Source organism: Lissotriton vulgaris, chromosome 8, assembly GCF_964263255.1.
Source record: "Lissotriton vulgaris chromosome 8, aLisVul1.2, whole genome shotgun sequence".
Taxonomy (NCBI): domain Eukaryota; kingdom Metazoa; phylum Chordata; class Amphibia; order Caudata; family Salamandridae; genus Lissotriton; species Lissotriton vulgaris.
This window is the reverse complement of record NC_141696.1, coordinates 1,138,799,038-1,138,871,126: the sequence shown is the minus strand read 5'-3', so window position 1 is coordinate 1,138,871,126 and position 72,089 is coordinate 1,138,799,038.

Sequence of the window (72,089 nt, the reverse complement as noted above, 5' to 3'; positions counted from 1 at the left end):
AAGGTCATAGCAAAAGGCTGGTGAAGGAATCCGAGGATATATTCTATACTTACTCAGCTTCACACTCAGTCACTATTGGCAAATGAAAGCAGATTTTCATGTGCGCCATGCCGCCATCAACTTGATAGGTCATCAAGAACATCCTCCTCCTAGAAGTGGCAAATTATTACACTGCTGTGTCCTTCACCTTCAGTACTATTTCTTGCAGTAGTAGCCGCCAATGTCAAAGAAATTCAACGCAAGTACTAGTTATACTTTCAATACGTTACCATTTGTTAGGCTACATTGTGGCACTGTTCTAGTGTACTGTCACCTGCTATATTCTCTATCGTACCGTTCTAATGCTACGGTAAGGACAAACAAGGTTTCATTTTCATTTTTGTCAGGTGCTGCAACTGCCACTGTGTAACACCACTAGTACAAACGCAATGATGACATTTCATCCGCCCAGGATTGCCATATCGCCATTTGCCGTGCAGCCAGCCCTGTGCCTAGCCCTATTTCCAAACACAAATTACAGGTAAGATAAGCGTTTGGGGGGAGGAAGTATAATGGAGTATTAGGAGAGACGAGAGACTGACGCTAGTACTAGTAAAGTCCTAGGACTATTGAATTCACTTAGTTTTGAAAACATTTGGGCAATTAATTACACAACTTGAATCAAGATGCCACTTAAGTGTCACCAAAACAAAGTTACTGTTAAACCCATCCCCACCAGCTTCAAAAGCAGTAAAAAAAACACGTATGCTAAGATAAAGTTTAAAGTATATTTATATCCCTGACAAAAATAATCTCCCACAAGACCCAACCCACCCCCACTCCCTAAACCCAACGAATGTCCGTGAAAAGTCCAAAAAAGTGAAAAAACCCAACTCCCAATTCCCACCCCCCAGAAGTCTTTAAAAAAGGGGCAAGGGACAGTCTCCTCCTACTGCTGTCTGCTGCTGTTGAATTTCTGGACCAGGTCGGAGCAGGGTTTTCGTGTTGAGCAGCTTCTTCTCGAGGTAGGAAACCCCCAGGGAAAGGTGGTGCATGTGTTTCTTGCAACTGCTGTGGGGGGCAGCTGATTTCTTTGCTCAGCGGTGGCAAGTGGCTGCGGTACCCCGGCTCCGTACCGCTGGAGACCTGCGCCATCTGGGTGACCCAGGGAGCGCGGAGGAGGATGCAGCTGTCCCGGTAGATGTTGTGGTAGACTGCGTGTCCCCCTCCTCCTGGGCCACCAGCCGGCGATATTCAGCGACAGTGGCCTCCAGCCTCCGTTGCCGGGCCCGTCTAGCCAGCTCCTTCCGGGTTGGTTTGGAAGGAGCATCTATATGAAGAAAGAAAGACATAGTCTGTAATCAATGCTCTTTAAGATTTACAAAAAATCATTCAGCAGAAAGTTGTGTCACAGTAGAACTAGCAACTTGCAATTGCAGTGCATAACTATTGTGACCAGTATCTATCTAACCTCCCACTTCTTCACCCTTGCTCTAACATTTGTGGGAGTTTAAGGAATCAATTCTACGAGCACTATGGACTCACTCCATTAGAGTCGACTATGACAGTACACCAGTCTTATTCTTCTTCTTCTCTCTTCTTTAGCAAAATTGGTACGTTAACTTCTGCAAGCCGGCTTAATGCCAGCGCAGACAACTTGCACCCAAGTAAAACGGACGCCCCCCATGATGAGTGAGACAGACTTGCGTTACTGTACCAGTCCAGTACATGCAGGTGGTGATGCTCTTACTTTTCTATTACGGGTGGCACTGAGAATACTCTGTTACAAGGGCTACTGCCTAATTATTTTAACTTTCACCCTACAGTGCCAATGAATACTAGAAAAGGAAAATGAAGAAGATAAATAATCTGATTATCTATCACTGCACATGGTATGTATTTACTTACATATGGGATGACTTTAGGTGCTTTGCTTTTTATTGAGTGAACAGTGATACATCCACACATGAATGACCGAGTTCTACTAAACTTATTAACAGAGGTAGTGAGTGGCCATCGTAATAGCCGGATATATGCTGTGCTTGCAATACAAATTACTGCTACTATTCATGGTAGTATTCGGACAAAATTACAACTTCTTTTCCTTGCCTTTCCTACACTGGGACGGACGTGCGGGTGCGGTGTTACATGCTCTTCAAAGTAACACTTAGTTCATCCAGTGACCGTCTACTCTCTCTAGATACACATATGCTATCTAAGAGTCAGATAGTACCATGATCGAGGCATCCATCCATTCAAACTATGGGGCAGATTAGGATTGCGGATTTCCCGCATCCTTCTGGCCGGCGGAATCCACCGCCGGCCCGGAGGATGCGGGAAATCCGCAGCGGACTGAAAAAGACCCCCCCCAGATTAGGATGGCTGGGGGATCGTTTTTCAGTCCGCAGCTTTTCCGCCGCGGTCGCCTCCTGTCCGTGGCGGAAAAGCACTAACATGGCTGGCGGTGTCTATCAGACACCGCCAGCCATATTAGGATGTCTGGAGGAACATGCCTTTACACGGGGGTACTTCCGACGTGCAAAGGCATACGGATTTTTGTTTGGGGGCCCGTTGCGGGCCCCCAGAGGTGAAGGGGGGTGGGGGGTGCACATGGGGGGTACCTATGGTACCCCCCTGCATTTACCTGCACATAGCGGCAGGCACCGCGCGGGGCCTGCCGCTTTTTGCATGCAAATGCACAACTTACATTTTTATCATTGCGGCAGGTGCTGCTTCAAGCAGCACCCGCCGCAATGATAAAAATACAGGATGTGACCGCCACCCTGACGGTCACATCCTAATTACCACGGAGGGACCGCCGCTGCCCCTGCGGATGGTCCCTCCTACTCTATGGTGGCGGACGGACTCAGGTCCGTCCGCCATCATAATAGGCCCCTAATTGTCAATCATTCTTCTTCATGTCTCTCATCTGGACAAACCTTACGTTTTCTCACGAGGAGCACACTATGCAGTCTGCAATCTCAATAAGTAAGGAATATAAGAGCTTACCACTGCCCGCCACTACCGTGGCAACCCGCACAGCAGTTTGGTACAGCACTTGCACCGCCTCCTCCCCTTCCCCTTCTCAGGATGCTTCCCGGCTCCCTTTACCATGGTCTGGGCAGAAAGGAAGCTAAATAATAAAGAAGAAATAGAATAGGGAAGAAGAAAAGAAAAGAGTTTAAAAAAGTAGTTTAAAATTAACCAAAATTAGCAGTAAACACAAAAATATAGAGCTAGAAAAATAGAGGGATAGATAATAAGTAAAATAGATCAAAAACAACTTTAAACAAGCAAAGGATGGCAGAGATTCAGAGAGGATACAGAAAGCATGCCCAGAACCATAGCAATGAATGAGAAACAAGATGGCCGCGCCCGTTCACGACCACGTGGGTAAGTTCGCGCGAGATTTTCCTTGCGATCACACGCGAAATTGTACTAGCGAGCTGCACACTTTGCGAGATTACACATTGCGCCCGGAAACGGAAATACGTCATGCAAACAAGATGGCCGCGCCTGTGATCGAACGTCAGGGTAACTTTGCGTTGTTGCGCTACAAGCGGCTCGCTAAAATGCACAAAACTTTGCGAACTAGCACGCCGCAAAAAAACAAATCGCATATTCGCACAAATTCGCGGCTTCCGAATTCGATCTCGCGCAACTTTGCGCCCCGCGAATCCCGCGAAATTGCAGAAAAACGAGTTTTGCAAAACTGAAAGCACTCAGCAGGTGCAAAAGTTCAAACTCATCATTAGTAACTATTCCTTGTAGTGCTTCCTGAGGGGCCCCTCCAGAGTTCAGTTGCCTACTTGCAACTATTCTATGACCCTGCTCTGACCCTCACAGCAGGCTCATAGAAAAGCTACAAGTAGGCCACAAAGGTCCTGGGAAAAAAAATTGCACTGCAACAGAAAGCAAATTACAGATAAGGAAGCAGGTGCCAGACTGGAATTTTAAAACAGTGACACAATAATAAATCAACCCCAAATTAATTCATGTCAGTTGAAGCAGGGCAGGTGTGCTTGCTTTTCCCCCCCATAATCTACAGTGATTAACCAGAGGGTGGCATTGATGTACCAGAGGGTGGCATGGGTGAAACAGAGGGTGGCAGTGGTGAAACAGAGGGTGCTGTGAACCTGTGATGATGAACCAGACGTAGAAACAACATAGTCACGACCGTTGCGAGCCGACAAGTTAGTTCGCAATTGCGAACTGGTACAAAACCCTCGCGAACTGGCAGAAACCCTTGCGAACACAAAAAAAAAATATGCAAATTCGCGAGAGTTCGCGAATTTTGCGGATTGCGAATTCGCAAATCCGCAAATCCGCGAACGACAGATACACAAAATTCGCCCATGCTTAGCTGAGGTCAAGGACTCGACCCATCTCACTTGGATTAACTCCAAGGGCTTGTTGACTTGTCCCCTGCTCTGAAGTCTCAGGGCCATCAAAGAATTCCTGCAACTCAGCAACAGCACCTGGACTCTTCCATCTGTGAGTTCTGCCCTGCCAAGTGGTGCCCATCCAGTCCTGGAATCTTGAAAGGTGATTTCTGCTGTCTGGAACCATCAATGTCGACACAGTGACGACTTTGCGCCAATCGGAACTGACGCATTGCCCTCAGATGCCGAGACAAGAGCCGATAGACAACATCGCTTCAATGTACTGCATGGCTGTACTACAATGCACAGCATGGTCTGACAATGCAGCACCTACATCGTAAAGGGGTTTATCAGTGAAGCCTTCCCTGCCTGCGCAGAGCAAAACAAACACATTAAGTCTTCGACCCCGACACTTGTTCCTTCCAAGGTACGTTGCCAGCAGGACCTGCCGAAGTCCTGTAGTGGGCCTGCCCTCCATGGCGGTCAGCCTGGACTTTGTGTTTACCTCAGTCTAATGCAACTTCAAGTAATCTGTTAGTGCTATGGAATTCTAAGCAGTATTTTGTTGTTTATTCTTTACAAATTCATAACTCTGATTCTACTTATTGGATTTTGTCGTTTTGGTCTTCTTATACTCTCAAAAACATTATCTATTTTACTAAACATGTGTGGATTATTTTGTGGTGTTTTCATTGTGCAAATGTGTGTGATGCACAAATACTTTATGCATTTACTCTTTAGATAACCCAGACTGCCCTGTGGCAAGCTACCAGAGGGTGAAGACTGGTTATCTTTTAGTGTGTATCTAGCTTACCCTGACTAAGATTGTGGTCCCTACTTGGACAGAGTGCATACTTCTGCCAACTAGAAATCCAATTTCTAACACCATTTATGGATTTTTTCCCCGTATTATTTGACAAGAAGTCAGTCATATGATCTTCTTAAGACTACCACAACATGTTAATTTATATTCCTAAGATCCGACCCTGCCACTGTAATGACAACATCAAGAGATGAATTGATCTGTGGAGTTAGCTGCATTAATTACTTTCTTACACAACCCACTAGGTCAAAATCTTTTTTGACATCAAGTGCTAATATTACTCAGGACATCTGGGGCTTCTACTCAAGTTATTGATTATATGACAGACAGAAGTTGTAATTATAAAAGGCAGAAGTATTTCAGGGCAGTTCACCAACTCCTTGTGTAATGAACTTCTTATCTTTAAAGTGATTAGAATAAGGCCTGAGCAAAATTGTACTTACACCAGAGTAATCAGAGTAATTTCAATAATTACTCATTAACCTTGAGAATAACCAAAATTACGCGATTATGTCAGCTTAAGTAATTAAGAGTAATTTTGGGGAAAAATCCTACCAAAGGAGCACAGGAACAATGAACTAACAGAGAGGGAGTGGCTGCTGGCTAATGCTGTTTGTGTACTGTAGTATTTAGTGCTATTTTTTAAGTGCAAAATGAACCTCGAAAAATAGAGCTAAATGCTGGATTACGTTTCTTACCTAATTACACATAATTCTGAGTATTTCTGTGGTAATGATGCGTAATTACGCCAGAGAGAATTACACCAGTTACTCCCACACCTAATTAAAATATAAAAATAGAGTTTTCTGGGTATTTACACTATGTATAGATTATTGAATTTGTTATTAGATTCATTAGATGGGAGTTAGGTCGGATCAGTGTGAAAAGTCAATTTTCAACTTTAGTTATAGCATGAAAAAGTTAATTTGTATTAGTTGAAAACTGTGCACACTTGATGATAATTGAACATCCACATACTTGTCCACCTCATACCATTCAGTTCCTCCTGTATAACTTTGCTTTCTGATATTAGTCTTGTATTTTTCCTGAAACCTTGTTATTCACTCTGTGTATGCATTGTTTTTCTATCACTCACTGCCCTGCTCATCCCTTCCCAACCCACCCAGTTGTTTATACAGATGTGCTCTTAATGAAAATATAGTATGTCTGTTAAAAAGACTGTTTATTTAAATAAATATCTATGGGTACGTTTTGTGTCATGCCATGCACACAGCATTTGTGATGAGAGAAGGGACTCATCTTAGTCTTTTAGTTTAATGATATGGAATACCTCACACATGGCATCACTGGATAAGCACAAAAAATCTGTATTCTTTTCTATACTATGCCCACCTTTGTTGTTTTCAATAAATGTAATCTTTATTTTTGCTGAATTTGAACTGTTAATGTTAGACAATGGAAATGAGTAAGCAAGGATGGCTCAAAGTAGGTTAGGAGAAGGTGCAAACTTTTATGGACAGGTTAACAGCAGCAATTTAATCAGTTTGTTCTACTCTTGCGGACTGACAGGGAGGTTATTCACGTAAAAGTTCTAGCTCCAAATGGCACAGTTCCACTGGTAGAGTGTGCTACAGTCTAGGGGCCTGGCAGATGTGGGGCGGCTAGAGATCTTAACAAAGAAGGGCATTTTTTATTATTTTCCCTATGCGTAGTGCAAAGAGGCTTAAACTGTAGCCGGCATTCCACTGGAAGCCAATGGAGATCTCTCAAAGCCTTGGTGGCCGATTGATGTTTGGAAATGTTCATCAGGAGTCATGCAGTGGCATTTTGCACAGTCTGCAATCTCCTGACAATGTAACGGGGTGAACCAAGAAACAGGGTATTCCCATAGTCAAGATAAGATAGCACAAGGGCCTGAACATCCACTCTTTCCGCAGCGAAGTAAAGAAGGTTGAGACTCTTTCTCAGCAATCTCTGGATACCATAGCGGCAGACTGCAAGTTTGTTGGCTTGATAGTCCATAGTGAGACCAAAACCTATTCATATCCCAATGCTCTTGATAAAATGTTTAAGGGTGGACAATTGACTCAGGCAATCTGGAAGTGGGCTTGGGACAGTGCTGCAGAAATTGTTCCCCAACAGCATGACTTCTGTCTTGTCCTCATTGAGTTGGCAACCAACCATCCAACTAGCTACATCCTGAAGACAGGAGGTCAAAGATAGATGACAAGAACTGGATTCAGGAGAGATTGACCCGACCAGTTGGGTGTCGTTGGCAAAGGAAACCAATGACAGCCCATATGTTCGAAAGTTATCGGCAAGGGGAAGCAGATACAGGTTAAAAAGAGTGGGGCTCAGGGGGGAGTCCACTTGCAAAAAGAACAGATGATGGGCTGAATGCTGAAGTAATCAAACATTCGCTACCTGTCACAGATGTGGGTCCATTCCATTGTTTTTTGCACGCCACGTCATTCCAGTTTAGACCCAGCCCTATGCAAATCAGTCTTGACTCTATTCCCCATGAGAACAGTTAAGCCCGAAACCCACAGAAGAGAGGGAGACTGGAGGTGAGACTGGCGGTTGGACTTGGAGCGTGCGATTATCCAGGAAGGAGTAAAACCAGTCCAGTGCACTGCCCTCGATGCAGACTTTAGAAATACTCTGCAAGAGAGTGTGATAGTCCACAGTATCGAAGACAGCATTGAAATCTAACAGAGTAATGGCTGCAGATCCTTATTGATGTAGGGGACGCCTTAGCTCTTTGACCACCTCCAGCAGTGTGGTTACTGTGCTGTGTAGAGGATGGAAGCCCATTTAGTTGAAATGGAGGAGTTCCTCATATTCGAAGAAGGTGGAAAGATTTTTATTAACATCTTTTTCTAGCAACTTAGAGGCTCCAGGTAACTGGGAAATAGGCCTATAGTTGCTTAGATTGAGAGGGTCAAGATTGGATTTCTTCAAGAGTGGCTTGACTCTTGCATGCTTCCACTGAAAGGGGTTTCTGCCCACAGGACAGGTAAAGATTTAACAGTTCTGTTAACACTGGAGCAAAGCGATCAGACCCGTGGCGAAGAATGTGAAGAGGAGCAGGGTCCAAGGGCGAGCCTTCAAAGAGATTTTGACAGTAACAGTAACTTAAGGAAAGTGCAACTCTGGAACAGAATTCTAAGTAAATGGCTATTTTGAGTCTCAGTGAGATATCCCTTGTATGCAGCCATGGACAGTGAATAACTGAAGTTATCTTGAAAAGCAGCAGAAATTAAGATCTTTGAGATGCTGACTATTTCTACTGGACAAATCATTACATACATTTTCATTAGCACTAAATAAAAAAGGGAAATTTCAATAGTGAACAATAAAATACTGAGAATTATACATGCCGTGTTCTCCAGCGCAGAACGGAGTACATGGCAGTGTAGGGCAGTCATTATAAACTTGTGAAACACATGATCTGTTGGGTCTGCTCAGTTTTCATTGTTATATGGAAGCTTACTTCTGAAGTACACCAGCACAAGCATGTCAAAGAAGTCAGCTGGATTAAATGTATTGCACCAGTGACTAAGCAATTGTGGTCTGACCTTTGCCACTGACCTGTCGAGAACAGTGGACCTGAAGTACAAAGCTTTCTATTGGTTTCATACTCTCTGATTTTCTAAACCAGAGCATTTTTTGCTGGTAAAAACTTTTGCAGCTGCAGCAGTTACTAGGCTCTGATAACAGACTGATGCAAGCAGGTTGATTGAGTAAAGCACCTGCACATGTGCCCCATCACAATATAAGGTCCAGCTCGTCTCCTTACAAAGACGTTTGCTTCAGAAAAAAGCACTCCTCACATATTCCCTCCACGATGGCACATTTATTGTAATTTATGGAGCCTGTAATCCATTTATTCTCTTTTCATTTGTCAGCGTATCACTTTATTTTAACTTTATTTTAATGGACCTCTGCAGAAATGTAGGAGGGAAAGTGCCATATCTGGGGTTATCTGCAGGGCTATGCAAAGTTCTCTAGGAAAGTGCCTCTATCTCCCAAAGGAGTAGTCCATTCGGGGAAAAATTCACAAATGTACCTCATTGCTGATGGAAATTGTTTGTGCCATGTAACTAGTCTTGCTAAAAGTTGGCGCTATTTCCCAGCATTTTATGAGCACTACAAAGCTACTGACGGAAGGTAGGGGCATAGTATCAAGGGGGTTTATCTCCGCTTTTTTGACTTTAAAAGCCAAGAAAGCGGAGATAAAATTATCTCCCTATTACCTAGCTGTCGCTAACACCAGTTAGCGACAGCTAGTAGGAGATAGCGACCATCTTGGGCCCCACTTTGCATGTCAGTGATATTTATCACTAATGACATGCAAAGTGGGCGTGCCAAGATGTTAGCGATTGGAAACAGTCGCTAACATCGCTATCTCCTATTACCAACTTTTGGAGATATTCGCGCTAAGCGCGAATATCTCCAAAAGCTAACACCTGCCCTGAGCAGTTCTTAGCCATGTTATCCAATGGGAGGTGGATAACATGGCTAAGAGCATTAGCTCGGTAATGCATGAATATCGCTGACTTTTCAGCGATATTCATGCATTGCGGCCGGTTTTTATCCCATTTGCGATAAACCTTGGTAATACCAAGGTTTATCTGCGATAAAAATCGCCGCAGCTCAGCGGTAATTTTTTTTCTCTAACCAAGCAATAGCGATAATTATTGCTATTGCTTGGTTAGAGACAAAGGGGCATACTACCAAGCAATAGCGATAATTATCGCTATTGCTTGGTTAGAGACAAAAATTTACCGCTGAGCTGCGGCGATGTTTATCGCAGATAAACCTTGGTATTACCAAGGTTTATCGCAAATGTGATAAAAATCGGCCGCAATGCATGAATATCGCTGAAAAGTCAGCGATATTCATGCATTACCGAGCTAATGCTCTTAGCCATGTTATCCACCTCCCATTGGATAACATGGCTAAGAACTGCTCAGGGCAGGTGTTAGCTTTTGGAGATATTCGCTCTTAGCGCGAATATCTCCAAAAGTTTGTAATAGGAGATAGCGATGTTAGCGACTATCTTGGCACGCCCACTTTGCATGCCATTAGTGATAAATATCACTGACATGCAAAGTGGGGCCCAAGATGGTCGCTATCTCCTACTAGCTGTCGCTAACTGGTGTTAGCGACAGCTAGGTAATAGGGAGATAATTTTATCTCCGCTTTCTTGGCTTTTAAAGCCAAAAAAGCGGAGATAAACCCCCTTGATAATATGCCCCAAAGATCCCCGTAGATGCCCCGTAGTTCCTTTGATATCTCAGGCCCACGTTCCACAGCTACAGCTCAGAGTCCAAGTCTGATGGCTTAGTGGACCAATGCACCTACTGTAGGGGCTTGTGTTCGACCTCATGGTCATTGTTTGACTCCCAGCACGCACACTTAGCTTTTCATCCTTCTTAGATTGATAGAATGAGTACCGTCGATTTGGGTTACAGTAAAGATCTGCTATTCAGCGACAAGGTACCCCTGGGTGAACCTGCATTTTATGTTAGAGAGACCCCCAATCTCACATTTCATTTACACAAGTTAGGTTCCTGTATAGACAGTTAGAACCATATTCGTATGTAAAGTAAATAAAAGGATGACACACACACCCAATAGCCAGGTTTTCATGACTTCATTCACATTAGATTTGTGCGACATGTAGTTCATGGTCAGGGAAAAGTATATGTGTGACTTATAGGAGCATTGGAGTGCCTACGTCTGTGCCTTGCCCGCCAGATCAGCGGGCTTCACTCTAGCATTCTAATCTATAGCACAGCTCCAAAAGCAATTCACACCAGCACCATTCTGCACTTGCTCAGACATAGACACCTGTGTTTTGTTGTCTCCTTGTGAGAGACAGTTTAGGAGACATACATGGCGACATCGCAGCAGGAGCCACAGTCATGAGGAAGATGAGGATGGTGAAGAAGCAGATGGCGAGAAGGCTGAAGCAGGTAGAGGGCAGAAAAGGCAAAAATAGTTTGCTATATTTTAACTAGTTATTGTGATGTAACGTCATTATTTTGTTTTTTTATTCTCTCAATTTAAAAACGTCCAGTACTAGCCAAGAATGAAAAATGTTTATGTTGCATTTTTTGTTCGGCCTGTGAATAAAAAAAAAGACTGCTTAAGACACTTATCCGTTAGATTTGGTTAGTTCTTATAGTTCCCCTGCGTTCAGCACTTACCTCAGAAATGGTTATAAATTGCAAATCCCCGGAATCTTGACCTGTGTAAATATAGTGAGGGGTGGGGAATTGTCATTCTCAGAGCTACCCCCCTCTGAGTCTATAGAGAACACTCGCTTTGTTGCAATAATGTGTAAAAAACAAAACATGTAATTATCTTACATGGTTTCTGGTTACTACAGGAGTTCTCACCACTTCTGTAAATTATACACGATGCATTTCAGCAGACCAAACCATGCTCCACCAGTGACCATAGCTGCCTGTGTGCCATGATGTACTCCCTCTCCATTGCTGACTGTGGATGAAGCTGTAGTGTCAAGATCCAGGACCAGACTATATATGCACATTTACCTACAAGAGGAACACGTGGATGCTCCTTGGAGACATTATTGAGACCAGTGGTTAGTTACTTGCTGCCTACCTAACACCTACCCAACTACAAGGCCTCCTCTGGCTAGACCATCATAAAATGGTCTGGGTCCATAAATGTAAGAATTGTGAGTACTACAGGTGGAACACACAACAAAGTCTGCAATGCTCTCAGAGTTGCATACCACCTGCATGTGTAGGGTATACTGCCTTCACTGCTTCTGTGCAGGTATCCTTTTTCTGACGATGGTCATATCAATATATCTGTGCTCTCTAAAAATCGTGTTACTTGGGGAAGTTACACATCACCATAATACCTTACCATGGTTTCTTGACACACCAATTGTATTTTTGGAAACACTATGGTCCCTATTACGAGTTCCTCGTTATCTCTGTAGGGATATGCCGGGTCTTGAATTTATGATTCCGAATGGTATCTCTCCATGAAATAGCAGAGACTACAAATTGCTTCCCCAAAATGGGGAATAACATGTGAAATCTGAAATACTGGGTCCATGTTTTCCCAGTTCAGGGGGAATAGCGGGTGGAAATTTGCTAACACTATGGGCCAGATGCATCAAACCAAAAAGTGCTCGCAAAAATAGCGATTAGCTATTTGCGAGAGCTTTTTAGCATTTTCCTATGCATCAACCAAAAATTACAATCTCGCAGAATACCGAATCGCTAAAATAGGGAAAAGAGATATTGCGATTCCTTATTAGCGAGAAATCAAAAATGCGATAGCAAATAAGGAATCGCCAAAAAAACGCAATACTATTCATGAAAAATCGCAAATAGCGATTTAATCAAAAATTGCTATTTTGGAAGTGCGATTAAAGGGAATCACAATCAGGTGTTAAAAAAAATTCCTACTCAGCTACAAATCACCAGAAGGCTATTTAAACTGACCCATGAGCCCAGAGTGGCCTTTTACAATGGCAGCACTCTACGTGTTTGCGAGGAGGAGGAGGATCCTTGCAGCAGGCCAGGCCAGAAGGAGAATCCAGGAGAGAATCTTCCGCCTGCGCATCACTTTGTTGGGACAAACTGCTGATCAAATATATGATAAGTACAGGCTGAATGCTGCAATGATTCACTACTTAATAGATGAATTGGAACCACTAATGCAGCGCCAGACACTTAGGACCCATGCCATCCCAACTCATGTCCAGGTGCTATGTTGCCTGCACCTGCTTGCGTCAGGCAGTTTCCAGGATGTAGTGGCAGAAGCTGGAGGGGTATCACAAAGCTCCTTTTCGCGGTTCTTCAAATCCTTCCTGGCCGCCATGATGGCTATGATCCACAACCACATCACCTTCCTCACAACCCAACAGGAATTGACCCAAACTAAACTCGACTTCTACCAAGTTGCCCAGTTTCCACACGTGATCGGATGCATAGATTGCACCCACATAGCCATATGTCCCCCAGCAGTAAATGAGTATATCTTCCGTAACCGCAAATCGTATCTCTCCATAATTGTTCAAGCAGGGTGCAATGCGAAAAACATCATAACTGACATTGTAGCGCAATACCCTGGGAGCACCCGTGATTCATACATCTTTCGACATAGCGGCATTCACACACGTCTGCTCCGGGGCGAATTTGGCGAAGGACAACTGCTAGGTAAATAAAATACATATACTCATAACTGATGTATGAAATGGCAATGCATACCTGACACTAATACTTTGCTTAATACCCTATAGGTGACAGTGCATATGCCATGGGGGATTTCATCATGACTCCATACTTGAACCCAGCCAGCCCACAACAACAGTGGTACAACGCAGCCCACATCAGGATACGTAATGTCAATGAACGGACATTTGGATTGCTCAAAAGTCGCTTCCGCATCCTGCATAAAACTGGAGGGGGAATGCTGTACCAGCCAGGAACATGCTGTAGGATAGTGGCTGCATGTGCAATGTTGCATAATACAGCAACAAGGAGAGGTATCCCCATAGAGGAATCCGACACTGAGGACAACGAGCCCCCAGCACACCCACGACGGCCCCATTTGGCCAGTTCAGCAGAGGGTCAAAGGAAACGTACAGACATCACCCAGCATTATTTCTGAGGTATGTAATGATGAGACACAACACTTAATTTCAGGAAAGGAAATGTATTTATTAGCACGTGAAGTGGTAGGGGTGTTTATTTGAACATAGCTGGTGGCCATTAGCACATTAACTGCATGCACTAAAGGACAAATGAGACACACAATGGACTTGATACTCAGTCACAAAGAATGTCTTGAACATGGTTACGTCACCATAGTAAATTCCAGTAATCTAATTTTGTTTAGCGTTTCCTCCCTCTCACACCCAAACGTCTTTCTCCTGCATCTGCATCATCACTCCGGGATGCAGCGGGAGGTGTGGATCTACGGGTACTGCACCTCCTGACAGTGCTGACTTGCGCAGAGAGGCTGATAAGGCTGGATGCTCACTACCTTCTTCCCCTGTAACATTGCCGTGCTCACCAGTACTAGACTGCATCAGTTCAACGGCAGTGGTAATTTGGCCAAGTGCTTTGGACACATTCCCACAACAATGGCCCATATCTATTTGCATTTCCACCGGCCTACATGACAGCAGTGGAATGCTGTTGCATATCTTGTTGTTAGACCTGGTATAGCCAGCCATGCACATCAGAAACTGGTGAGGCCTCCTCCTCTGTGTGTTGTGTCCCTCCAGCATCACACAAGCCACCTTCTGCAGTGTGTTGTTTGACTGTCTGTTTGCCTCCACAACTGCTGTAGTCAGTTCCCTCACACTCTCGGCCATGACTGATATGTTCTTGTTCATTTTTGTCATCTGCAGGTTAATGGCTCCCATATGCCTCGCTTGCAGGCGCTGCACCCTCAACGTCTGTGACTCCACGCCACCCCACACATTGGGAGTTCCTGCCTCCTGTGCCCCGATAAGGGTCCTTGGCCTGCGTCTCCTACTCATCCGGACAGGTGCCTGAGGTGTAGTTGTGGGGCTCACACTTGGATGGCTTGTCTCAGGAGCAGTTTCATGTTCCTGATCTGTCTCCATTGACTGCAGTGGTGTGACTGTGGACCTGCGTTTTGGCGGTGCCTTGGGTTGGGTTGGTGGTGTCACAGGTTTCGACACGGCAGCCTCTTCCATGACCTGTGTGCTGTCTCCACATTCACTGTCATCAGTGTCTACTTCTGCAGCATCTGTGATGTGAAACAGTGCAAAATTATTTTGTGTTGGTGCTAATGTTGCGCAACATTAAATTACTTTACATTTCAGCTCTTACTGTCTCTCATCACTGACTTTGCTGCATTATTGTAGCATTTGGTCTTACAATGTTGTATTATGACTAGCAATTTAGTTCTGCAGCCTACAGGTCCCATAATGCATTTGGGTCCCTATATGAAATGTGGACTGGATTTCTTTTCTGTGATTTTGGTGGTTAACTACAGATTGGGCACAATTAGTATGTACATTGATATGTTGATTTTCATGCATCTTACCTTGTGTTCTACTGGCCGCCCCAGATGTATCCAGCTGCGTTACTCCCACCACTGCTTCAGGCTGGATAGTACCCTCAACCAGGTCCTCCAGGGCTGTGTTGTCTGGGACTGTTGAGGTTCCTCCTCCGGTCACCTTAGCCTCCTTCAGCCTTTGCGCAATCCGCTCCTTGGCACGGCTACGCAGGTCATACCATCTTTTCTTTAAATCATCTATGCTGCGGTGTGTCACCCCCACAGCATTTACTTAGTTCTTGATCCTGTTCCAAATGCTTCTTTTTTCAGCTTCAGGTACTTTCAGTGAGAGCTTCCCAAAAAACTTATCATGGCTGTTTGTCACCTCCTCAATGAGGTTCTCCAGTTCTCTCTCACTGACCTTTAATTTTCTCTTCCTGGCCACTGCACCCTGTTCTGTTGGTGTTTGGGACATTTTGGCTGTCTTAACCTGTCAGCAAACAACAATTTCGATTTTCTGCTCTCTCCCCCAGCACTCTGCTTCTGCCTCTCAGTTCCTCTGTGCACAGGAAGCAGCATGGACTGATTGACTTCCTGGTTGAGGTCATCAGCCTGCTCCCAATGCGACTCTGTAGATTTTCCGATCTCGCAATTGGCGATCTCGCAAATAGCGAGATTGCAAATAGCGAAAACACAGGTTTAACACATTTGCGATTCTTTATCATGGAATCGCTAATGTATTTAGCGATTTTTAGCGATTCCTTATTTTTTCGCAATCGCCATCGTGCATAGGTAATAGCGAGTCCTTATTTGCGATTCCTTAAAAATCGCAAATAAGGATTCTCTATTTCTTTGCTTGATGCATCTGGCTGTATGTTTCCAGGTGCTTTCGCTCTTGGCTCTGGAAGGGGTCAGGCAGCAGTTGGAGGTAAGTTATCATTTTTCCTTCAGCTGAGGGAGCGTCTTCTACTCTGCCCATACTGAAATATACGGGTGAGCAGTGACCAAGCACATCAGCTACCCGCAGCCCCATCAGCTCCATTGATGGTTAGCTGTTGGTATCTGTGTGCCCATAATTATCAGGTTCGGAGTTTGAGGACCGGATAATAAAAGGCCCTAAAAAAAAACTCAAAACTTTTAGATGCTGAGAGCCATATTCCTCAAAGGGATACTACCTCGGGCTCTATGTGGGCATGTGGGCATGCATCGTAGATAGAAGGATATCCAGGAATTATATGAATAGCTTGGAGAGAGAACTTGAATGTCTCATCTGCAGCAGTTATTAGGCTCTGATAACAGACTGACGCAAGCAGGTGTTTGGAGTAGAGCACCTGAACATGTAATTCCTGCACAATAAAAGGTCAGCTCATCAATCAGGCCTGATGTGGCCTGCTTGCTTCAACTATTTTTAGCAAACATCTGTTCCTCATCCTTTTCAAACACTGATCTGCTGATAATTCACTACATCCTCCTTCTCTGCTGGGCTTTCAAAATGTGCACTCTTCTTAGCATGGCATAGAGGCCGGTGATTCTGAAAGAGTGTGGTGCATTCTCTGGTGCCTTTTACAAATTGAAAGTCAAGGCCAACTGCTCCCACTTGGGTCTAATTTGTACTGGCAAATTGCCTATTTTCAATTTGTGAATGGATGATATGTATCATTTTGAATCACAGTTTCGAAATTGCAATTTGCTAACCACTATATCTATTTCAATACGCTATGTATCTGGTTTTGTAAGCTAATATAATCAAGAAATGGGATTTAGAAAACTTATAGTGGGGTCTCGCCATTTTCCAATTATCTTTGCTAAATTAATCAAAAAAGAGGGAAAACACTTCTCAATCTCTCTCTTCATAACCCAGAGAGTCATCCCTCAAAGTTTTTAAAATGGCTCTCACATAGGGAGGGACTCTAGTGGGTGAGAGTCCTTTTAATTATTATTATTTTTTTTTTTACTTTGAGAGATGAATCTTTGTGCTAGAGAGAGAAAGAATGAAAATTAGTCGAAGTATGCCCCCTCTTTTTTTTCATTCAATTTGGTACACAAATACACGAATCCTTAACGTTATGCCTCAGTAGATCACACTTTTAAAATGTTGTCCTCACAAACCGATTGGCAAATGGTTTGCAAATTCCAAAATGTTAGTAAATAAGAGTCTGGGCCATGATGGGCCGCAAGATTGTTTTTTGTGTGAGAGGTGCCTAAACTTCAATGAATTTGAATGAGCATGAATGAGCATGAATTTCAGAAAGAAAAATTCGGAAACAGTGAGCAGAGATTGCCTCTTACCGGTATGTTTGTTCTGACTAGAGTTAATGCATTACCTTGGAGAAATTCCGAGTTATATTTTTGAATCTAGACACTTTACAACAAAAATATGTGCCGGCCCATCAAGATACGGGCCCAGGTCCACAATTACTGTCTTTTCTTTGCAGTTTGTCTTGCTCCTTTCTAATTACTACCTGACACTACAGTTCCTTGTTTTTTTAATAGACTTAAGTCAGGGCCGGCCCTAGGCATGTGCAAACTGTGCACCTGCACAGGGCCGCCAAACCCCAGGGGCCGCCACGACGAGGATCCGGGGCCCCTCAGCTGAGCCCTCCGTTAGAGAGCTGTGTCTCTCTCTCTAAAGCAGCTGCTGCTGTCTGCAGCCTGCTCCTCGCTCCGCGCTGCTGACCTTTGACTGAAGAGAAACAAAGTATCAACTTCCATTGTTTCTCTTCAGTCAAAGCCACGAGCCAGGCCCGGAAAGAGGAGGGGGTGCGGGCCCTGAGATAGTGCATTCTCCTCAGGGCACTATTCCTTTGAGAAGGGAGGAGGCCAGGGCTGTGAGGGTTGGGGGAGTGGGGGTTGTCAGGGTTTGGGGGCCTACATGGGCTGGGGACCTCTTAATGTGATTGTGGCACCCTTAAAAAAACAGCTTCCCTGCCTCCCCCTACAAGTTATCTAAAGACACAATTACAATGTTGAAGCTGGCTCTGTTTCCACATCAGCATTTTAAAAGCATGCTTACATTTTCTGGATGATTTTAGCCGGCTCTACGCATGTCTAACATTGCGAAAGTGAAAGCGATTTGCACACCCCTCTTGAGTGGTCCTCGGTAAATGTGGAGAGCTGGCATGCTGGCATGTGGCGAAGACGCAGTGTTCTGCTATGTGATTGTGCACAGGATGGCCCATGGTGAATTATAATTATTAGAAAGAACGCTCAAGATGCAGAAGCACTTCCTCAGCCACCAAGTTTGGGACAAGGAAGAGACAGTGAGTACGTTTATTTTTATTGTTGAAAGGTGAAACAGAGGTCTCGGTGGAATGGGATAGGGCCTGCAAGTAAGGGAAGATTATCTGATCTCTGTTCAGACAGCCTGTACGTCCTTTCTCCAACATAGTGCCTGTGTAATATAGTTTGTAATCACTGTGACATTTTTAGGAACTTTTATACATAATAGAAACTGTGTTTTCCGACAAGTCATGGTTCTTTTAAACAAAATACAATTTTAATTGCTTGCTTTATCGTAGTCCGTTTCACGCTCACCCCGACATCTGTTTAAGTCCTCCGAGTCATTTGTTATTCTCTCGGTGTACCAAGTCAACCTTCCCTCTGAGTTCGGTAAGCTGAGTTACAGTGACAATCGTTATGCACAGCACATAGAGGTGTCAAAATGGCATTTGTACAAACATTAATTTTATTGTGAGAGAAAAGCATCCTCATTAAAACATGAATGCATGTGAGGGTGATGTGCTCTCTGCCCACCCTTGTTTGGCCGATATATTGTTGGTAGTTCTTATTATTTAGTGTGTATCCTTGGCTTGGGATGGTGGCACTTTCCTTGTATAGCCAGAGTACATATGGATACTGGATGAAAACTGCAAACTGATAGTAGAGCACCTGCCATGCATTTACTAAAAATAAAAAGCTTGTCTATTAGGTCAAAATTATTTTGCTTGAAGAAAGTGGTCAGCTTACGTTTTGGAGTCCAGGCGGAGGGGGAGAAGGGGCAAGGCAGAGGGGAGAAGGGTGCAAGGCAGAGGGGAGAAGGGCGGAAGGCAGAGAGGAGAAGGGCGCAAGGCAGAGAGGAGAAGGGTGCAGGGCAGAGAGGAGAAGGGTGCAAGGCAGAGGAGAGAAAGGTGGAAGGCAGAGAGGAGAAGGGTACAAGGCAGAGAGGAGAAGGGTGCAAGGCAGAGGGGAGAAGGGTGCAAGGAAGAGGGGAGAATGGTGCAACGTGGAGGGGGAGAAGGGTGCAAGGCGGAGGGGAGAAGGGTGTAAGGTGGAGGGGAGAAGGGTGCAAGGCAGAGGGGAGAAGGGTGCAAGGCAGAGAGGAGAAGGGTGCAAGGCAGAGGGGAGTAGGATGCAAGGCAGAGAGGAGAAGGGTGCAAGGCGGAGGGGAGAAGGGTGCAAGGCAGAGGGGAGAAGGGTGCAAGGCAGAGAGGAGAAGGGTGCAAGGCAGAGGGGAGAAGGTGCAAGGCAGAGGGGAGAAGGGTACACGGCAGAGAGGAGAAGGGTGCAAGGCAGAGGGGAGAAGGGTGCAAGGAAGAGGGGAGAATGGTGCAACATGGAGGGGGAGAAGGGTGCAAGGCGGAGGGGAGAAGGGTGCAAGGTGGAGGGGAGAAGGGTGCAAGGCAGAGGGGAGAAGGGTGCAAGGCAGAGAGGAGAAGGGTGCAAGGCAGAGGGGAGAAGGGTGCAAGGCAGAGAGTAGAAAGGGTGCACGGTAGAGAAGGGTGCAAGGCAGAGGGGAGAAGGTTGCAAGGCAGAGGGTAAAAGGTTGCAAGGCAGAGAGGAGAAGGGTGCAAGGCAGAGAGGAGAAGGGTGCAAGGCAGAGGGGAGTAGGATGCAAGGCAGAGAGGAGAAGGGTGCAAGGCGGAGGGGAGAAGGGTGCAAGGCAGAGGGGAGAAGGGTGCAAGGCAGAGAGGAGAAGGGTGCAAGGCAGAGGGGAGAAGGTGCAAGGCAGAGGGGAGAAGGGTGCAAGGCAGAGAGGAGAAGGGTGCAAGGTGGAGAGGAGAAGGGTGCAAGGAAGAGGGGAGAATGGTGCAACGGGGAGGGGGAGAAGGGTGCAAGGCGGAGGGGAGAAGGGTGCAAGGTGGAGAGGAGAAGGGTGCCTCGGGGAGGGGAGAAGGGTGCAAGGCAGAGAGGAGAAGGCTGCAAGGCAGAGAGGAGAAGGGTGCACGGTAGAGAAGGCAGAGAGGAGAATGGTACAAGGCAGAGAGGAGGAGGGTGCAAGGCAGAGGGGAGAAGGGTGCAAGGCAGAGAGGAGAAGGGTGCAAGGCAGAGGGGAGAAGGGTTCAAGGCAGAGGGGAGAAGGGTGCAAGGCAGATGGGAGAAGGGTGCAAGGCAGAGGGGAGAAGGGTGCAAGGCAGAGAGGAGAAGGGTGCAAGGCAGAGGGGAGAAGGGTGCAAGGCAGAGGGGAGAATGGTGCAAGGTAGAAAAGGGTGCAAGGCAGAGGTGGAGAAGGGTGCAAGGGGGAGGGCGAGAAGGGTACTGCAAGGCAGAGGGGAGAAGGGCGCAAGGCAGAGGGGAGAAGGGTGCAAGGCAGAGAGGAGAAGGGTGCAAGGCAGAGGGGAGAAGGGTGCAAGGCAGAGGGGAGAATGGTGCAAGGTAGAAAAGGGTGCAAGGCGGAGGTGGAGAAGGGTGCAAGGGGGAGGGGGAGAAGGGTGCAAGGGGGAGGGTGAGAAGGATGCTGCAAGGCAGAGGGGAGAAGGGTGCAAGGGGGATGGAGATGAAGTTAAAAATGTGCCCCCCCGGAAACATTTCTGCGGATGCCCATGGAACGCACACTACTTTGTGAGAGAGAGTGGGAGAGAGTGGAGAGAGAGAGAGTGGAGAGAGAGAGAGGAGAGAGAGAGTGGAGAGAGAGAGTAGAGAGCGAGAGTAGAGAGCGAGAGTAGAGAGAGAGAGTGGAGAGAGAGTGAGGGTGGAGAGAGAGGGTGGAGAGAGAGAGTGGAGAGAGAGTGGAGAAAGAGTGGAGTGAGGCAGTGGAGAGAGAGTATAGAGAGAGTGGAGAGAGAGAGTAGCGAGAGAGTAGAGAGAGAGAGTCAGTGGAGAGAGAGTGGAGAGAGAGTAGAGAGAGTGGAGAGAAAGACAGTGGAGAGAGAGTAGAGAGAGAGTGGAGAGAGAGAGTGGAGAGAGAGAGTGGAGAGAGAGAGTGGAGAGAGAGTAGAGAGAGAGAGTGGAGGGAGAGAGGGTGGAGAGAGAGAGTGGAGAGAGAGCGTGGAGAGAGAGTAGAGAGAGAGAGTGGAGATAGAGTAGAGAGAGAGAGAGTGGAGAGAAAGTGGAGCTAGACAGTGGAGAGAGAGAGAGTGGAGAGAGCATGGAGACAGTGGAGAGAGTGAGCAAGAGAGTGGAGAGAGAGAGAGTGGAGGGAGACAGTGGAGAGAGAGTGGAGAGAGAGTGGAGAGAAAGACAGTGGAGAGAGAGTAGAGAGAGAGTGGAGAGAGTGGAGGGAGAGAGAGTGGAGGGAGAGAGAGTGGAGGGAGAGAGAGTGGAGAGAGAGAGTGGAGAGAGAGTAGAGAGAGTGAGTGGAGAAAGAGTAGAGAGAGAGAGAGTGGAGAGAAAGTGGAGCTAGACAGTGGATAGAGAGTGGAGAGGGAGAGAGAAAGTGGTGAGAGAGACAGTGAAGAGAGAGAGAGAGAGAGAGAGTGGAGGGAGTGGAGCTAGACAATGGAGAGAGAGAGAGAAAGTGGAGAGAGAGACAGTGGAGAGAGAGAGTGGAGAGAGAGAGTGGAGAGAGAGAGTGGAGAGAGAGAGTGGAGAGAGAGAGAGAGAGTGGAGAGAGAGAGAGAGGAGAGAGAGAGAGTGGAGAGAGAGAGAGGAGAGAGAGAGAGGAGATAGAGAGTGGAGAGAGAGTGGAGAGACAGTGGAGAGAGAGTGGAGAGAGAGTGGAGGGAGACAGTGGAGGAGACAGTGGAGAGAGAGATAGAAGAGAGAGAGAGTGGAGAGAGAGAGAAGAGAGAGGAGAGAAGAGAGAGGAGAGAGAGTGCATAGAGAGTGGAGAGAGAGTGGAGGGAGAGTGGAGGGAGAGAGTGGAGGGAGACAGTGGAGGGGACAGTGCAGAGAGAGGGAGAAAGAGTAGAAAGAGGCTGGAGAGAGTAGATAGAGGGTGGAAAGAGAGTGAGAGAGAGAGTGAGAGAGTGGAGTGAGAGAGTGGAGTGAGAGAGTGGAGAGAGAGCGGAGAGAAAGAGAGAGTGGAGAGAAAGTAGAGAGAGAGTGTGAAGGGAGAGTGGAGAGAGAGAGTGGGGAGAGAGAGTGGAGAGAGAGAGAAGAGAGAGGAGAGAGAGTGCATAGAGAGTGCATAGAGAGTGGAGAGAGAGTGGAGGGAGAGTAGAAAGAGGCTGGAGAGAGTAGATAGAGGGTGGAAAGAGAGTGAGAGAGAGAGTGAGAGAGTGGAGTGAGAGAGTGGAGAGAGAGAGGGAGAGAGAGAGCGGAGAGAAAGAGAGAGTGGAGAGAAAGTAGAGAGAGAGTGTGAAGGGAGAGAGGGTGGAGAGAGTGGAGAGAGAGAGTGGGGAGAGAGTGGGGGGAGAGTGGAGAGAGAGTAGAGAGAGTGGAGGGAGACAGTGGAGGGAGATAGTGGAGAGAGAGTGGAGAGAGAGTAGAGAGAGAGAAAGTGGAGAGAGAGACAGTGGAGAGAGAGTGGAGAGACAGTGGAGATGGAGTGGACAGAGTTGAGAGAGAGAATGGAGAGAGAGAGAGAGTTGAGAGAGAGAGAGACTGACTGACTGACTCAGAGACTGAATACTGACTGACTGAGAGACTGACTGGCTAGGAAACTGACAGAGAGAGAGAGCAAGATTGGCTGACTAAGAGAGTGACTGACTGACTAACAGAGAGAGAGAGACTGATTGAGAGTGAGACTGACTGGCAGAGAGAGAGACTGACTGAGGTAGAGAGATACTGACTGACTGAGGTAGAGAGATACTGACTGACAGACAGAGAGAGACAGAGAGAGAGGCAGAGACTGACTGACTGAGAGAGATAGACTGATTGACTGCGAGAGAGACTGACTGACTGAGAGAGACTGACTGACTGAGAGAGACTGACAGAGAGAGAGAGAGACTGACTGAGAGGGGGACTGACAGGGAGAGAGAGAGAGAGACTGACTAAGGTAGAGAGAGAATGACTGACTGAGAGAGACTGACTGACTGGGAGAGAGAGAGACTGATTGGGAGAGAGCGAGACTGGCTGACAGAGAGAGAGACTAAGAGAGAGAGAGAGAGACTGGGAGACTTACTGGCTGAGAGAGAGACTGACTGAGAGAGAGATTGACTGACAGAGACTGACAGAGAGAGAGACTGACTGACAGAGAGAACAGAAACTAAAGAGGGCCCATGGAGCTTTGTTTACTTTTCTGTTGTCTCCATTTCTTGCTCTTTCCATAACACCTCAAGCAGTAAATAAGAGGCCGTCGAAAGTCCAAGGTTAGACACGCCTGTGATGTCACTGGGTGTGAAAGGGAGTGACATGTCGCTTTTGTCACCCATAACATTTTGGCGAATCGATGTCCATGAGGGTCCGGACCCCCTCTTCCGGGGCCCCCACCTACGCTCCCTGCACAGGGCCACCATGAGCCTTGAGCCGGCCCTGCTTAAGTGTAGGTATCACTGATGTTTAAGTTCTAAAAATAGAGATTTATTTTACCGACTGCATCTCTGGATATTTAAACATTTGGAAGGAAGGTGTATGGCTCAATAATGAATAAATGCATTTATTTGAGAGCTAATCTTGGAACCATACTGTTGGGGATCAGGTCAAACACAACCAGGAGTGGCCCTAGACTAGCAACCAACAATTGGCCACCTTGACAAATCATGCAAAAGACAACGCTAACTTTTTGTTTTCAATTTGTTTAAATGTATTTTTTTCCTTAAACCTAGCGCTCCACTAAACCTGTCACATAGGGAAGTGCCTTGTTTATTTCCATGGAAAGGAGACCTTTACCACATATAACTTTAGATAGTGCTTTGTGTTGTCTCGGACTTTGAAACTTGCATTTTAATCCAAAGACTTTCTATATTCTTCCTGATATTCAAGTTTTCCTTGATTCAGAAAAGGCTGGTAGCAGACAATTCTCCCAAAAATGCAATTTCTCATTCCATACCACCCTAGCTGTTTAACTACCCTTCATTTAGTGCCACCTAGCTCCGTGAACGAACACCGGACAGCTACGCAGCCCACAAGAAAGTCACCGGCAGACACCATCACCTCATCAGATCCTCGAAAAGGGCCTCCTTCAAAAACTGCCTGGACAACAACATGCACAACAGCAAAGAACTCTTTAACATCGTGAAGGAACTCTCCAACCCCAGCTCCAACACCAACAACGTCCTACCTTCGCAAGACATGTGCGACTCGCTGGCCACCTTCTTCCACTGCAAGATCGCAGACATCCACAGCAGTTTCAACGCCACGACCGCCCCGACAACCACTGAGACCTCCGCCCCCACAACCACCGTCCGCACCAACCGCCTGATCTCCTCAACCATTATCAACGACGACAACACCATCAAGATCATGAACACCATCCACTCCGGATCTCCGTCAAACCCATGCCCACACCTCATCTTCAACAAAGCCAGCACAGCCATTACACCCCATCTCCGGAAAGTCATCAACATCTCATTTGACACATCAACCTTCCCGCAGAGCTGGAAGCACGCCGAGATCAACACTTTACTCAAGAAACCCATGGCGGACCCCAAGGACCTCAAGATCTTCCGGCCCATCTCCCTATTCCCGTTCCTGGCGAAGGTCATCGAAAAGACGGTCAACAAACAACTGACTGGCTACCTCGAGGAGAACAACATCCTGGACCCTTCCCAGTCCGGATTCCGCAGCAACCACAGCACCAAGACTGCACTCATCGTCGCCACCGATGACATCAGGACCGTGCTGGACAACTGAGAAACAGCGGCCCTCATCCTCCTGGACCTGTCAGCCGCCTTCTACGCGGTCTACCACCACACACTATGAACACGTCTCCATGACGTCGGGATCCAAGAGAAGGCCCTGGACTGGACCACCTCCTTCCTCTCCGGCAGAACACAGAGCATCCGCCTCCCCCCTTTCACTCCAAAGCCACCAAAATCATCTGCGGCGTACCCCAGGGCTCAACCCTCAGCCCAATGCTGACATCTATATGGCACCGCTCGCCCACGTCGCCCATCGGCACAACCTCAACATCATCTCCTTCGCGGATGACATCCAGCTGATCCTCTGCCTCACCAAGGACCCCCACACCGCCAAAGCCAACCTCCACGAAGGAAATAAAGTCTGTCGCTGAATGGGTTAGGAACAGCCGACTGAAGCTAAACTCGGACAAGACAGAGGTCCTCATCCTTGGATCAACCTCTTCGACCTGGGGCGACTATTGGTGACCGACCGCACTGAGACCCGCTCTGACACCCACCGACCACGCATGCAACCTAGGGGTCATCCTCGACTCCACACTCTCCATGACTAAACAGGTCAACGCCGTCTCCTCCTCCTGCTTCAACACCCTCCGCATGCTCCACAGGATCTACAAGTGGATCCCCTCTGAAATGAGAAGAACGGTCACCCGGGCCCTCCCCAGTAGCAGGTTGGACTTCGGGAACGCCCTCTACGCAGGAGCCTCGGACAAACTCCTGAGATTGCTCCAACACATCTTCTTCACGCCTGATCCTCGACATCCCTCACTGCAGCCACATCACACCCCACCTGAGAGACCTGCACTGGCTCCCCGTCAACAAAAGGATAACCTTAAAGCTCCTCACCCAAGCACACAAGGCACTCCACAACACCGGACCAAAGTACCTCAACAGACGACTCGGCTTCTACACCGTCACCCGCCAGCTCCTCTCCACTGACCTCGCCCTCACCACAGTCCCACGCATCCGAAGAGCAACCTCCAGCAGCATATCATTCTCCCACCTCGCCACCAAGACCTGATACACCCTCCCCATCCACCTACGGCAGACCCAAAACCTGCTGACCTTCAGAAGACTCCTCAAGACCTGGCTTTTCGAGCAGAAGCAGAATCCCCCCGCCCCCACCCCCCCCAGCGCCTTGAGACCCTCATGGGTGAGTAGTGAGCTTTACAAATGATATGTTATGTTATCCATTTATTGAGCGCGACAGCTGCCCCAGCAACGAGGCGTGATTAATTGACCTAGCTGACAGATATACCTCCACGAAGACTCCTACGCCCCTTTCATGAGTTCCGCCAATATCTAGATTTAATGATGGCAGGCCCTGAAAACCAGACAAATAAAGGAGGTGAATTTCTGCCATCCTTTTTGACAGAATTACCTCAGTGAATGAATGAATGAATGAAACAGCACTTCTAAAGCGCTTAGCTACCATACGGCATCCCAATGCCAGCTCCTCAGTGCAAGATCAATTAGGAAATGTTGGCTGACTTTCAGAAAAAAAGAATATAGTGCTTTTAAAATGCTGGAAAATAACGCCACTTTTAGCAAGACTAGTTACGTGGGCACCAACATTTTCCATCATAATGACGCACATCTGTGAATTTTGCCAAGAATTGACTACTCCATTGAGAGATAGACGCCCGCGGATATTTGTCGCGCTTTACAAATGGCAATAAATAAATAAATAAATAAATGAATAAATAAATAGAGAACCTTGCATGACCCTGGCAAGCAACCCTAGATATAGCACACTTTCCCTCCTACATTTAAGCAGAGGTCCTTTAAATAAAGTGATACGCTGACAAATGAATAGAGAATAAATTGTGGTTAACGGGAATGGATTACAGGCTTCATAAATAACAATAAACATGCCACCGTGCAGGGAATTATGTGAGGAATGTTTTTTTTCTGAAGCAAACATCTTTGTAAGGAGAAGAACTTGAAAATATATCGAATGGTTAAGCCAAAATTTAAAGGAGGAGATGATTATAAGAAATGATTTGTGTGTACTTTTTGGATTTCTCCTAAGATACATTTTATCATGTTGAAAAAAAATCATAAAAGGCATTTGTGGTAGACAGAGGGGGGTTCTTGCAATTTACAGTAGCCTTTCACGTGGAGTTAGTGGAGACTTAAGGGCTCATTATGATTGCGGTTTTCCCGCATCCTCCGGGCCGGCGGATGCCACCGCCGGCCCGGAGGATGCGGGAAAACCGCTGCGGACCCACCAAAGACCCACCGCCACATTAGGATGGCTGGTGGGTCTTGGTTTCAGTCCGCCACTTTTCCGCCGCAGTCGGCTTACAACCGCGGCGGAAAAGCTCTAATATGGTGGCGGTGTCTCTCAGACACCGCCAGACATATTAGGATGGCTTCTGAAACATGCTTTTCCGCGGCGGATTCTCCGCCGTGGAAAAGCATACGGATCTTCACTTCGGGGGCCAGTTGCGGGCCCCCTGGGTGAAGGTTGGGTGGGGGTGCACATGGTGGGTACCTATGGTACCCCCCTGCATTTACATGCAGAAAGCGGCAGGCACCGCGCGGTGACTGCCGCTTTCTGCATGTAAATTCAATGCATGCCTTTTTAACATTGCGGCGTGTGCAGCTTGAAGCCGCACCCGCCGCAATGTTAAATATAGACGATGTGGCCGCTAGGGTGGCGGTCACATTCTAATTGCACAGGAGGGAACGCCGCAGCACATGCAGACGTTCCCTCCTACTCAGGGCTCGCGGACGGACGCAAGTCAGTCCGCGATCGTAATGAGCCCTTTAATGTGCATTGAAATGGTCATTCTAATATCAGAATGTTCTTGATACTTAAGGTAAAAGGCTGTGTATCAATTTTATAGTCCTGTTTGTCTTAAAAGCTAAGATTTACCTAATAGATTTTAAAATAGGCATGGATGCATAGGGGTAATTTAAAATATAGTTTGCTGGTTAAGGGAGGAGGCGTGGATTGCTATTCTATTTTAAAAGTGAAAAATGTTGTTGTGGGTAAAAAACAATTATATTGTGCCCTGTTTGGAGTTTTGAATGTACGATTTAGAACTGGTAACCCAAGTCAGAAGGGCAAGTCACCCCAATCCATGCGGGTGGTGTACTGGATTGTACATTGATTTCTGGGCAACACTTTTACTTGGTGAAGTATTCGCCGATCAAACCCAATTTAAGAATAGTAGTAGCAATTTGCATGGTATGTTGAATTCAATGTATAGCTTACTGGGTAATTTCCAGTGTTCAGCATAGAAAATAAGGATACCATTAATAATGCAGGTAGGATACATTTGGCAGTGGGAAACAAAATACTAAATAGGCCTCTTCAAGAGGCTGAAGGTGAAATGATATGGGGGCACATTTCCTGTAACCGAATCCCGCAAAGATGGAATTTATACTCATTGCTAATGGTCCCAAACAATAACAGCTACAAGAATGGCACTAGATGATTAATCTAGACGCCTTCACTCAAAGACCAGTTGACAGAGAAATGTCCCTGAGCTTCCAAATAAACACTAAGCTTACTTTTAGGACACCCTGGGTACCAGCGGACCTTGTTCCATAGAGTGAAGACCTACCTGCGAGAAGCAGACTTCAAAAGGGAAATCAGGCCTGTTATTACCCTAATTCAGTTGAAGTTATGCTCTTCTGCCCAGCAACCCACTGATTCATCTGCCACCACTGAAGAGGTCCTGCTGCTCCAGCAGCCTGCTACCTTCTAAGAGGCAGTGAATGCAAATGCCCCAATATACCCAGCGGCCAGGGGCGTAGCTTGGTAAGTAAGATTGTGGGGGTGGAAGCTTCAGATTTCCCAACAAACAAGATGGCATATAATGTTAAAATACAATATATTACAAGCCGGGTGCATAAAAGGGGCTTAAGGGGCAGCAGAAAGGGAGAGGAATGCGGATTGGTATGAGCACTAAGTGAGAAAAACAATATTTTGAAAACTAATTAAAATAAATGTCAACCTTCAAAACAGATGAGAGAGAGTGTCTGTGTGTTTGTGAGAGTGGATATGTAAATCTCCCGGGTGAAATCTGACAAACATCTCACCATACCCGACTGAAAGCACCTGTACCCAACTATTCATCAAGAAATAATGGAAAGGAGCATACAATCAAATATAGTACATTTATAAATAATGAACAATATATACAGACCATGTCTGAATTTAGAGCATTTGTAATAACAATGAGGATTATATGTTGTGAAACTTGTCCGATGATTTTTTGGGATTATATTTAGGCTGCTTTTCCATATGAAAAACACAATACCATAACCTATTGGAAACAAATGTTAAGAATGGATATAGGCACGGAGCATCTTATTACAAGATAATAGTTCCAGTATTGAGAGAAATTGTCATCATTAGAGGTAGAATTGCCTATTTCTTTCTGGCTTTTCTTATTGTATACTGTATAATATAAGTCTTTTTTCGAAAGACCTTGTGTAAATATATACGTATTTTTGGGATAATTTCTGTAATGGTTTTTCCAACTGTTTTACAGCTCTGATGAAGTCCATTTATTGGACGAAACACATTGGCTGGGCTTTATGCTTCTTATTGGAAATGAAAATAAAGATTATATGAAGAAAAGAAATTTCAAGACTACTGGCACTTTAATTTTGTTTCAATTCGCATGGATTTGATATTGTTCATACTTTATAAATGTACTATATTTGATTATATGCTCCTTTTCATTATTTCTTTATTCTAAGAAAAGTTTCTTCTCGTATGGTGTGACTTCCATAGCAGTGGGGTTACGAAAAGTGGAGCATTACGATGTAAACACTTTATGGGAACTAATATACTGGTGCAGCCATTTAAGCCCACACTGTGGTTCCTTTAAAAAAATACCAACTATTCATCAGAAAATACATTTATTAGGGAGACCCTATCCCCTAAACCCCACCCCGCGAATCCCGAACCTACGCCCCTGCCAACAGTCATGATATCCACAGCTCTAGTGAAGCTTGCAAACTGCGCTGCAGCAGCAGCATCAGGAAACGCAGGAAGGAGAGGACAGAACACAAAGCCTTATCCTTCTAGGTTCATTACATGTCGAATCCACCAGCACTCTTCCTCACTAAAGGTTCAGAAACAGCTACAATGAATCTCTTTGAGCAAAACTTTAACCATTTCCCTGCTGAATCCACCTAAACGGATATCCCTCAACTCTACTCCCCCTTTCCATAGGAGTTTTCGTGCCCATCACACCCCTAGTGCAATCCTGACATTTCAGTCTCCTCTGCCCTCCCATCCCCACATCAGTGCCAGCCCCCTTTCCTCCCTATTCTATTCCAGCCATCCTCCCTCCATCACCATTTCGAACGTCGCCCCTCCCCGCCCACCTCACACTCTTAGTATAACGACCTTTCTTATGCAGCGCTCTATTGCTTTGTAGGTTGGTGCCCTTCCTAAATCACACGCATACACATAAACATGCGTCAAGAGTAAACTATGAATAATCACAGTGTCCCTTTGAGGGATCAATATTTCGGTAATTTCCATCGCGTGTCCTTAAAGGACGTCACATAATAATGGCAGTAGGTACATTCAATTGCACATTATTGAACCATGTAAGAGGTACAGCGAAATCGTAGCACATCGAAAGACAAATGCAAGCAAGATGGACAAATGATTGCCCATTGTAAACAGGAAAATGACAAACTAGATAAAGGCAAATAATAGGCCTTCAGAAGCATAAGAGGACATTCTCCCTCCGACTGCACAGCGCCACAATTTAAAACCGCTTCTCACAAAAAGACACTGCATTCCCACTTAGCCTGCATTCCTTTCAATGTCGTCGTTAGTTATTCAGTTGTGGCTCGCGCCTAAATCGTTTATTTCAATTTCTCGTGAAATGTTCTTTGCAGTTCATCTCTGCAATCATAAAGCTGTGAGGAAACACTCTGGTGAAAATGAAATACTGGCGCATCTTTCTTTCTCACTAAATTATGAGTTCTGTAAAATGCACCTTATTTTGTTCTTGCAAACAAAAGCTATAGTTAGGCTTTAGCTAATGCAATAAATATCGTGATTAAGATGCAGTTACGCTAGGCTCAGTCAACACCAAGTACACATGAACTCTAATTTTTAGCATCCAAATTAAAACAGATGGTTAATAGCATTCTGTGGAAAGTAATTGAAATGCACAAAGTGTTTTCCTGTAAATGCAAGACAAACACTAAATTACATGCATCTCCGTCAGTCTTCAGTAGTACCTTTCCTGAAGGCCAACCATTGAAGCTTCTGTGACTGTCAATTGATTAGAACAGCAGGGTGCATCAAATGGCTGGGTACAATATGTAGTGCACACATTCAATTTAGGCTGGTTTTGTATTGGCGTGGGCTGTCATCTCAACTGTAAGAGAGAAAAAATAATGTTGATAAAACATACGTTTGTAGATTAGTAATCTTTTCAAACAAAAGGTTATGTGACTATTCGCAGTTTCAAAATGTTTCAAAATGCAATATCAATGTAAATGTAAAACTGATCAGCATTATGATTTGTTCATACTCATCTTCATCCTATGTATTGGATATTTTAATTTTAAATGTTTTGTCCACATTCCCAGATAAACTTAAATAATTATTTCCTCGATTTGAGAGATTTTGCAAATGCACTCATTTTAATCGCAAAATTGACCCCCAGAAGACGAACATGAGCTTCTTTCAGGTTAATTGAGAGTACTGTTGTCCCTTTTTACATCAAAAGGCCCACTTAATGGATCAGGGCTATGTGTGTGTATCTAGGAGACGAGTCCCAACACAATCAAAGAATTTACCATGGAATGAACATAAGAATAATCAGAGCGTTAGACCTGTCAGCCTTAACGTGGTCTTCCCCAAACCTTTTGCCTTAGTCCTCCATTGTTGATGATTTTGTTATTGTTGGCTTTAGGACTCTGTGCACTTTGCCACTGCTAAGAAGTTCTAAAGTGCATGTCTTCCCCCAAAACACGGTAACATTGACTTACACCCAATTGGCACATTTAATGTACTTGTAAGTAGCTAGTACAGTGGTACCACATGTATACAGAGCCTGTAAATTATTTACTGTTAGGAGCCTGCAGCTTGTAATGTGTGACCCATTTAAGTAGCCCTTCAAACCTATCTCTCATTGCAGCCCACAGCTTCTCGGAACTGCTTATGCATGACCCATCCTCGAAGCAGCACTTTGCATCGCAAGCCTCTGTAGACGGTATTCTCAACAACAAAGAACCTCCCAATTCAAGCCTCATTGATGGCTTCAATTGAACCGCCCCTGTGTGTCCCATCATCAACATGAGATTTTGCAACGCTCAACAACCAGGATTGAAGCTTTGTACTTTGTTGAACGGGTCTAACTTGGTCCCTGTACCTGGCCAGCGCTCTCTCATGGTCGGACTGAGCTTGTGACTTTGTTTCAGTCTGGTGCAAACAGATACCCATAGTTGGCGCTTTGTACTTTTAGGCACTATTTTCACTTAAATCTTTAAAATTGCATTTCTCCAGGACTACTGATTGGGTTTTGGTTGTTTCGGCCTCAAATAATTCATTACATTTTACTCTACTTTTCTAAATTGGTGTGGGATTTTTCACTTTATTACTGTTTGAACTGCTGGATAAATACTTTACAAATTGCCTCTTAGCTAAGCCTGGCTGCTTTATGCCAAGTTAGTAGAGAGGTGAGCACAGGTTAATTTGGGGGTTGCTTTTGTTTCACCCTAACAAGAATTGAGTTTGTTGCTTGAGTAGGGTTTCACCTGCCTCAATCAGTAACTCAATTTCCTACATTGGTATTCAGCTCTGAGATTAGGACTTGTGTTTGTGCAGTGCCATAAAGTGATTTTCTGTAAAACTAGAACCCAGATAAATAATTTGATGCCTGTTGGACCCAGCCCTTTTGTCAGGTTCACCCCGAGACTTTTTGCTTTTTCCTAGCCTGTTTCTGTGACCTGGTGTTGGTGATTTTAGGCCTCTGAGCACTTTTACACTGTGGTACAGTGTAAAGTGCATGAGCTCTCTATGTATGTGTGGTGAGAGTGACCTGCCCTCCCATAGGAATGAATGGGGAATATGTATGCCCATGGTAGTTCCTGATGCGTGGGGAGTGCAGGGTCGAGTTTGGTATGTGCAAACTCGTGAGATTGAATGCTGCACAATGATATATGCGGCATGATTGTGTCTAGTGTAGAAGTGCCACTTTTAGAAGTTGGCATATTTGTGTAATTTGTGTCTGGCGTGTGATTGGCTGAGGCTGGCTGGTGAGCCTGGCTCCAAGAGTCTGGTAGGGTCTGCCCCGGTGGTGAATGGAGTGTTTAGCATGCTGATGTGAGGGGAGGAGTGAGCCTGGGCCTGCTTGTGGATTGACCGTCTGGTTTGAGGGTCCTGAAAGAGGTTGGGTTTTCCCCACACAATGATGGCTCCAACCCCTGGGGTGTGTCTGATGTCCCTAGCCTGGCCAGTGAAAGGAATTCCCTATAACCAGTTCTAGCTGGTTCTCACACTGCCTGCATCCTTTAGACAAAGGATTTTGGGTATACAAAGGGTGCTGTGACACTCTAAAAATGATCTTGTTTTCAACTTGAATCCTGCCAGGGGCGTGCTGCTGCTTGGGCTCAGGGGAAGGCTTGCCTCCCTGAGCCCTGCCCAGCCCCTGGACACCTGATGGATTTTCCTGGATGCCTGGAGGATTTCTGGGGGTCCCCTCTGCCTTGCCTGGGCTGATTGGGGGGACTTTGCTTTGCCCCTTGGAATTTCTGGGACCTTTGACAGCATGGAGAAGCTGCATTTTCCTTCAGAGACCTTTTTCTGTTTATAGTGCTTGAGAGCGCTGTATTTCATTTATAGCGCTCAGAGCGCTTTATTTTTGCCCCCAAGCGCTTAGTAGCCCTTTCATTGTTATTATTGAGGGTGCCCACCCCTCATGTTGTGCCTGGAGTGGAATCACCGCCGCCGGCCCCGAGATCATGTGAGGGGGCGCTGTGCCCACCTCCCTGCCCAGGGCTGCGCTGCCATTGGCGGCCCTGTGAGACAGGAGGCCAGGCAGATTCCTTGGTGACGTGGGCAGGCCCGACTGAGGCAACTTCCTGCCTCCCCTTGCCAGGGGGAATCGTTATCTACGTTGCTGGTCTCCCATGCGATGGGGGGGAGACCTGAGATGTTCCCTGTGTGTGCGGCCTGTAGCGGGGCTCCCATGTGCTGAGGGAGCCCCGGGGAAGAAGAGCTGAGGCGGTGGAAGGCGCAGGCGGGGCTCCGTTGTGGGAAGGAGAGTCCAGAGGAGCCCCGCGCTGCCTGAGGAAACCCGGTGAGTGGGGCAGAGGAGAAGGGAGGGGCGCCGGGACACATTGTCGGTGTCCCCCCCCCCCCCCCAGTAGCGCGATCTCGCGCTCGTTGTTAGTATGAAGCCACGAGGGCTTGAGGGGGCATTTCATTTGGCCAGTTTCTTGATTATTCGAAGCCTCAAGAAGGCCCCAGGCACCCCACTTGTTTTGCGAGCCAGAGAGGCTCAGGGGCATTTCTTGGAGTAGAGCCCAGAGAGGCTCCCTGCCCCCCCTTGTTGTTTTGCTAGCCCAGAGAGGGCTCTTAGGGGGCAAAGTTATTTTCAGAGCCTGAGGGCTCCATGGAGCATATTTGTTTAAGAGCCTGTGTGGCTCCAATGTCTGGGGCATGTGATATGCCCAGAGCCTGTGTGGCTCCAGCAGTGGGCGCAGTTTGCGCCTAAGGGTCAGTGAGGACCCTGTCGCAGTTTTTGATTCCCAGCTACCCAGCAATTAGTGGGCAGCTGCACTGTTAAGGTCTTGGGATGTTCCCAGGTGCCCAGTAGGTAGTGGGCACCTGCAACGTTTAGGTTTGCACCGGCGGCGCACCCCTGACTGGCGCTGCATTGGCAGCGCGCCCTGACATTCTGGACACAGGGCTCTAGTCCCTTTATTAGATGGGGGCTGGTATGTGATTTTATTTAGGCGCAATGTGATTATCTATGTGATGGTAATTGCCTAATGTGATTTTGCGCAGTGGGATGTGGTGCTAGGAAATGTAATGCATTTAATATGATTACGCACCTTGATCTTACACCTCTGAATGTTTTTATGCATCATGTGTTTTTGCGCTATTGAGTTATGTTGTGGCACCTCTGAATGTTTTTATGCATCATGTGTCTTCCTTGATTTTACACCTCTGAATGTGTTGGTTTATGCATCATGTGTTTTTCCTTCCTTACACCTCTGAATGTTTTAGGCATCATGTGTTTTTCCTTCCCTGCACCTCTGAATGTGTTTTTGATGCATCATGTGCCTTGTTATTACACCGCTGAATGTATGTTTTATGCATCATGTGTTCTCCTTCCCTACACCTCCGAATGTTGTGATGCATCATGTGTAATGTGTTCTTGCTTATACCCCCAATTGTATTGGGATACTTAGGTGGTTGTTCTTTCTAGTACAGGTGGTCCTAGTGAGGTCCTGGTTCCCTGCGTGACAGTTCTCCTAAGGTGTTTAGGGTTGCGTGGGTGGTACTTACCTGTTCACAGTAGTTACTGGATGTGATCTATAACTGTTATTTTGTGCTATACTTATTCTAAGTTCTAGAAATGCTATTTCTAAAAGTGTTGATTCTGACAGTGGCCCATGTAGCCCTGTCCTGTGTAAATAATCCCTTGTGAATATTGCCCGTGCCAGTTGGCACAATGTACATGTGTGATTCTATCTGATGTGTTTTGACAATACAGAAGTTATTTTTATATAACCTTGTGTGGAGTTCCTTTTGTGGTGTGCCTAGGATGTTGTTGCTGTTGTGTGCTGGCGCAAATGCTTTACACATTGCCTCCGGGATAGGCCTGTCTGCTCATGCCAAGCTACCAAGGGGGTGAGCAGGGGTTATCTTGGCGTGTGACTCCCTTGCCCTGACTAGAATGGTGGTTTCTGCCGAGCTTTGGCGTCAGCCTTAGCCAACCAGAAATAGCCAGTTCTAACAATGCCAATTCAAGTTTCTTTTAATTTATCCTTAATTTGCTATTTTCCATTTTCCACATTCACTCTTATTCTACCGGTCTTTGACCATATCTACATGAATGGAATTCAAGCTCATCAACCTGGAGGGCTACACTGTGATTGAGGACAAGGAGGCCTGTAAGGAAAGGGGACTTCCAACCAAGAAAGTCATTAAGAAGTTGGAGCTTCAGAAATCTTTGAGTGCCTGGGCGAGAGGCTCACCAGTTGCTGACGGCAATAGAAGATGTAGATGGGGATGATATGGAGGAGCAGGGCTTTGATGCAGGTCCTGAGATGCAGTACTCAGGGGAGTAAGGTAACTTGTCTCCTGGATTGAAATTCCTCATCAGTGCGTAGAGCAGTGTGCCTTTACAAGGATTGTCCCCAGAGGAGCTGGTGGACAGGAAAGCAGAGCGGGAGATTCAGCTGCAGATGTCCAAGCTCAAGATAGAGAAAAAGAAACTAGTTAGGGAGAAAGAACTGGCTTTAGAATGACTGGCTCATGAAAGGAGCCGCAGAGAGCTAGATATCAGAGAAAGACAGGCAAAGTCCTGCAGTAATGGTGGCATCATAGCTGTAGTGTCTGAGGGGGACAAGAAAATTCACATACTTAAAGATCTGGTGTCCAGCTATGTAGTAAGGGATAATAAAGACTAAGTGGGGTCAATTCACAGAACTAATCTGAGATAAAATCCTAAACGTACTACTTTTGGTATTCACAGAAGGCATTTAGTAGTAGTAAAGTTAGGATTTTGTCTCAAGTTTGACTTAAGACAGACTAAAGTTTGACTTACGTTTGACTTAAGACAGACTTAAGATACACTTAGGACAGATTTAAGACAGACTTAAGACAAAATCCTAACGTTACTACTACTAAGTGCCTTCTGTGAATACCAAAAGTAGTATGTTTAGGATGTTGTCCGATTACTTCTGTGAATAGGGCCCATTGATTTCTACCTGTGAGGTGGACCTTAAGATGTACAGGGTCCCAGAAGATTTTTGAGACGCATCACACTGGAAATGCTTACCTGGAGTGGGGAGGGATACCTAACTTACACTGGAGATTGGAGACCAGATGAAGTACACTTCAATGAAAATCATATTTGTCACCAAACGTGGACTCTCCCTTGAGAAGTACCACATTGGAATCAGTGATAGCCAAAAAAAACAGAACCTGTCTTGGTGGATTTCCTGATTACACCTGCAAGGCACTGACTGGTTTGGTGCAAAGCAGCAAAGTTGAAGATTTTATTTGGTTGTTTAATTTGAGACTGAGAGAGCACATGTTCAATATCTGGTGTTTTACAGAGATGCACTAGCAGTTGATTGATAGTAAGCTTCCTGACCCCAGGGAGCTTGTTAAGGAGGGGGGCCTCTGGGTCAGAACCAGAGTGCCCAAAACGGTATCTTGAGGAGATCACCAGAAGGGTGGTCAGGGGTCCCGATAGAAGAAAGAGGGGGGGGGGGGTGAGAAAAACTCACAAATAGGGATTTCTCTAAAGACCCCTAGGAAAATTCCCAACAGAACAACAGTAACCATAATAATCTTTCTTTATTGCGTGATTAATTAAAATCTTTGCAATTACTCAATAAAGTATGTGGAGGAGGAATTTGCACAGCTTAGAGTGATCAAATTGTTCAGCTTTTTGAGCAGTGAAGCGTGCAACCAGGGGTAAACGCTGTCTGGACCGGTCAGCGTGAGGTCAAGGACTAATACAAGGCTACCCCTAATGAGAGGTAGACCCCCCAGTGCACAGCGTAGAAAAGACGCAAGGGTCTAATGATTTAAAGCAAACTTCATGAGTGTTATATCCAAATGGTTTACTAGTTCATCATGGTTTAGTGCATATACATTGAGTTCCATGTATAAGACATCGTGATCCAAATGCAAATGAAGATTAACATCAACAGAATGATAGTCCAAAAATTATAAGTCCCAATGCATTTCGGGCTAAAACAATGCATTTCGGGCTAAAACAAAGCCCTTCCTCAGGGGATTGCTCTACAAACAAAAGAAATGCCATAATCAAGTCCAGTTCAAAATATCTTCAGCAACCTACATAAACAGCCAAAAAAGGGTGTGAGGTAGAAACCCAACGTGTGCTCACCAGAATACCCACGTTTCACAAGGTATAAATGAAAGAAAGCAGTAAGAAAGTGATAGCAAATAAACTGATCCTATGAAAAACGGAAAACCAAGTGGATAGACAGAATCAAAAGCATAAAACTCCCCACGTGAACACGATAGGTTGAGCCAAGTGCATCACCGTGCGGAAACGGAGCGGTGACTGATAGTGTAACGTGCATGTGCCACAGAGTACACAAAGAACCCGATACCCAAAAGTAGGAGAAAGATGTTGCCCAATTTAAAAAACGCGCCGGCAGAAAGGCCGCCGAAAGGCTAGAAACCATGATACCCAAAAGTAGGAGAAAGATGTTGCCCAATTTGAAAAACGCGCCGGCAGAAAGACCGCCGAAAGGCTAGAAACAATGAAACAGTCCCCCAACCAGAGGTACTCACAATGTGCGCTGTTAACGCGAACCACCTTCAACAACCCGGATCACGAAACAAACGCGTCCGGACAGTGTCAGTATATGAGCTGGCGTGTAAACATGAAAGATGGACTAAGGTACATCTGAGAGTGAGCGCCATCTTAGACTGGTGTAACCACATTAAACACAAGAAAAGCAGTAACAAGTCCCACAACATGAACTAAGGTGCATCTTGACAGAGAAAAGAAAGCAAACATGAAACACTGAAAAAGCCACAGGAGAGAACTACAAGAAGTAAACACGAAAAAACACAATCATCAAAAGAATAACAGGCGTATGTAGTATGACAGATAAGTACAGGCAAGATAAATCACAAATAACATAAAAATTCCATGCGATCATTGAGCCCGTGCGGCTGCATGGTCGCCAAGTAACGAATCCAGAAGTTTTCCCTCTTCAATAGGGTTTTTTGTTGTCGTGTGTCACTGGTACTTGCTCCAGGATGAGGTATTTTAGTTGAGCAACAGTGTGATTGTGTTCCGAAAAATGAGTGGCAACAGTAGATCTCATGTTGCCAGTCCTTATGTTGCTCTTGTGTTCCAGCAACCTTGTCCTGATTTTTCGTTCAGTGTGACCCACATAACACTTGCCACAGGGGCACTTCAAAAGATAGATGACATTCATGGAATTGCACGTGGCGTTCACCTGTAATTTTATGGGGTACCCCTTCATGGGATGGTTGACAACATTCCCCAGAATACAATTATGGCAGTTACTGCAGTTATGACAAGGGCGCAAACTCTTGTAAGTGACCGGTTGACTTTCAGTTTTGGGTTTACATAGCATTTCTTTGAGGTTTCTTCCCCTTGTATAGGCGAACATGGGTTGTTGTACGAAAGCTCCCTGGAAATCTGGTTCCAGGCTGAGTAATGCCCAGTGTTTGGAAATGATGTTCTTGAACTGTTTACTCAAAACCGTGTACTTGGATACGACAACCATTCTGGAACTTTCAGATTTGGTGCGAACCTGTAGTAGTTCATCACGGGTTATATTTCCACACCGGGTAACTGCCTTTTGTAGAGTTTGTGGCGGGTAGCCACGAGCCTTGAACCTTTCAACCATGTTGTTCATTTCCATCTGACAAGTTTCCTCAGACGTCACGATGCGTTTGACGCGCATCAGTTGGGACAAAGGGAGATTCTGTTTTAACCCCACTCGATGAAAACTTTGGTAGTGTAACATTGAGTTCCGATCCGTCGGTTTTCGGAAGATGGTAGTAGTTACTATGCCATCTTGTCTTGCCACCTTGACATCTAGAAAATGAATGCTTGTCCTGTCAAAGTTCCAGGTGAATTGTATGCGCTCGCTGATCATATTCCATGTTTTCAAAAAATCAACGAGGGCTAGTTCAGTGCCTGACCATAACATGAAAATGTCATCAATGAATCTCAGGTAGAGTTTCCCATGGTCGTTCCAAGCTGTTTGATTTAATATGTGGGTTTCCTCAAAAGATTTCATAAAGGTATTGGCGTACGACGGCGCCGTACAATTGCCCATAGCCGTCCCACAGAGCTGGTGGAACCATTTGTCCGATACTGAGAAGTAGCTGTGGTATAAGGTGAAGACCAATAGCTCCATCAACAGTACCTGTAGGTCAGAGTCGAGGTTTGAATGAGACAGTTCATGTTCAACAGCCATTAAACCCAGGTCATGAGGTATGGACGTGTATAGAGAACACACGTCTACCGTACAAAGTATCAGTTCTTGATCTTGAAGATTGCAGGTGGCCTGTCGCAGTTTGATCAAGAAGTCTGTCGTGTCTCTGACGTAAGATCTCGTGTTCAACACAAATGGTTGTAAGTATTTGTCTAAAAACTTTCCGGTGTTCTCGTGAATGCTTCCTCTAGTAGAGACAATCGGTCTCATTGGTGGTTTGGTGGGGTGCTTGTGCACCTTGGGTAGCATGTACAGCACAGGTGGTTTGGGGTTGATCGGAGTGAGATAACGACGTGCTCGGTCATTAATGGTGCCATTATCAAATGCCTGGTTGATGATTTTCGTAAGTATAGCGAGAAACTCATTGGTCGGATCAGAAGGTAAAGGAGCATATGTATTGAGATCAGATGTGTGTGTCTCAATCTGTTCGTTGTAGTATGTTGAGTCCATGATCACCAGGGCACCGCCCTTGTCAGCAGTTTGGCAGACGATGGAAGAATTGTTAGCAATTTTCAATATGATGTTCTTTTCAGCCCTAGTCAAGTTCTCACGTTTCACCTTGGATTGAAAAGGTAATTTGGCTATGTCACTTTTCACAAGATTTTCAAAAGTATCAATTATCTTGTGGCTCACGGGAGCCATGTAGGTGCTGTGGGGACGTAGTCCTCTTAAAATATCATCATCTCGTGAAGGGGTAGTGATTACATTTTGGAAGTAATGTCTCAAACGTACATTGCGCAGAAGTTTGAACTAGTAAACCATTTGGATATAACACTCATGAAGTTTGCTTTAAATCATTAGACCCTTGCGTCTTTTCTAGGCTGTGCACTGGGGGGTCTACCTCTCATTAGGGGTAGCCTTGTATTAATTACTCAATAAAAACAAGAAGGAAGCAGGAGTATACATGTAACGATTTTGCAAAGCAATTAAAACACTTTTAGAAAAATTTAAAAAAGAAGCCGTGCAGCTAGTACAGTACTGTCCGTTAATAGAAAAGTTTCTTCGCGATCAGTAGTGACTTTAGTTATCAAAAGAAAATGGTCTTAGAATACGGAAACAAATCACAATAATTCAAGTTTAGTTACTGGCCTCTGGGTTTAGGGCCTTGTTGACTGTTTTCATAAAGCGCACTAGTCTACAGGCTAGTTGAATGTCTTCTCCCTTGAAGTTCATCAGCAAAGCTTGTCTGCAAGTGCGCACACGTCTTTGATTCCAGAGCTGTGTTAGTAGGCTTTTTCTGGCACTATCTAGAACAGTAACCAGTTTCAACCTAATCAGAAGAAGAGATTCTTTGATTACAAGACAGGGAAGTTTATCCCCCAGTGTACTGAGTGCTCCAAATCTGGGCACTCCAAGGGAGACACCAACTGTCCCAAAAGGACACAGCCACCCGGCAATGGGCAAACATCTAGGTTGGCCACTGTAGTGCTTGAGGAGAAGCTGGTCTAATTAGCATGCAGGAGAGAGTAGAGGTAACATTAGTGTCCCTAGACAACAGAGAGATGGTGCCAAAAGCCCATATGCCTTTCAATACCTCCAAGTATAGGCAGTACACCATGAACGGGAAGAGGGTGGAGGCTCTGAGAGACACAGGAGCCAGTATGACTAATGTGAGGGTGCATCTTGTGTACTCACAGCAGGTCATCCCTAACAAAGTCCACTAGGTCATGGTCACATAAAACTTTAAGAGTCATTACCAAGTGGCTTTGGTTCTCTTTGAGTGAGGGCAGGGGGTCACAGGTTCTCTAAAAGTAGCTGAGAGCCCTGCCATGACTGTAGATTGTCTTTTTGGCAATGACCTAGAGCACAACAGTCTAGAAGGGAGTGAAACTCAGATGACACTTGGAGATGTTAGGCATGCCTGAATGGGTCTGTATGACCACAATGTTCATAGCTGCCCAAAAGGGGAATCAAGGAAACCTTGAGCCTGGAAGAATGACCCACATATTTGCCAAGAAGAGGAAGGGCAGGGAGAGCGGGAAGCCAGTGTTAGATGTTCTGATGGTCCAGGTTGACAGGGCGCCTGAGGAAACTGGCCCTGAGCCTACAGGGGAGGAAATTCCCATCCTAGGAGACCTGCCTGAGCTTGCTGGATGGCAAGCTGAGGATGAGCCCACCAGGGATGAATTTGGCAATGCTCAGAGAAAGTGCCCCACTCTAGTGGGCTGGAGGCAACAAGCTGAGGCCCAGGCAACAGGTCATACCTCTGGAGAAAACTTTATCTATTGGGAGAATGACCTCCTATACAGTGAGCATAAGGTTTCTGGAGCTTGAGGCAGCACATGTGCTGATGGGCCCCCAGTGTTACAGGGACTTTCTTCTGAGGTCGGCTCATGATATAACACTGGCAGGATATCTAGGGCAGGACGAGACCTTTGCCAGACTAGTCCCCCACTTCTATTGATATTAAGACAGCATTAGACATGTTCTGCAGGTCCTGTCCCACCAGCCAGGCCAGTGGGAAAGCAGGGAAAAGTCTTAGAGCTTCCCAGTTCCTTGCCTGTTATTAGCACCCACTTTGACAGCCATAGGCAACATGTTCATCCTGGTATTGGTGGGCCATGCCATAGGGTACACAGAACCCATCCCTCTGAGGTCGGTGACTGCACCTGCGTGCTGATGGGGATTTTTCCCTGAGTGGGGTTTCCCAAAGAAGTAGTGTCTGACAGAGTTTCCAACTTCATATCCAAGTACATGAAGTCCATGTGGGATGAGTGTGGGGTAACCGACAAGTTCACCACACTCTAGTACCCCAAAACAAATGGGCATGTTGAGAGATTCAGTAAGTCCCTAAAGGGCATGATTATTGTCCTGCCAGGCAAGCTCCCAGGAATCCCCCTCGGTATGTAGTCACCTACATGATGACTTTCCGTAACCAGCTTCAGCTCTTCTTTAAGAAGGCTAAAGATAATCCTGAGGCAAGCCAACAATTATTGAAACTTTGGTAAGACAGGAAGGCCACTCTGTTCGAGTTTCAGTCTGGCCAGAAGGTGTGGGTCATCATGGAGCCTGTAGAGCCCAGACCTCTCCAAGACAGTTTGACAGGTCCATTTTAGGTGAAGGAGCAGAAGGGTAGTACCATCAACCTGGTGGATCTCAAGACTACTAGACACCCCTCAGGGGTGCTCCACATAAATCATCTCAAACCTCACTTTGAGTGGTCTGAAGTCACCATGGCCCTGACAGAGTAGAAGAGGTGAGTGACCCACTTCATGACCTATTGTATACTGAGGAGCACAATCGGTCAGTAGAGGGTGTCAACATCTCCCCTACTCTGACTCCAGAACAGCAGTGTGACTTTCACCAGTCACTGGGACAGTTTCCTTCTCTGTTCTCCATCATGCCTGGACTCACACACTTGTTTACCAACGTCATTGATACTGGGACCATATGTCTGTCAAACACAACATTTGCAGGTTGTCGGATAAGATGAGGGCCAGTATCAAGGAGGAAATGAACAAGATGCTTGTGATATAGGGGATTGAGTGCTTCAGCAGTCCCTGGCCAAGACCAGCTGTGCTGGTACCCAAGAATGCCCCCCAAGGTGCCACCCTAGGAGTTAGGTTATGTTGGACTACCCAGCACTCAATTCAGTCACCAAGTCTGATGCTCACTATATCCTCCATAACACAACAACATTGATCCTTGAGGAATCATTTAGCTCTAGTTAATAACTTTTCAATTTGTCACAGCAGTGAACGTAATTACAAACAAACTCAAGGAATTTTTATCCAAACATTTGTTTTTTATCTTTGAAAAAATTCAATTATCCTTTTGTCTTTTTTACAATAGAACATAGGATATTTCTTCATTAATCACATCATGTAAGGCAACGAAAGTCTACTGCTTCATCATTTTCAACCTACACAGTAGCATTAGGCATCTCTTGCACAAAACATATATGGACAAAATCAACTTTAGCCTTATCTAAACTTTATTCTTTGGTATACATGCAGTTCACAAAACAATCACTAATGACTGTATACGCAAAAGAAGTGCCAGTACGTCTACTTTTCGATCTCTCAAACTGTCAATCCACGAGATCATCCTCAGGACATATGTTGCACCATGAATAAACGTCAGGTAATTAAAACCTCATGAGTAGTGTCCTTCGGCCATTACATTAGGTACGAGATGACTGCATGAAAAATCTTTCAGTCTTTATTTATAAGAACGCTGAATCTATCCATCCTCTGCTCGATATACCGGTCGACGTACTGGCACTTCGTTTGTGTATGGCACTTCTTTTGTGTATAGTCATTAGGGATTGTTATTGATTATACCCAGTTCCTTGGTGAATAGTGGGTTGCCCTGTTATTGTATTGCACTATATCCCCCAAGCAGATGAGCTCATCAACAGGTTGAGCCCTGCTAAGCTTCTCAGTCCCTTTAATCTTATTTCAGAGTACTGGCAGGTTGTTCTGACTGAGGGGCAAAAGAGAGGTCAGCATTCTCGACTCCTGAGTGCCACTTCATGTTCAGGGTTATGCCCTTTGACTTAAAGAATGCCCCTGCCACCTTTTAGAGGTTAGTGAACAGGGTCCTGCCTGGGAAGGAATTATTGCATGAGTATGAGTATTGTATTTCTAGAGTGCAATGTCCCTCCCAGAGGAGCATCCTGGTGCTATGCTGTGTGCTACCTAACTAGATTATATAGCTGTCTTCTGCTCCAGCTGCAATGAACACATTTATCACCCCCAGAAGGTGCTTCAGGCCCTGCAGCAGGTCAGCCTGACTATCAAGGCCAGCAAATGATATATCTGGGCCACATGGTGCGCGGGGGCAAGGCCCTTCAGGTCACGATTGAGACTATCCTGGCTTTTCAACCCCCAAAAACATAGACTAGGGTGAGGACCTTCCAGGATATCACCACATATTACAGGAGGATTGTTAAGGATTATGGCACTATTGTTGCCCCCTTAACTGAGCTGACTTCTAAACTGCAGCCCAAAAAGGTGATCTGGACAGAGGGCTGTCAGAAAGCACCTGCACCAGAGGCTCCTCACTTTTCCAGGAAATGTATGGTGCAAATGGACCCTACAGAGCATGGGATAGGGGCTGTCTTAGCACAGTTACATCAGAAGGGCCTAGATCAACCTGTAGCCAGGAGGAGGTTATTTCCCTTGGAACAGAGGTGGAGTGCTATTGAGAGGAAAGCCTTTGCTGTAGTCTTGGCACTGAAGTAGCTGAGACCATATCAGTTTGGTACTTCCTTCTTAATTCAGACTGACATTAGCCTCCTCAGATGGCTCATGGAAATGAGGAGTGAGAATCTAAAGCCGCTGAGGTAGTCCATCTCCCTACAAGGAATGGAGTTTATGGTGGAACACCGTCCTGATTCAGACCACACCAATGCTAATGAGCCTTCCAGGTTCTTCCACCTTAATTATGAGAACTCCCAGGCGGTTGGGTAGTTCACCCTACTTTCAGCTAGGGGGGCAAATATTAGGCCTGTCAGCCTTAGGGTAGTGTTCTACCAAACGTTTTGCCTCACTCCTCTATTTTTGTTGATCTTGTTTTTGTTCGTCTTAGGACTTTGTGCACATTGCCACTAATGATTAATGCTAAAGTGTGTGTGATGACTCCTGAAAACATGGTAGCATTGGCTTATTCCCAATTGGCACATTTAATTTACTTGTACGTCCCCAGTTTAGTGGTACTAAATGTATACAGGGCCTTTATATTGAATACCACTTGTGGCATTGCACTATTGTGCCACTCACTTAAGTAAGCCTTTAAATATGTCTCAGCACTGCCATTGGGGCCTGTGTGTCGGTTTAAATTGTATTTTAGACCTGCCAAATAAACCTTTTGCCAGGCCTAAACCTTCCTTTTTAATACATATAAGTCACTCTTATGGTAGACCCTAAATAACTCATTGGGCAGGGTGTGGTGTATTTCAAAATTTGACATGTACTTTAAACTTTGAAATGTCCTGGTAGTGATACATTCTTAAATGTGTTCTTCCCTGCTGCAAGCCTTCCTCTCCCGTAGAATAGTACTGGGTTACCTTATTACATTTAATAAGTGATAATTTTCAGCATCACTGAATCACGGAGGAGGTTGGAATGTTGAATTTGGTATCTAAAGCAATGTGATTTATAACCCTCTGTAATGGTAAAGTCTAATTTTAAGTCCGTTAGAAAGTTTATGTTTTCTTGTTCTAACCATTAGGTGCCTACAACCTGTATCTTAGGTGAAATGATTAGGTGTAGCTGGCAGTTGGTCTTTGTGTATTGATCCCAGAAAGTGAGACAAATGGGGAATAGGCATCGGCAGCATAGGCCATCTTTGGTGTGATATGGGGCAGAGTTGTCACCTATAACACTTTCACATCACAAAGCCTCTGCCTCAGCACACTCACAAAGGGTTTTACTAGGATTTGCCCATAGGGCAGGGAGGCAGGAAATTTGAAACACCTCTGCCGGTGGAAACCAGCAGAACCTTCTCCTGCTTCAAAGCATCTAACACATATAAATATTGCACCCTGATAACCAACGCTTCAAAATACCTCCGGACCTAAGAAAAGTCTTTTGCAAGAAGGACTGCTACTCTGCTGCCTTGAAGTCCTTCTGCCCTGCTGCTTGAGTGAAAAGGACTGGACCTGCATCTTGAACCCAAGACCACCAGAGTGACTCTAAGGGCTAGTTGTCTGGTCTCCTGATCAAAGTCTCAGAGACAGAAAAGGCTCCAACCACCTTCAACCCAGCAACTGCATTCTGCTTGTTGCCTTTTATGTCCACCAAGTTGTGCCACACCAGTCCTGGAACCATGGGAGTTGGCCTGAAGGTGCTCTGCCACCAGCTATGGTCTTTTGGGCAGAACAAAACAACACAATGTATTTCCAAGCAGATATGCATCAGAACCGCCACTGTGCAACACATACCCAAAGCAGGACCTCGCATCGCAGTCCACAGTTTCTCTGAATGGCTGCTGTGCGATGCATCCCCAGCACAGGACTTTGCATTGGATGCCTCTAACGGTGGCATATGCTGCCCTTCTACTCTGCTGCTGCCCAACTCTCCTGTTGCCTGAGTGAGAAGAACTGGACCTGGATTTTGAACCCAGGACCACCAGAGTGACCCGAAGGGCAGGTTGCTGGCCTCATGATTAGAGCCCCAGGGACAGAAAAGCTCCAACCACTGTGAACCCAGCACCAGGACTCTTCCTGCTGTGAGTCTTGCCTACCCCAAGTGGACCACTGGAAGCAGGACTGACGGTGTTCTGCCAGCCCATCTGTGGACCCAGCAGAACTGATGCATCCTCTCTAATGTCCAGCGCAATCCTGAACAGAACTGAAGCATTGCCTCTGCTGCAAAAGTTCCTAATACAAACAACTCCACATCAACCTTGCAGCCCACTTCAAAACTGTTGCTGTGTCATATTTCCCTGATGCAAGCTCTTACATCATAAATCAGTCATTGATGGCAGCCTCGCCGAAGACACAGGTTCTCGCATCACAGCCTTGCAGCTCTTCATAACTGACACAACACCTCGACTGTGCGACGCAACACATTTTTTGATGCCAGACTTCCTATTACAAGCTCTCACATCATAGCTCTGCAGCTCATTGGAACCAAAACATTGCCTCTGCTGCACAACGCATCCTGAACGCGGGACTTCACAAAGCTCCCAAACTGGATTTAAGGTTCTCTTATTCAGGGGGCATCACTGGGTCCCTGTAGCTGGCTTGTGCTCCATTGCGGTCTGCCCGAACTTATGGCCTTGTCTCGTTCCCATGTGACCAGATATCGACAGTAGGCATTTGGTTCTTTTTAGAGCCATATATATATACTGACATCTCTAAACTGGCATATATCTGGCTCTACTGATTGGATTTTTGTTGTTTGGTCTTGTTTTATTTTTTAAAGAATGGCCTATTCTTCTAAATCTGGTGTGAGATCCTCTTGTGATGTGTTTTTACTGTGTTACTGTTTGAAGTGTTGCACAAATACTTTACACATTGCCTCTAAGTTAAGCCTGACTGCTCTGAGCCAAGCTACCAGGAGGCTGAGCAGAGGTTAATTTAGGGTTTGTTTGTGTCTTCACCCTGACAAGGATTGTGGTTTCTGCTTTAATAGAGCGTTAGCCCTTAAGCCACCAATCTTACAATTTCTTACAGTGCCACTCTCCCTATCCCTGTCAGCTTCTCATCCATGTTACCCTCATAATTCCTGCTGCACTCCATATCCCTATAACTTTGACTATCTTACTCTTAGTCCCTCCAACCCTCCCTATCCTTGTCCCTGTCACAATTTCTGCCACAAATCTAGTGTGAACCACCTTGCCCAATTCTACCCACTCCCAGTTCCTATCACTTCCATTTCTAATAATTTCCCCATTCTTTTCACTCTCTAAGTCCCTGCCACCTTCTCTTTTCATTCACAGTTCCCGTACCTGCCAGGCTCCACACCTTTGTCAGCATCACTGTCACTATTCCTGCAACCTGTCCTCTGTCTAATACCCTCCCACTCCATGACACATTTCTATAACTGTCACCTTCCTATTCCATTTTCCCTCTCAATCCCTGTTGTTGGGCTTGACCCTCTCTGCAGGGTTACCCCCAAACATGTTGCCTACACCCCTCCTATTTTCTGGATTTTGTTTTTGTTGGCATTAGAACTCTTTACCTGTTAACTAGTGCTAATGTACTTGTGCTCTCTCTCTAAAACATGGTACAATTGGATTACACCTGATTGGCATATTTGATTTACTTATGAGTCCTTAGTACATGGTCCTATATGTACCCAGGGCCTGTAAAGTAGATGCTACTAGTGAGTCTGCAACACTTACTATCCGCTCACTGAAGTAGCACTTTATACCATCTCAGGACTGCCATTGCAGCCTGTAGTGCAATGTTAAACTGACAATTCGAACTGGCAAAATAATTATTTTGCCAGGCCTAAACCTTGTTTTTTAATTCATATAAGTCAACCCTAAGGTAGGTTTTAAAAGCTCATAGGTCAGGGTACTTTATAATAAAAAATAGGATTTGTGGGTTTAAGTTTTTCAAGTCCTGGCACCTTTTTCACTACTGCACAGCCTATCTCTCGCAATGGATTACATTGGTTTACTTTATTACATTTACTAAGTGCTAACTTTCGATTCATTTCTGTCAGAGTTGTCATGTTTAGACTCAAAAGAATTGTAATAAAAAATCCTTTTTAATGGTAAAGTTGTAATTTAAGTCAAAATTCAGAAAATTAAACTTTTAGAACATTGCCATTTTTTGTACTAACCATTTGGTGCATGCTGCCAGTGTCCTGAGTCATATGACTGTCCATATTTGGGGGTAGTCAGGACGTCCCCCCAGGTCAAAGTCTGGCACAAGGTTTATACTGGACCTCAGAACAACTTTTTTCCAAAGGAGACCCTGCTGCTTGAGGCCTGCCTTGCTCCCAAGAGGACTGCACTAATACTAAAGGCACACCGTTCTGCTTTATTTATTTAGTGTTTAATAGAGTGCGAATGTGACCCATTAGAGTATGAGAGCGCTTCACCTAGATATAGAGTTTTCCATAGAATAAGAGCAAGCAATCATAACACTTGAGAAAAACATTCCAATCAAAGCATGAGCGTAGCAAATTCATATACACCAATGTCTGCCCACTAAAGTTACAATGAAGTACGAATTTTGCAATAGGCTAAACATCATACACAATACCATATTTTACATTTACAATTGGGCATCGTCCATGGAAGAATCTGTGGTGAAACTCTCAGAGAGAGGGGGGTACAGAATCCAATAAGTTATATCTATGAAGTCTTGCAAGGCTAGCGGGTTAAGCCCCTGTGGAGAAGTGTGGCTCAATGGTTAGAGCGGCAGACCTTGATGCAGAACGCTGGACAGGGACCAGGGTTCGATTCCCGCCTCGTTGGGATCGGGCTTAAATTCCTCTGACCGGATATTCTAGCCTCAGTGCCGAATCTAAGCATGGGCCCCATGCTGCAACTCTGGCAATAGCTTGCTTAGTCTCCACAACGGCCCCCGATGCACAAGGGATGCCTGGTTTCACCATGGGATGCCCAGGAGTGGACACCTCACAAGGAAAAGCCAGGAGGGGTTCCCTTGTGGTAGGAGTACAAGCGCCGGGATGCTTACGGGTTACTGTTCGTGCTATACAAATACAACACATTTACATTTACATTAAAGAGCAATAGAATATCACTAAGCTGCTCTTTGGTGTTTGCTCTGAGAGAGGTTATGGAAAGAAGAAAATGCCCATTAGAAAGATCTGAGCTTCCGACTTGAATCTTGACGTGTTGGGAATCTTTTAATGTTTGGCGCAGCAAGTTCCAGATTCTAGGTGCGGCCCCAGTGAAAGCTCTGTTGTAAAGTGTATTCTTCCAGAAGAAGAGTGATTTCAGCACCAAATCCCTGATTTACAGGAGTACCTGCCTCCTCCAGATAACACAGTGATTTGAGCTGGATATGAAGGTGAATTTGGGTGTAAAGCTTTGTGTGTGATACAGGCCAATTTGAGTTGGATTCTGGCTTCGTAAGGAAGCCAATTCAGTGCCTTCAGGTGCGGTGACATTGGGTTGAATTTCTTTTACCTGTTAAGAGTCTTACAGCTGTGTTGAGACAGGCTTTTAGGGGAGCCTTTGGGTCTTGGGCAGACTTGAGAAAGTTGAACATCTGTATTTGATCCTAGAGATGACTAATGCCTGCACTGCCATTTTAAGGTCTGACGTTTCTAGGAATAGTTTTAGTTCTCTAAGGTAGCTCTGGTGAAACCTGGCCTTTTTGGCCAGTGTGTTGATCTGGGACCTCATGTTCAGGTACTTGTCCAGCATGATTCCTAGTGATTTGACTTCGTCCACTGTGATCGGGGTGCAGTTCAGTGTGGAGACCGACTTGGTCCATTCTAATATGTCAGTGGAACTTTTAGGAGGGTACATTGGTAAGAATTTGTTTTTTTGCCCATTAAGTTTAAACTGGTTATTTGCTAACCATTGCACAGTCAGCTTTAGTGCCTCGTTCATTGTCTTGATCTCCTCTGGGAATTACATTTTGATGTAGATCTGTGTGTCATCTGCTTACGTATGGAAAGAGATGTTGGCGATATGCAATATTTCGGTTAATGGTTCCCGATTAGGCATGAGCGAATTTTGCGGATCTCGCGTTCGCGAATTTTGCGGATTTGCGGATTCGCAATCCGCAAAATCCGCGAATTCCCGCGAATTTGCGGATTTTTTTTTTTTTTGTGATCGCCCGTGTTTCTGCCAGTTCGCGAGGGTTTTTACAATTTCGCAATTTGCGAACTTACCTGTCGGGTCGCAAGTTTTGCGAACTTGTTGTTTCTACGTGTCCAGCCTGTTTGGGACACTCTTCTTCATCACTGCCACTCTCTGTCACCACTGCCACTCTCTGACTACTCATGCCACCCTCTGGCCCACCCATGCCACCCTCTGTTTCATCACCACACCCTCTGGTTGTCCAGTGTACATTATTTTCGGCAAAGCAAAGCACACCTTCCCTGCCTCAAGTGACCTGAATTAATTTGGGGCTGATTAATGTGTCACAGAATATTTTTTTAGCTGGCACCTGCTTCCTTAGTGCGCCCTGATTAGTGATCTTTTGCACTTGCTAAGTGCTTTCATTGTTGCAAAATTAGTTACAACACCTGCCCTGCCCCAACTGACAATAATGAATTAGGGGCTGATTAATGGATTTTAACTTCCAGCCTGGCTCCTGCTTGTCTCCCTTAGCTGTAATTCAGGACCTTTGTGGCATATGTGTAACTATTCTGAGGTTCAGAGCAGGGTCACATAATAGTTGCAACTGGCAACTGAACTCTGGAGGGGCCCCTCAGGAAGCACTACAGGAAATGGCTACTAATGATGAGCCTGAACTTTTGAACCTGGTAAGTAGTTACTTTCAGTTTTGCTAAGATCGTATTTCTGCAATTTTGCACTTATTCGCGGGGCGCGAACTCACGCGAACTGACGCGAACAGTGCGAGCAGTGCGAGCAAAATCCGCTGCTCGCGGATTTGCGGATTTTGCGGGAGATTCGCAAATCTCGCGGATTGCGGATTTCCCGAAAATCCGCAAAATCCGCGAGCGGAACGGATTTTCCGCCCATGCCTATTCCCGATAGAGGTTAAAATGAGTTGGGGAGAGAGTTGAGGCTTGCAGAACTCAGATCGTAATCGGGGAAGGAGAAGATAGATTTCGATTAACTAAGAATCTTTGTGAGCGGTTCCGTAAGAAAGATTTAAACCATTTGAGAATGGTTCCCCTAATCTCATCCTGTTTTCAAGTCGATCTAGTAATTCCTCATGGGTAACTGTGTTGAACTCTGATGATTGGTCCACAAGAATTAGAGACACATTTTGTCTTGGTCTAGAGCTTGTAGGCTGTCATCCACAATATGGAGAATTGTAGTTTCAGTTCTGTGATCTGGCCTGAATCCAGATTGGCATTCCTCTAGCAGATTGAATGTAGAGATGTGTTGGCTAAGTTGTTGTTGCACACATTTTTCTAGCACTTTTGCTAGTAACGGAATATTGGATATTGGTCTGAAATTGTCCAGCTCAACAGGGTTCAGTGAAGGTTTTTTTTAAATGGGGATGACTTGACTACATTTTAGAGAGTTGGGTATGGACCCTTGCATTAGGGAAGCATTGGTTATTGTGGTCCAGATGGGTATGGTAAATTTGTTGTTTGAAGACAAACAATTTGAGGGGAGTGGATTATTGAAGTGGTAATTCGTTTTTATGGATGATAATATTTTCGAGATGTTGTGGTCGTCACATAAATTGAAGTTAGACCAGTGAACTTCATTTTTGGGTACTGCCTGATCGGTGCATGTTGATTCATTGATTTGTGCCGCAGACGAATGAGACAAGTTGATAGCAGAGGATTCAGCTCATTACCCAGTTAGGGGATTTTGGCTGAGAAAAAGGATGAGAACTCATCACAATGTATTAGGGATTTGGCCAATTTGTTTGATTGTTGTTTTACCCAGGACTACTAGAATGAGCTACAGGGAAGTAACAAGCTACAGAGACCTTGAATCCTGCCCATGGCCTCTGCTGGAGTGAGTTAAAGCCCACATATGGTACCCCCCAGGTCCAGGTCCCCTGAAGGTGGTGTTAGAGCTGCTGCTCCTGCCTAACTCAAGAGTTGGGACTTTTAAACAATTGTCACCAAAAAGTGCCAGAGAAACCAACGGAAGAGTGGGACTTGCCTGCAAGCTGATCTGCCCAAGGCACATCGCTGGTATGCCTGACTTCCCGGCAGCTCCTGCTAAGTTCATCTCTGCAGCAGCAAATCCTAACCTTGGTATCTGGCCTAGTTAAGATCTCTTCGTCTCTGGCTTACTGTTTAATCCCACTGGAGGTTTTTGATTGCCAAAAATTCACCCTCCTCAGCCCTGTCATCCTCTCAACCTTATTGCTCTCCCCATCTGCATCACCCTTCCAATCCTTGTAATTCTCTTGGTCACCCATCACCGTTCTCATCTGTGTCACTCTTTCCATTGCTTAACTCCTAACACTCTGCCCTTCACTGTCCCAATCAATATCATAATCTCTCATCCTTTCCACTTCCCTGTCACTGTCACACTCTCAGACCCTGTCACCCTCCCAGCTTCTTCAGCAATCCAATAGATGCTAACCTCACCATTCATGGACACTCCTGGCACCTCTCGTATTAGCTCCTAGCAAACTCTCTATCCCTGTCACACTCCCTGTCCCTACCACAATCCCTATCCCTTTCATTCTCCACATGCATCTCACATCTCTGTAAAACTCAGGCCCTGTAAACCACCCTATCCCTGTCACCCTCCCAGTCACTCCTACAATCCCAGTCATGTCAAACTCATGATTCCTTTCACCCTCCCCATCTATTTCTCCCTTCCTGTTAGACCTGGCACACTGGCGTGGGTCTCCCTTCCATTTTTTTGCTGTTGCCTCCTGTGCTTTTGGTGTGTGTTGGACTCCGTTTTTCCTGCTCTAGATGCTTTGGGCACTTTGCCACTGCTGTTCAGAGACTGAGTGCAGGTGCTCCCTTTGTAAATTGTTGTTATGGATTAGTGAGTGTATGAATGACCTATTTGATTTACTTATCAGACCCTAGTATATTGCACTGTGTGTGCCCAGGGCCTGTAAATAAAATGCTGCTAGTGGGATGCAGCACTGATGTAACACCCACAGCAGCAGCCTGTAAAATGTAATTCTGGCCTGCCATTGCAGAGCCTGTGTGCAGTCTGGGACTAGGGACCTAGTCAAAGGGAGAGGCTCCTAATCGGTTGGATCAGGAAAAACCTTGATGAAAGAAAAATTTCTTTCTTGAGTCCTCTCACTCACCAGGGTTTCCCCACGGTGAAATGCTTCATCATTGGGGGCCATCCCAGTTCTCTATGAACTGGGGCGTGCTGCGACTTGCGGAAATACGTAGGAGCACTTGAAATGGAAGACTATGTGTGGTGCAGAGTGTGGTGGAGTGGGTGAAAGTGATTAAAACGACCTTGCTAGTGGGCTTAAATACTTTATTAACGCTCCTAGGTTGGCATATCTAAAAGGGGGTGTTACACGGAGAAACCTAACTGTAATGCTTAGGAGTTCAGGGTATGATCAACATGTTTCGAGACTACCCCTAGCTCTTCATCAGGACCACACAGGGACCAGCCCTGTGTTTGCCACTCCTATTAAACCTAAAAAAGGAAATGAAAATAATGAAAAAAGAAATAAGTAAACACTGCAACTAATAAAACATCTGTGGTTTATACATACGATCCCTATGTCACGTAGTATATTTTGTTTTAAGCGAGGTTGCGCTTCATGGACTTGGGGGGCAGTGTTTCCCTGTGAAAATATTTCTGTTTAGGGAATGCAGCATCTGGGCACCTAGTTGCCTCCCCGACGGACCGCAAGATCTTCCATTTCAAGTGCCCCTACTTATTTCCACAAGTCGCAGCACGTCCCATTTCGTAGAGAACTGGGATGGCCCCAATGATGAAGCATGTCACCGTGGCGAAACCCTGGTGAGTGAGGGGACTCAAGAAAGAAATGTTTCTTTCCTTAAGGTTTTTCCTGGTCACACCTATTAGGAGCCTCCCCCTTTGACTAGGTCCCTAAACCCATGATCTCTGGTTTTCTTTGTATTTACATTTAAGGAGGGCGGACCGAGCCATTTACTCTCTACCTCCCTCCCCTTTGTGTACTGCAGTCTGGGACTGCCATGTCGACTCGACAAGTGCACACATTTGCCAGTCCCTAAACCTTCCCTTTTCTACATATTAGTCACCCCTAAGGTAGGGCCAAGGTAGCCCTTTGGGCAGGGTGCATTGTATGTGAAAGGTAGGACATGCCCTGATGTGTGTCACATGTCCTGCTAGTGAAATACTGCCAATTTTGTTTTTCACTATTGCAAGACTACCTGTTCCCATAGAACAGAGCGAAGAGTTTGTTTATAACATCTTATAAATATAACTGGCCCTGGGAACAAGGTAGAAAAATAAAGCTTAGTATGCCTAAACTCAGAATGTGAAAATGCACCTTTTAGTGAGGAAGATTTTTGCATTCTGTGTTTGAAAATACCACTTTTAGAAAGTAGATATTTTCTTGCCTACCCATCCAGTGGGCCTCTGCTAGGTGTGTGTATTGTATGTCTGGCTTTTGGATGGCAGGGGCTGGAGAGATGCAGCGGCTCCAGAAGTATGATGAGTCATGGCTGGGCTGAATAGACCTAGGCTGCATTTAGAGTAGGGGTGGAGATGTACTTTCACCTGAATGGGTCTGGTCTGCCTTCAACAATGCTGTCTCCACCTACTATCAGGAAGCTGCACCAGTGAGCAAAGAACTGGCTTTGGCTGGGTACAGACACTCTTTGCCTTCAGAGAACAAAGGATATTGGTGTATAAAAAGAGGGGCCCAGACCTCAAACTTTTAGATCACTTCTGGGAATCAAGAGGAACCTTTGCCAATGAGAAGAGCCAGAGTATCTTAGGAGGAATACTGCCCCTGTGTGGTCTGCTGTCTGGGGTTGGCCTGCAGTGGCTGATTGCTGCCAAAGGAAAAGAGAAAAAGGACTTTGCTATTTGCTTTGTCACCTGCTTGAAGAAAAAGATCTCCATGGGGTTGAAACTGAGCTTGCCTCCTGTTCGGTCTCAGGGACACAAAGACTTCACCACCAGCTCCCCTGAACTGCCCTGCTGGGAGTTCTGACCTGCAAGAGGCGCCTGCTGTTGTTTTGGGCCTCTAGAGAACTGTTTTCTGCAGGGAATTGAAAATTCAACGCAACGAGGAAGAGGCAAGACCCATCCGCACCAGTTTCCGATGCATCGCCGAAGAAACTAATGCAGCGCCTGCCGCGGCTCAAGGAAGCGCGGCACGCCGCATCGAGTGCTCCGATCCCCGAAGTCCAAGACAGACACATTAATTTCTACGCAAGGCCTGCAGTGCGACTGCAAGAGTTCACGCATCGTCCCGGATCAATGCATCGCGGCACCAAGTTTGTCACATCGTTGGGGGCGCAGTAAGAAACAGACGCATCACCTCCTATCCGGTAAGGAACAGACGCATAACCTCCCCTGCGCTGCAGTAAGGAACCAACGCATCACCTCCCCCGAAGCAAGGAACAGATGCAACACCTTCCCTGTGGCTATTTTTTTGTTTTGCCTGACACTTCCAAGGTACTTTGTGGAAAAAGTGTCACATTTACAACTTGCATTGAACTGAACTATTTCTACCATTGCAAAGCCTTATCTTTATAACTGTACTGTGGATTTTTGTAATTTGGTCTTGTTTTGGTTTAGATAAAGATTACTTATTTTTCTAAACTGGTGTGGTGTCCATTTGTAGTGTTTTCACTGTATTACTGTATGTGTTCACAAATGTTTTACACACTGACTCTGAGATAAGCCTGTCTGCTTATGGTTGATACCTACACTGTGCCACATCTCAAAGATGTCTGCAAAAAATGTAAAATCTCTGTGAGAGGCCTCACCAGAAAGGAGGAATACCAAAAGGCACTGAGGGCATGGTTGGAATCTAGGAATGCCAGTGAGCATCCAGAATAGCCTATGGTGGAGGTAGAGAATTTATATGGAAAGCAGGAGGGGCCATTGGGCCTGACTGAGGGGAAAATGCCTTCAAGGGTGGGCAGCAGTGTTTTTTCAAAGGGTCCGTCTCTAGTGGAGTTGGAGGACAGGGAAAGAAGAAAAGTACATTAATTGGAGCTTGCTAAACTCAAGCTGGGGAGCCAGGATGAGTTAGAAAATAAGAAAGTCTAGTTGGGGAGCAATAGATTGGCCATGGAGGATAAAAATATGCTTTCAGAGAATGAGAGAGTGTTAAGGGAGTTGGATCTGAAAGCGAAGAGTTTAGAGATCAATCCCTCTGGTAGCTGCACACTATCAGTGCCGGGGGAAGGGAAAGTATACATTCCCAAGAATGTTATTAGGGATTTCATGAAGCATGAGGACATTGTTCAGTGGTTCAAAGCCTATGAAGTAGCAATGAAGTCCCAGCGGGTTCCTGAGAGAAATTGGGGAGCAGGGTTGTAGGGACGCTTTATCAGTGAGGGAAGGGACACATTGTTGAACTTGACCACTGAGGACCAGAAGTCCTATGCCCCCATGAAGAAAGCCTTAGTAGCCAGGTATGGGTGACCCCAGAGCAGTGCAGACAGAAATTCAGAAACTGTAGGAAGCTGGAGTCCAGTACTTGGGTGGAGTATGTATCCTTCTTTTGCAGATCATTGGATAGTTGGGTAAAGGGTAGCAAGGTGAATGATTTTCAGGCGCTCTATGATTTGGTTGCATTGGCGCACTTGTCGGATAGTTGTTTTCCAGAGTTACCCCAGCATAACCAGGGCATCAAGTAAAAAGGTGCAGTGCATTTCATTAGAGTAGCAGAGCGAACGTTTCAGCAAGCATTAGTAAATGTTCCCCTAGCTAAACACCACCCTTTCCGTTACCATGTGTGGAGAGTTTCAGTAAGGCAAGAATAAACAGTGCCTAAGGTACAAGGAGCATAGATGCACTAGGCATTAATATCTTCTTTCCAGCACTTCATTAGAGGAACAACATTGCATTGCTCTGCAGTAAACATTTCCCTGAGTAAATAACGGCCTCCCGGAAACACTGCACTAGCCAGGAGTATAGAACACTTCTTTACACTGGAGTAAAACTTTTTAGGGTAGAGCAGGCAACCTCTCCATTATGCGGGACTAAACATTGCACCCGCACATTTCAATAACCGATTCGTTGCAGGAGCGAGGGGGGGGGGGTAACTCAGTAATCGACATATCGATATAGCATTTCTCTATAAACCTTTCATCAAAGGCACAGCCTAGTAGATAACTGGGAGTATTTAGGAAACCTGGCAGTACCACTTTTCATTGGGAAGCAGGCCACCTCCTACTAGGCAGGAATAGAACTTTTTATGCCAGAATAAATCAGCTTCTCAAGCAGGGATCACCCTTCCATTAAATATATATAAACTTTGTGCCTAAGAACCAGTAAGGCAATGGTACGTGAGCAGGGATTCTCAGGTTGGAACAAACAGTGCCCTACTCTCAGGAAGAAGGTTTCCATGGCACATAGAAAAAAACGTAACAGTCCCCTAGCCAGGGGTTAACTCTCTGATAAGGTCAGGCCCCCACAACACTCTCTCAGGGCTCTGGCCCCGTTCTTCTTCAGGTAGGGGCTAATTGGGGGCCAACAGGGCCCAGTCACCAGTCTTCCCCAAGGAGGGGCGAGCTCAGGGCCTCCTGGGGCTTTCCGCCCTCCTCCCTGGGGGTTGGTCTAGCTTCATCAGGTGGAATGAGGCCAACGTGGCCCAGAAACAGTTCCCCTGGGGGGGGGAGCAAACTTGGGGCCTTGCTTCGGCCTTCCGCCCCCCCTCCCCGGGGTTACCTTAGACTTCGGGCTTCCTCTGCCACTTTCGAAGATTCGATGGCCTGGGTAGGGGAAGGGCTCTTGCTGGTCCTAGAGCCCTCCGACGTGTACCCCTCTGTTGGGGCCGGCCACAGGCACGGCAGGGCTACACGGGGCCCCGCGCCGCTATTGTTGCTGGGCGGAGTGGGCTCACACTCCTCCAGGCCCCTCCATGTGGATACTCAGGTGGATTCTGGCTCATCAGTGTGCCGGGCCAGATCAGTGGGCTAGTTCAGGGTACCTCACTCTACTTGGAAGGCAGCACCTAAGCCCTGTCACTCCCAGTGGCATAGGCCCCTGTCTAGGCCCTACCGCCTAAATCTCCTGCATGGGTCCCCCAGGTCAGTGATGCCCCAACTGACTGGAAAGTTTCCCTCCCTTTCTTTATATAGGCCCAGGTCATTTGACCAGCCTCTAAGGCGGCAAAAATAGGCTCCACCCCTATTCTAGAAGGTTCCAGGAGCTTCCCTACTCTAACTGTGGGCAGGCAAGGCAGGCTGGAATAGTTACAATGTTTAGGGGTTCCAGCCAGCTCCTGGCTACTAGAATGCGTCTGAAAAGACCATGCTGCATTAGCAGGCAGTCAGTGGCAGCCATGTTGGGGGTAGAGAGCACCTACACCTAGCATTGATTTTAATAATACACAGGGCATCTCAACCTCAAAGGGCCTATATAACTTTATTACGAGGGGGGGACATCCAGAATTAGGGGAGCGAAAAAAGAAAAATTTCAGAAACAAAAGGGCCAAGTCCAACGCAACTCCCCCCCAGCCAAAAGTCAGGGTAGACCAATCATCGCCTTGATGGGCTTCCCTGCTTGGGGCGGAAAAAGGTGGACGCAGGCCCGTAACTTCAATGGCATCTGCCAGCTCTTTGCCAATCAAACCACCCCACTGGTGTTCCCTAGTGGGATGTGGCCAGGACTGGCCTCTAGACAATCCAAAAGTCTCTGGCCCTAGCTCTCTCACTGAGTGGGGGGCAGTAGCCCCAGGCCCGTAGTACCCTTTGACCACTCTCCTTCTCCTCCATGCGGCTCCAAACTGCCACTGGCCCTTCCACCTGGGGTCCCAACCCTCAGGCTGACCAGCCACCAGGGGTGAGGCTCTCCTCCCCCTACCTCTCCTTCTGGGGTTCCACCCGTTCCTCCTAAGCGGGATACCCTCAGAAGACCACTCTCTCCCCCTACACCCACTCCCAGAGTTCCGCACCCTCGTAACCAGAGTAGTACCCCCGAGAGTCAAATCTGGGGGGACTCTGGTTACCGATGTCCCACCCGCCAGGTCCGGCAAACCCTCAACCTGGCCACCCAACCCGGGATCTGCGCCCTGTGGCTGAGTTGGTGACAGAGGAGAGTCCTTCCTCCCTCCGCACCCCCTCCCAAAGTTCCGCACCCTCCCACCGGGAGAAGTACCCCTGGAAGTCAAACTGGTAGGGACCTTGGTTACAGGTACCCCACCCTCCAGGTCAGGCAACTCCTGAACCTGAAACCCCAGTCCAGGATCTAAACCCTGCGACTGGTCAGAACCCCGAACCACTGGAGCTCTGATTACTGATGCTCCGGGTTCTCCTGACACGAGGGGATCACTTTTACTGGAAGGCACAACAGGACTGCCTAGGCTCCCAACCTGGGGTCCCCTTATGGAACTCTCCAGGCCCTGTGACTGTGGTTGGGGCACCTCGGGACACCTCCCCGTCTCACTCCCTCCTGTAGATGGGATGTGAGGCCCTACAACCCTCTTACTATCCTGGGACCTGGCTGGGCTACTCCTCACCTCTCCCGCCTCGCTTGGTCGGAAGATCCCTTCACCCCTCCCTTCAGGATCACTCCCCCAAACCTCGGGTACGCAGCCACCATTAGAACTTCCTAGCGCACCTAATTGTAATGCTCGCAGCTCCATTTCTTTAAGCTGGAGCTCGTGCGCCAATTTCCTTTCCTCCATAGCTAATCTTTCTCTCTCCAAAGCAAACTCTATTTTCCCTTTCTCTCTCCCTCTCGTGCACTAGCTTAGCAAGCTCCAATCTCAATCGCCTCTCCTCCCTCCTGTCCTCATACTCCTTTGACGAGGCACTCCTCCTAGTTACCCTACTGCCTGTCCCGGAACGTCTTCCCGGCAACACATTTCCACTCATCACAGCGTTCAGTAGGTCTAGTCCCGCTGGAGCGCCCGCCTACCCATGTGTGACCTGTCCCTCATGTTCCCCATCCCCTCTCGCCTCTGGGTGGGCCCTTACCCATGCCCTCAAGGCAGTACGGAGTTCTTCCTTTGTGGCTCTCTGCCCAACCAGCACCCCCATCCCCTGACAAAATTCCCATAGCTTTGCCCCTGTGTACTCTCCCAAATCGACCAGCTGGAACTCCACTTTGCCAGGTGGGGACCCAGATAAAATAAAGGGAAAGCCCTAGGATGTAGGTAACAATACTGGGTCAACACAGGTCTCTACACACTTTATAGGCTAGACAGTGGAGGGGTCAATTCAGTAAGCTTGCAGGCAGGATAGGTGTCCAGTCTAATTGCGGCGCACTCTGTCTCACTGGAGGGTGCTGTATAGTCACAGGTCCTGAATCCCACCGCTGCCACCAATGTAGGAACTGGGGTCACCAGTTCCCCGGGGGTAGCCTGGCATGAGCAGGTAGGCACCCGAAAGCTTAGGCGTTAAGTGACTACACAGCACACGCATCCACTGAGACAATAAAATGCACGCAATGACTGACGCCACTCATGTGAGTTTGATTTAAAACAATATGCTTTTAAATAAGATCAAGGTTAGGGTAATCAGAAATCACAGTATCAATTACTCATCAAAGCATTTCATCAGATTGGAGTAAAGGGAGCAGTTCAATATCCAACTTAACACGTCACAATAAACATTTCATTGAAGGATTAGCATGGACAACCAGCTCATCAGGCAAGGATGAGCATATCATGTAGCAAGAGTCCACATGTCATCAGGTAAGTAACCTGTTCAGTAGGCAAATCAATTAACTTCTCACCAAGCAAGGGTGAACATTTCATTAAACTCCTTAGCAGGAATAAACTGGACATTAGATAGGAATGGAAACTTTTCTTCTGGTCAGGATATACTTTTCATCAGGTGAGAATACGAAAACATTTCCTTAGGGTAAAACCAACACGTTTACTGATGCCTGACTAAGCATTTCCTTCAATAAGCGTCTACAACTTTTCAGCCCGGCATACCACCTTTCATTAGGCAAGCATAACCAGGGCATCAAGTAAAAAGGTGCAGCGCATTTCATTAGAGTAGCAGAGCGAACGTTTCAGCAAGCATTAGTAAATGTTCCCCTAGGAAAACACCACCCTTTCCGTTACCATATGTGGAGAGTTTCAGTAAGGCAAGAATAAACAGTGCCTAAGGTACAAGGAGCATAGATGCACTAGGCATTAATATCTTCATTCCAGCACTTCATTAGAGGAACAGCGTTGCATTGCTCTGCAGTAAACATTTCCCTGAGTAACTAACGGCCTCCAGGAAACACTGCACTAGCCAGGAGTATAGAACACTTCTTTACACCGGAGTAAAACTTTTTAGGTTAGAGCTGGCAACCTCTCCATTATGCAGGACTAGACATTGCACCCGCACATTTCAATAACCGATTCATTGCAGGAGCGAGGCGGGGTAACTCAATAATCGATATAGCATTTCTCTATAAACCTTTCATCAAAGGCACAGCCTAGTAGATAACAGGGAGTATTTAGGAAACCTGGCAGTACCACTTTTCATTGGGAAGCAGGCCACCTCCCACTAGGCAGGAATAGAACTTTTTATGCCAAAATAACGCATCTTCTCAAGCAGGGATCACCCTTCCATTAAATATATATAATATTTGTGCCTAAGAACCAGTAAGGCAATGGTACGTGAGCAGGGATTCTCAGGTTGGAACAAACAGTGCCCTTCTCTCAGGAAGCAGGTTTCCATGGCACATAGAAAAAAACGTAACAGTCCCCTAGCCAGGGGTTCACTCTCTGATAAGGTCAGGCCCCCACAACACTCTCTCAGGGCTCTGGCCCAGTTCTTCTTCAGGTAGGGGCTAATTGGGGGCCAACAGGGCCCAGTCACCAGTCTTCCCCAAGGAGTGGCGAGCTCAGGGCCTCCTGGGGCCTCCCGTCCTCCTCCCTGGGGGTTGGTCTAGCTTCATCAGGTGGAATGGGGCCAAAGGGGCCCAGATACCGTTCCCCTGGGGGGGGGAGCGAACTTGGGGCCTTGCTTCGGCCTTCCGCCCCCCCTCCCCGGGGTTACCTTAGACTTCGGGCTTCCTCGGCCCCTTTCGAAGATTCGATGGCCGGGGTAGGGGAAGGGCTCTTGCTGGTCCTAGAGCCCTCTGACGTGTATCCCCTCTGTTGGGGCCAGCCACGGGCACGGCAGGGCTACACGGGGCCCCACGCCGCTATTGTCGCTGGGCGGAGGGGCTCACACTCCTCCAGGCCCCTCCGTGTGGATACTCGGACGGATTCTGGCTCATCAGTTTGCCGGGCCAGATCAGTGGGCTAGTTCAGGGTACCTCACTCTACTTGGAAGGCAGCACCTAAGCCCTGTCACTCCCAGTGGCATAGGCCCCTGTCTAGGCCCTACCGCCTAAATCTCCTGCGTTGGTCCCCCAGGTCAGTGATTCCCCAACTGACTGGAAAGTTTCCCTCCCTTTCTTTATATAGGCCCAGGTCAGGTGACCACCCTCTAAGGCGGCAAAAATTAGGCTCCGCCCCTATTCTAGAAGGTTCCAGGAGCTTCCCTACTCTAACTGTGGGCAGGCAAGGCAGGCTGCAATAGTTACAATGTTTAGGGGTTCCAGCCAGCTCCTGGCTACTAGAATGCGTCTGAAAAAACCATGCTGCATTAGCAGGCGGTCAGTGGCAGCCATGTTGGGGGTAGAGAGCACCTACACCTAGCATTGATTTTAATAATACACAGGGCATCTCAACCTCAAAGGGCCTATATAACTTTATTACGAGGGGGGAACATCCAGAATTAGGGGAGCGAAAAAAGAAAAATTTCAGAAAAAAAAGGGCCAAGTCCAACACAACTCCCCCCCCAGCCAAAAGTCAGGGTAGACCAATCATTGCCTTGATGGGCTTCCCTGCTTGGGGCGGAAAAAGGTGGACGCAGGCCCGTAACTTCAATGGCATCTGCCAGCTCTTCGCCAATCAAACCACCCCACTGGTGTTCCCTAGTGTGATGTGGCCAGGACGACTGGCCTCTAGACAATCCAAAAGTCTCTGGCCCTAGCTCTCTCACAGAGTGGGGGGCGGTAGCCCCAGGCCCGTAGTACCCTTTGACCACTCACCTTCTCCTCCTTGCAGCTCCAAACTGCTACTGGCCCTTCCACCTGGGGTCCAAACCCTCAGGCTGAACAGCCACCAGGGGCGAGGCTCTCCTCCCCTTACCTCTCCTTCTGGGGTTCCACCCGTTCCTCCTAAGCGGGATACCCTCAGAAGACCACTCTCTCTGCCTACACCCACTCCCAGAGTTCCGCACCCTCCTAACCGGAGTAGTACCCCCGAGAGTCAAATCTGGGGGGAATCCGGTTACCGATGTCCCACCCGCCAGGTCCGGCAAACCCTCAACCTGGCCCCCCAACCCGGGATCTGCGCCCTGTGGCTGAGCCGGTGATAGAGGAGAGTCCTTCCTCCCTCCGCACCCCCTCCCAAAGTTCTGCACCCTCCCACCGGGAGAAGTACCCCTGGAAGTCAAACTTGTAGGGACCTTGGTTACAGGTACCCCACCCTCCAGGTCAGGCAACTCCAGAACCTGAAACCCCAGTCCAGGATCTAAACCCTGCGACTGGTCAGAACCCCGAACCACTGGAGCTCCGATTACTGATGCTCCAGGTTCTCCTGACACAAGGGAATCCCTTTTACTGGAAGGCACAACAGGACTGCCTAGGCTCCCAACCTGAGGTCCCCTTATTGAACTCTCCAGGCCCTGTGACTGTGGTTGGGGCACCTCGGGACACCTCCCCATCTCACTCCCTCCTGTAGATGGGATGTGAGGCCCTACAACCCTCTCACTATCCTGGGAACTAGCTGGGCTACTCCTCACCTCTCCCACCTCGCTTGGTCGGAAGATCCCTTCACCACTCCCTTCAGGATCACTCCCCCGAACCTCGGGTACGCAGCCACCATTAGAACTTCCTGGCACACCTAATTCTAATGCTCGCAGCTCCATTTCTTTAAGCTGGAGCTTGTGCGCCAATTTCCTTTCCTCCATAGCTAATCTTTCTCTCTCCAAAGCAAACTCTCTATCTTCCCTTTCTCTCTCCCTCTCGTGCTCTAGCTTAGCAAGCTCCAATCTCAATCGCCTCTCCTCCCTCCTTTCCTCATACTCCCTTGACGACGCACTCCTCCTAGATACCCTACTGCCTGTCCCGGAACGTCTTCCCGGCAACACATTTCCACTCATCACAGTGTTCAGTAGGTCTAGTCCTGCTGGAGCGCCCGCCTCCCCTTGTGTGACCTGTCCCTCCTGTTCCCCATCCCCTCTCCCCTCTGGGTGGGCCCTTACCCATGCCCTCAAGGCAGGACGGAGTTCTTCCTTTGTGGCTCTCTGCCCAACCAGCACCCCCATCCCCTGACAAAATTCCCATAGCTGTGCCACTGTGTACTCTCCCAAGTCGGCCAGCTGGAACTCCACTTTGCCAGGTGGGGACCCAGATAAAATAAAGGGAAAGCCCTAGGATGTAGGTAACAATACTGGGTCAACACAGGTCTCTACACACTTTACAGGCTAGACAGTGGAGGGGTCAATTCAGTAAGCTTGCAGGCACGATAGGTGTCCAGTCTAATTGCGGCGCACTCGGTCTCACTGGAGGGTGCTGTATAGTCACAGGTCCTGAATCCCACCGCTGCCACCAATGTAGGAACTGGGGTCACCGGTTCCCCGGGGGTAGCCTGGCACGAGCAGGTAGGCACCCGAAAGCTTAGGTGCTAAGTGACTACACAGCACACGCATCCACTGAGACAATAAAATGCACGCAATGACTGACGCCACTCATGTGAGTTTGATTTAAAACAATATGCTTTTATATAAGATCAAGGTTAGGGTAATCAGAAATCACAGTATCAATTACTCATCAAAGCATTTCATCAGAGGGGAGTAAAGGGAGCAGTTCAATATCCAATTTAACACGTTGCAATATACATTTAATTGAAGGATTAGCATGGACAAGCAGCTCATCAGGCAAGGATGAGCATATCATGTAGCAAGAGTCCACATGTCATCAGGTAAGTAACCTGTTCAGTAGACAAATCAATTAACTTCTCACCAAGCAAGGGTGAACATTTCATTAAACTCCCTAGCAGGAATAAACTGGACATTAGATAGGAATGGAAACTTTTCATCTGGTCAGGATATACTTTTCATCAGGTGAGAATACAAAAACATTTCCTTAGGGTAAAACCAACACATTTACTGATGCCTGACTAAGCATTTCCTTCAATAAGCGTCTACAACTTTTCAGCCCGGCATACCACCTTTCATTAGGCAAGCATAACCAGGGCATCAAGTGAAAAGGTGCAGTGCATTTCATTAGAGTAGCAGAGCGAACGTTTCAGCAAGCATTAGTAAATGTTCCCCTAGGTAAACACCACCCTTTCCGTTACCATATGTGGAGAGTTTCAGTAAGGCAAGAATAAACAGTGCCTAAGGTACAAGGAGCATAGATGCACTAGGCATTAATATCTTCATTCCAGCCCTTCATTAGAGGAACAGAGTTGCATTGCTCTGCAGTAAACATTTCACTGAGTAACTAACGGCCTCCAGGAAACACTGCACTAGCCAGGAGTATAGAACACTTCTTTACACCAGAGTAAAACTTTTTAGGTTAGAGCAGGCAACCTCTCCATGATGCAGGACTAGACATTGCATCCGCACATTTCAATAACCGATTCCTTGCAGGAGCGAGGAGGGGTAACTCAATAATCGATATAGCATTTCTCTATAAACCTTTCATCAAAGGCACAGCCTAGTAGATAACTGGGAGTATTTAGGAAACCTGGCAGTACCACTTTTCATTGGGAATCAGGCCACCTCCCACTAGGCAGGAATAGACCTTTTTATGCCAGAATAAAGCATCTTCTCCAGCAGGGATCACCCTTCCATTAAATATATATAAACTTTGTGCCTAAGAACCAGTAAGGCAATGGTACGTGAGCAGGGATTCTCAGGTTGGAACAAACAGTGCGCTACTCTCAGGAAGCAGGTTTCCATGGCACATAGAAAAAAACGTAACAGTCGCCTAGCCAGGGGTTCACTCTCTGATAAGGTCAGGCCCCCACAACACTCTCTCAGGGCTCTGGCCCAGTTCTTCTTCAGGTAGGGGCTAATTGGGGGCCAACAGGGCCCAGTCACTAGTTTTCCCCAAGAAGGGGCGAGCTCAGGGCCACCTGGGGCCTCCCGCCCTCCTCCCTGGGGGTTGGTCTAGCTTCATCAGGTGGAATGGGGCCAACGGGGCCCAGAAACAGTTCCCCTAGGGGGGGGGAGCGAACTTGGGGCCTTCTTTCAGCCTTCCGCCCCCCCTCCCCGGGGTTACCTTAGACTTTGGGCTTCCTCTGCCCCTTTCGAAGATTCGATGGCCGGGGTAGGGGAAGGGCTCTTGCTGGTCCGAGAGCCCTCTGACGTGTACCACTCTGTTGGGGCCGGCCACGGGCACGGCACGGCTACATGGGGCCCCACGCCGCTATTGTCTCTGGGTGGAGGGGGCTCACACTCCTCCAGGCCCCTCCGTGTGGATACTCGGGCTGATTCTCGCTCAATCGGGTGCTGGACCAATCAGGTCACGGCCCCATGGGGCCGTGGAGCCGGCCGCCAACGGCTGCGCGGTCGGCTAGGGCGCGATCACCTGGGCCAATTGGAGCGCGGCGGGGGCGGGGTCTCTGACGCACCCCCATCACGTGGTGCTGGATTCCGGCTTCGGGCCTAGGACGGCCTCGAAGAATGTTACGGCGGCCCTCTCCTGATCCCAGGGGCCGCCGAGGGGGGTGACGAAAGCGGCACCTGCGCCACCGATGGAGAGCGCCGGGCCGCAACAGCAGACACAAGAAGGCCCGAGAGCCCCCCGGGCTGCGGAGGTGATCTCATCCCTCAGGGATGCAGCGGCGGCCCTCTCCTGGCACCGAGGGCCGCCAATGGGGGCAGAAGAAGGCACAGAGGCTCCCGCGATACAGCGGCACGGCAGACAGCGCCCTTGGGGACACAGCGCTTCAGAGCCTCCACGCTAGGGCAAGAAGCGGAGCAGCACTCGGCGACTTTAGCCCCTCTAAGGCACAGCAGGTGAGCGCTTGAGGGGCACGTTAGATAAGCAGGATGGAGCTTGGCACTTATAGCGCCTCGGGGGCATCAGCAGTTCTAGTGTCCCAAGAACGTTATCACCGCGCCCACTGGTGCACGACCCCAGCAGATGGCTAGTATAGCCTTGGGAGAGGAGTCACAAGTCCAGGATGGATAGAGTCCTTGGTCTCTATAGGGGACAGTGCAATGGTCCCAAGGGCTTATCTGCCTGATAACACAACACTAAGAAGTACAGGCAGTGGGTGACCATCAATGCCATAGGTTGGAGGCTCTGAGAGACACCGAAGCCAGTGTGACAGCTGTCAGTTGTCAGCTGGTGTCTGAAGAGCAGGTGGTCCCCAATGCATTCTGCTCAGTAGTTACCACTGAAAATTCAGAGTGTCTCTGCAAAGTGGCACAGGTTCCCTTTGAGTGGGGGTGTTTCAAGTACCTTGAAAGTAGCTGTGAGGCCAGCCATGCCTGTTGATTGTCTGCTAGGCAATGAATTGGAGAGCTCACCTTGGGCGAAGATGGAGTGGAGGCCTCATTTAGAGATTTTGGGTCTGCCTGAGTGGGCATGTGTGACCACTCTGTTAATGACACCTGGTAAAGGCATTCAAGAAGATCTGGAGCCTGAAGGAGTGGCTCAGGTGCCTGCTGGAAGGAGAAAAGGCAGGGGGCAGCGAAAACCGGCCCGAAGTAACAATGGTCCAGGAGGAGGCAAACCTTGAGGGGAATGCCCTGGAGCTAAAGGGGGACAAGTGGCTGAACTGGGGAACCTGCCTGAGTTGACCCATTGGCAGCAGGAAGGAGGCCTCTCCAGGGAAGAATTATGTGAGGAGCAGCAGAAGGGCCCTTCTCTTGGTGGTTTGCGGCAACAGGTTGCAAACTAGGCAGCAGGTGATCAGTCTGTACCACATTCAATGTACTGGGAGAATGGTCTCCTGTACAGCGAGCCTAAGGTTGCTGAGCCTGGTTCAGTCCGTGTGCTGGTCGTACCCGAGCGCTGCAGAGCCTTCCTACTGGGTCTGGCTCATGATGTGCCTTTGGCAGGACATTTGGGGCAAGACAGGACCTTTGAAAGGCTTGTCACCCAATTTTACTGGCCCAAAATGTGTTAGAGTTCTGATACTCACTGTTTGTATTGCTAGACTTGCCAGGCAAGTGGTAAGAGTGGGAGGAAGTGTAAGGCTCCTATTCAACCTTTCCCTGTGGTCATCACCCCCTTTGAGAGGGTGGGTATTGACATAGTGGGGCCTCTGCATCCAAGCAAACCCGCTATCTAGCCGCCACCCGTCGCTATGTTCCCGCCGCCAGACATTTGGAGCCCTGCTGAGAACCCTCGGGCAGGGAGATCTTTTAACCCTTCTGTTACAAAGAGCTCTGCCGTCAATTTCGGGCAGGGAGACCTTTTAAACTTCCTTTCATTAAGCGCTCTGTTGAATGTTTTAGACAGGGAGAATTGTTACATAAATCGCCATATACCCTCCGTCTACTTAAAGATTTGCAGCCCTGCCTAGTATCTTAGGCAAGGAGTCCTTATGAACATATCATCACCTATCTGCTTCACTTGAATCCTGGAACACCTTATCAAAAATCCAAAGATCAATTAATCCTACAGAAATAGACAATACTGAATATGGTTATTCTATGAAAAGTCTCTGGCTGGTGGGAATTTATCTTTATATATCACTTCAAAACAGACTTAGAACACATCTTCTACCTAGAAGGAGAAGAAAATATCCAGACATCAAGCATATATACAATAAACCTTCGGGGTATTTATTGTTATCACCAAAACTGTGTGGCTACTCCAGAAGAAGGCGCTGGTTCGCAGAAACGCGCGTAGAGACCCAATTTGCCACTCTCAACTTTTTAACTTATCTATTATGTGTTAACATTTACTGTTATAAATGTATGATATTGTATGACTCATGATTCTATGTATGTTTATTGTTTTTAATCTCTTGTCTTATGCCATATGTCTTTTTTAAATGCTTAAAAAATCAATAATAAAACTTGGATTTTTCTAAGAATTGTATAGCCTTTTGTCCTTATATATATTATACTATGAATCATTAGTTGCCTAGGTTGTTTTTTGTCAAATGTTTTTTTCCCTGACCTAGGAACTACTGTATCCTTACTCTCAGGGGGTCCTTGTTACATACCCACTAAGCCTCTGCATCCCAAGACAGCCATGGGCAACAGGTTCATTCTGGTATTGGCGGACCATTCCACACGGTACCCGTAAGCCATCCCTCTCTGGACTGTGACAGCCCCGTGGTGGGTCTTGCATTGATGGGGATTTTCTCCCATGTGGGGTTCCCAAGAGAGGTGGTGTCTGAGCGTGATTTCAACTTCATATCGAAATATATGAAGTCCCTGTGGCAGGAGTGTAATGTTACCTATAATTTCACCACTCTTTACCACCCCCAAGGTAATCGGCTGGTTGAGAGATTCAACCAGACCCTGAAGGGCATGATTATGGGTCTTCATGAACCCATGAGGCGTAAGTGGGATGTCCTCTTACCAAGCCTTTTGTTTGCTTACAGAGAAGTGCCCAGAAGTCCTTAGGGTTCAGTCCCTTTGAACTGCTGTTTGGCCATCCTGTAAGAGGTCTCCTGAATCTGGTGAAAGAAGGCTGGGAGAAAGCTCTCAGTAAACCTCCCCAGGGTGTATATTCACCCCAGTACAGATATCTGGGCCTAAATCCATTGCTATTTTGCTCACCATGCCCTTCCAGTTTGGACCCAGCCCTATGCAAATCAGTCTTGACCCTGTGCCCAATAGGAACAGTCCAGCCCAAACTGCCAGGCCAGGTCCTCCCTGGACTGGAAACAAGCATCCTAGGACCGTTTTCGGGCTTTCAGCCCTCATCAGCCAGGATAGCTTGACTCCAGTGGCATGGAGAGCCAGGACCTATGTAGAAAAGGGAAGGTTTAGTGACTGGCAAGTGTGTGCACTTGCCTGTCCTTAAACCTTCCCTTTTCTACATATTAGTCACCCTAAAAATAGGCCCAACGTACCCCTGTGGGCAGGGTGCATTGTATGTGAAAGGCAAGACATGCCCTGATGTGTGTTGCATGTGCTGATAGTGAAATACTGCCAATTTCGTTTTTCACTATTGCAAGGCTACCTGTTCGCAAAGTACAGAGTAGGGAGTTTGTTTATAACATCTTATAAACATAACTGGCCCTGGGAACAAGGTAATAAAATAAAGTTTAGTATGCCTGAATTCAGAATGTGAAAATGCATCTTTTAGTGAGGGTTGTTTTTACATTCTGTGTTTAAAAATACCACTTTTAGAAAGTAGGTATTTTCTTGCCTACCCATCCAGTGTGCCTCTGCTAGGTTTGTGTATTACATGTCTGGCTTTTGGATGACAGGGGGTGGGGAGGGGCAGTGACTCCAAAAGTCTGATGAGTCAGGGCTGGGCGGAATAGACCTGGGCAGCATTTAGAGTAGGAGGAGGATATTTCCTTTCACCTGAATTGTCTTGGTCTGCCTTCAACAATGCTGTCTCAAACTCCTACCAGGAAGCTACAACAGTGAGGACAGAACTGGTTTGGGCTGGGTACAGACACTCTCTGCCTTCAGAGATCAAAGGATATTGGTGGATAAAAAGAGAGGTGCAGACCCCAGACTTTTTGATCACTTCTAGGAATCAAGA